This window comes from Sorex fumeus, unplaced genomic scaffold (assembly GCF_029834395.1).
Source record: "Sorex fumeus unplaced genomic scaffold, SorFum_2.1 ptg000166l, whole genome shotgun sequence".
Lineage (NCBI taxonomy): Eukaryota > Metazoa > Chordata > Mammalia > Eulipotyphla > Soricidae > Sorex > Sorex fumeus.
This window is the reverse complement of record NW_026606223.1, coordinates 2,372,852-2,444,940: the sequence shown is the minus strand read 5'-3', so window position 1 is coordinate 2,444,940 and position 72,089 is coordinate 2,372,852.

Sequence of the window (72,089 nt, the reverse complement as noted above, 5' to 3'; positions counted from 1 at the left end):
GCCAACCTGAGTTCGATTCCTTTGCCCCTCTCATAGTGCCCAGCAAGTTACTGAGAGTATCTTGCCCGCATGGCAAAGCCTGGCAAGCTACCCTTGATATATTTGATATGCCAAACACAGTAACAAGTCTCACAATGTTACTGGGCCCGCTCGAGCAAATCGATGAACAGCGGGAGGACAGTGACAGTGACAGTGACCCATACAGTTACATTCACCTTGCTCTTCATTCTGATTTTTTATTTGGAAACAAAGTCCAAACAACGTCCACAGATGATATTTCCCTTCTGTCTGCGGACTTTGTTTCTTGTAGTACAGGCCTGCTGTTGATGTTGCTTCATTTTTGTAGGTCAAGAACTGGTTTTTATCTCACCTTCAATTTTAGGTAAACAGCGCCCCACCTGATACTTGAAAGACAATCATTTCAAGATTTCTCTGGCATTGTTTTCATAAAGGAAACCGCAGTTCTCATTATCTCTGCTTCCCTGTAGGAAAAAAAAATTTCTTTCTGCTGCTTTGAATTTTTTTTTCACTATTGTTAGTCTTGAACTATTAATATGTGCTCTCATGCAGATTTTTTTGTGTTGGGGTTCATTGAGATGACTTCTTTGTTTACTGAATTTAAATATTTTTCTTTCATTGGCTTTTCAAAGTCATTTCCCCCCTCCTCCTTTTCTTTGGAGACTTCAGTCACCCATCTGCTAGGCCAGTCATTTTATTCCATTTTTTATTTTAAAAGTTATTTTTCTCTGTATTTTATTTAGGTTGATCTCTGTTTGGAGATCTGTATGTTTATTAATATTTTCTTCTCTAGTATCTGAAACTCCTAACTTGGTATTTTTTTTTAAAAAAATCTAAAACACGATAGTTTTTATCTTTAGAACTTTAGAAATTATATCTGGGTCTTTAAAAATTATCTTTCAGGGGCCGGAGCGATAGTACCATGGGGAGAGGATTTGCCTTTATGCGACTGACCTGGGTTCGATTCCCAGCATCCCATAGGGACCCCGAAGCACCACCAAGAGTCATTCCTGAGTGCAGAACCAGGACTAACCCCTGAGCATCACCAGGTGTGACCAAAAAAGCCAAAAAGAAAAAAAATTATCTTCCAGGGCGTGGAGAAATAGAACAGGGAGTAGGAGCTTGCCTTGCTTGTGGCTGACCTGGGTTTGACCTCCAGCTTCCCACTTGTTTCCCCAAGCACCATCAGGAGTAATTTCTGAGTGCAGAGCCAAGAGTAACCCTGAGCATCATCGCATCATCGGGTAAGGCCCCAAAGCAAACAAATAGAAATCATCTTCCTTGTGCACTGTTAGTGTGTTTTATTTCAGAGGAATACAAAGAAAATAACCATTCTAACACCCTTGCCTGTGAATTTTAAATATTTACATCACCTCTGGTTCAGTTTACATTGGTTATATTTCTCTTCACTGTGATTCATTGTTCTTTGAATGCATGAGTGTCTTAGATGTTAAACAGTGAATTTTACTTTGTGGGTGCTACCTATCTCTCTCTCTCTCTCTCTCTCGGATACACACACAGACATACACAACCACCCTCTTCAATTTTGTTTTGTTTCTAAGTTAACGTACTTAACAAGAGTTCAAGCCTTTCAAGTCTTTATATTAAGATTTCTCAGGCTGTTTCCATATTTTGGTTATTCTATATAGAGGCTATACGTTAGGAAGAAAATACTAGGATAGGGCCTGGAGTGATAGTACAGTGGGGAGGGTGTTTGCCTTGCATGTGGCCGATCAGAGTTCAATTCCCAGCATCCCGTATGGTCCTCCAAACATTGCCAGGAGTAATTCCTGAGTGCAGCGCCAGGAGGAACCCCTGACCCTCAAAGTAAAAACAAACAAACAAACAAACAAACAAATAAAAACCCCATGAAAATACTAGGACAATGGGACAGGGGAAAGTGCTTGGTGTTGGAACAATAGATTCCTGAAACTCAATCTCAAAGATCTTTGTTATTCATGGTGATTCAATCAAAGAAAAAAGAAAGATTTGTCAGGGTAAACCAGAGCTGCCTCAGGTCGACTGTTTAGAACTCCTGAATCCAGGCCTTGAGAGTTTACTTGCAAGGCCCATCAGCCTGGTTCATGAGAATGAACATCTTTCCTGACTGGGCGTGAGCCCCTTGGGTCCTCGTTCGTCTCAGAGCACCCTTGGAAGAGACCTCAGTCGTCTGTCCCTAACCTCTCAAGGATCAGAATCCACAACTCCCACATTCCTCTTCTGGGATCTCACTCCCCCTGTGTCTCATCCAGTGGGCCTTTCTGGCCTCCTCAACTCCAGCCTGCAGAGCTGCTGCTCTTCTGCAAACTGAAGAAAAACAGGATTCGCCCCATTTGTGGGCCAGGTCTCAGGAACTGCTGTGGTTTGAAGACCGGTCAAAACTGTCCTATCACACATTTATTTCTGTTGTCATGGTTGTGGTGATGGTTGTCCGCTTAAATGTGGAGAGTCAGTCTGGTGCCTGCTACCCCATCCCGGGAGGAAGTCTTTCCTTGTGGTCAGGTTTTGCACACGAATCGCTTCATCTCTTGGAGTAGATCCGTTTAGATGGAGTTTTTGGCCCCTGCATTTCGTTTCTTGATTCCATCTCTGACCCTTGTGCAGCTGACCCTGAAGCTAGTCATCCTTGTTTCCCATAACTTACGGGACGCCGACACTCAGGCTGGAGAGTTGGTTGGTTTTGCTCCTGTTTGTAGAGACTGATGCAAAGGTGGTTAGAGGGCTGATAGGACAATGGGTAGGACATTTGCCTTGCGCATGCCAACCTGGGTTTGATCCCTGGAGTCTGGGGTGGTCCCTGAAGCCTACCAAGAGTGATCCCTGTGCACAGTCAGAAGTAAGTCCTGAGCGGCCCTCACACACCAATCTTGGTCATTCCTGGGAACCATGCTTAAGTTTCGTCAAGGAGACCACTCATTTTCTTTCCAGTTTCACCACAAACTCTGCTACCTGAAGAACCTGGCCAGGCCTCATGGAGGATGGACAGGAAAGAACACAGCATGCAAGGCCTCAGCTGGAACTCTGCCCAGAAGCTCCTACCTTCACCTGTGTGAAACAGTGTACCGTCCTCTCCTGCCGGCCAGGCCCAGCCCGCCAAATCCTGCTGATTCAACACGAATCAGGAGTCCTAGCCTGGGGCCAGGCTTGGGGGCTGCCCTCTCTTGTACTTGTGGAACAGTGGGGTCCATCCTGGGGGTCTGTGTCCCAGAGTGGAAGCAGTCAAGGGGGGAGAGAAGCTTTGGGGGCAGCTGGAGGTTGTGTGTGTGTGTGTGTTTCTATGTGTGTGTGTGTTTGTGTGTGTGTGTTTTGGGGGGGGGGGGGGAATTGAACATCCTTTATTGGAAATGCACACTGTAGGAATTGAACATCCTTTATTGGAAATGCACACTGTAGTTCCTTCCAAGGGCCCCTTTGCCCTCTAGCAGGCCTGGGTCCCTCGAGACTCTTTCCTCTATGGTTGCATGCTCTCACCTGCTTGTGGCTCTGTCTGAGGGCTCTTACTGTACTTACAGGAGTCAGAGCAACTGTGACTGTCTGCGCTTTCCCAGGGGACTCCCCCTCTAGACTCCCATCCTGGGTCTCCAACTTCTCTCAAGGCCTCTTAACCTTACAGGCTCTTTGAGCGAATTCAGCCGCAGTCCCCAGCTTGCAGCAGCCTTCTCCTGGAGCAGCAGCAGAGTGACATTACCTCTTGGCAACTGCACTCCTCAGCTAAGCTCAGCCCTACCCACAATCTGAGAGCACTCTTATGGGGAGTGCCTAATGCCAGGACCTTTGTGTCCGCCTGTGGGCTGCTACACATGAGAGCAAGTACCTGGGGCCTGGAATTTTCACAAGTTCTGTCTTCAAGGTCCCGTGTTTCTTTTTTATTTATTTTTATTTTTAAATTGAATCACCATGAGATGCGGTTACAAAACTTTCATGTTTGAGTTTCAGTCATACAATGAGCGAACACCCATCCCTCCACCAGTGCACATTCTTCACCACCAATGTCCCCAGTATCCTCCCGTTTCCAACCCTCTCCCTGCCTCCATGGCAGACAATTTCCCCCATACTCTCTCTCTCTACTTTTTGCCATTATGGTTTGCAATACAGATACTGAGTAGCTATCAGGTTTGATCTATTATCTATTTTCAGCACCTATCTCCCATCCTTAGTGATCCCTCCAATGACCATTGACTTAGTGATCCCTTCTCTCTCCTAACTGCCTTCTCCCCCAGTGCATGAGGCAGGTTTTCAACTATGAAGGTCCTGTGGTTTTGCTGAAGCCAAAGACTCCTTCCTGTCCTGGGCTCGTAGGACATGCTATGGGGCACAACGGCCCTTTTGGGAGAAGCTTTGCTGTGCTTAGTATGGGGGAGAAGCCTAACACTTCTCCATCAGCTCCACACCTGCAGTTTTGTTTTGTTTCTCTGCTTGCTTTATTTGGATATAGGGGAGTGTACACACACCTGGCAGTGCCGGGGCATTCCTGGAGTGGCCCTTGGGGTATCGGGGATGAAACCTAGAACTCCCACAGTAAAACAAGTGCTCTAGCCATTTCAGTTATGTCCCTGACCTTGTGTGTGTGTGTGTGTTTTCCAAGTGACCTGGCACTTCAGTGTCATGGTGCTGCTTGGGCCCTGCAGTGCCAAGTAGTACCTAGATCACCCAGTGGTACTCAAAAGCCTCCAAGGTCATACCCAGCAGTGTTTGGGGGCAGCTAGGGCTGTACCCAGTGATGCTTTAGGGGTCGTGTGATTCCAGGGATCAAATCTGGTTTGGGGACATACTTGGCGTATGTTCAGTTGCTGTACTATCTTTGTGTGTATCTGTGTGAGCATGCACTCTTGTGTGTGTGTGTGTGTGTGTGTGTGTGTGCATGTGTGTGTGTGTGTGTTCTATTCTATTTCTTTGAGGACCACCCATGGAAGTGCTCAGGGCTTCCTTCTGGTTCTACTTACCTCTAGGAGCCGAGTGGGGTGCCAGAGATTGAATCTGGGTCAGCTGCTGGTCAGCTGCTTGCCGCTAGGCACATGCCCTACCTAGCCTACTCTCCGGCCCACTTTGTTAAGCGAAGATTCCACCTCTTAAAATCAACAGCATGCTTCTAATAATCTTCCCAAGCATCACTTTCTACATTGTAAAAGCAGAGTGTCTGTTTATAGGTATAAGCACCTCTGATGTGTCTACACCACCAGCTCCCATTACTCTGAGGATCACGTGGGAGTATCATATTTCGTAGAATTATCCGCCTGAAAGCAGTGACTTTTATTTATTGATTTTTTTACAGGGCCGGAGCGATAGCACAGCGGTAGGGTGTTTGCCTTGTGCACAGCCAGCCTAGCCAAACCAGGTTCGATTCCTCCGCCCCTCTCGGAGAGCCTGGCAAGCTACCGAGAGTATCTCGCCTGCACGGCAAAGCCTGGCAAGCTACCCGTGACATATTCAATATGCCAAACACAGTAGCAAGAAGTCTCAAAAAATGGAACGTTACTGGGCCCGCTCCAGCAAATCGATGAACAATGGGAGGACAGCGTTTGACAGTGTTTTGTTTTATTTTTTTACATCCTGTCATTTTATTGACTTAGGTACCACCTTCACTGCTCCCATGTCCCCTTGCGAATAGTCACAAGAGCCAGATGTCCTCAGCGCTTTCTACCCCTAACCAAGTCACTTGGTTCCAGGATAAAGCGTTTATGCAGGTTGAGCCCGTGAGACGAGAGGAGGACCAGGCATTATTTTGCTTTAGTCAGTGGGAACTATCTGACCGGACCGATAGCTAACACAGGAAGTTCCTTCCCCTTCTCCCCTCCTCCCCCCAACCTGGTTAGTCATTTTATTTATTAATTTATTTTCACAAAGTTGTTCATAATGATTTGTTACAAACATCCAATATTCCCACACCAATCCCACCACCTTTATTTCCAATTCAGGGAATTTAAAGCCAGGGAATAGGTCGAAGACATAAGAGTTAACCCATGTGGGATGAGAAACCAAAGCATATTCCCCACCCAAGCGCCTCCATCCACGTCTGCATTTTCAAATCATAGAAACCAATCTTCAGGGTCAGGTGAATGAGACCAGTTGTAGTTGCTGGTTTTGGCATATCGAATAAACAACGGATAGCTTGCCAGGCTCTTCCTTGCGGGCGGAATACTCTCGGTAGCTTTCCAGTCTTTCCGAGAGGGAAGATTCCACTGTTCTTCCTGCGTTAACATACGCCTCAGAGACCTGGGCCCTATGTAAACAGGATGAGAACGCTATTCGGGTCTCCCAAAGAAGAATAGAAAAAGCTATGCTTGGAATATCATGTTTCACTCAAATGAGAGAAAGAATCAGGAGTTCTGACATCCTTCGACAATCAAGAATCAGGGACGCTGTCTCATTTGCCAAGGTGTCAAAAATCAGATGGGCTGGTCACGTAATGAGATTTAAAGACGACCGCTGGACTAGAGCTGTTACCGACTGGATTCCACGGGATGTCAAAAGACCAGATGGTCAGACTTCTTCATCAAGATCATGAATGATTGGTTTGAGGCTCTTCATGTTCCCAGAGCGAACAGATGCCATTGGGCTACACTAGCACGCGACAGGGACAAATGGAGACGTTACTGGCGCCCGCTCGAGCAAATCGACAACTAACGGGAAGTTAAGATTAAGTGAAGTGATAAGAAACCAATCATTTAGTCCTCTGTTGAGCCAATTTGTTGGGGTTTCAACACATCGTTCTTGAAGGTGCATTGGCTTGTCACATTATTTAAACATCCTCTCAGGGCTGGACCATGAGGAAGCTAGAGGGGGCTGCTGTTATTTCTGTTTAGAAGAGCTGCGAGTTCACAATTACTGGAGATGCTCACAGTACATTCTGGAACTTGCTAGCTCCCCGGCCCTCCCCTGTGTTTCTAGCACAACGAGCTGGCAGTTTCTATGTCAGCAGATCCCCAGAAACGCGACCCCAGACCTCTGTGTGCGTTCTTGGCACAAGAACTGCTCCATGATTCTATTCAGAAGATGCTCTGCCGATTCGCATGGCAGCCACCTCTTTCTGTTTCCGCCTCACAGTTTGTGGGCGCAGCGAATTACTCCCCAAGTCAGTGACAAAGCTCTTTGGGTAGGGTGGAGGACAGGCCAGTGGTCTGACAGAAGGATTTAAGGAAGCCTCGGGATGAATAAAATATCACATCCTCCATCACCTCTTTAAAGCGTGTCAAGGATTCCTTGTACTCTGAAAGGGGTCATCATTCTTTAATGACAACTTGTTAACATTTAGATGATCATTTTGTGTTTTAGCAAGTCACTGAGTTACAAAGGGAACTTTGGGATTGGGGGCACTGAGGAGCAGAGCGCCTGCCAGGAATGAATAACCTGCTTTCATTTAGTACCTCTAAAACACTGACCAAAGCCCAAAAGAAAAAAGGCGGGGCCGGAGCCATAGCACAGTGGGGAGGGCGTTTTCCTTGCACGTGGCTGACCCAGGTTCAATCCCCAGCATCCCATAGGGTCCCCCAAGCACCGACAGGAGTAATTCCTGAGTGCAGAACCAGGAGTAAGCCCTGAATATCACTGGGTCTGACCCCCCCGCCCCCAAAAAAGAAAAAAGACAAACATTTCTTGTCTATTGGTTTGAAGTGTTGGGTTCTCTAGTCCGACTAAGCTGACTGGGTGTGTTGTTTCTAGGTTTCTAGAGCACTCAGGGAGTCATGTGTGTACTGAAAACAACAACAACAACGACAACAACAACAAAACATTAAACTAAGAGATGCTCAGCCTTGCAATCAAAGAGGAGTGACTCAGAGAATGGCTGTAGTCTTGCCTCTGCCAGCAGGCTAGAATGCAGAATCTCAGGCTTGAGTCTCCATTCACCTAGGCAGATGCTGCCTTTTTGTGTAAAAATTGCCAGATAATTAGCAGGCCCTAGAGGAAATGAGAAGGGAAATGGCAGATGACAGAGCTATTGTTCCCAAATGTAACTGGATGTTACAAGCCCCTGAAGGGCTTGTAGAAAAACTCCCAAAGCTTGTTGAAAATAACAGTTTGATGGGTCCTGAGACTAGAGGTACTTTTGTGGGAGGTGTGGGAAGGCTTCAGGTGCTTGAATTAATAACAAACCTCTCCAGTGATTAGATGCACAGGGTTGAGAACCACTGCAGAACAAGTGGTCTAGTTCCCAGGGGATATTCAGGAAAGTTTAGTAAAAGAAATAAGAAACCGATGTTGTGTTCTGCATTAAGACCACGAATGTGTGTTAGTCTTTGTCTGTGTCTTTACATGCATACGTATATGCATGTGCGTAATTAGATATGTACATGTATATATTCATACATGATCAGCATTATCTTATGCACAAGCACATGCTATGTTTCTCTGTTTATATGGGACATTTAGGTGACAACTTTATTTTGGTGAAGCACGAATGTTTTGTTTTTTTAATTTTTAATTTAATTTAAAATTTTAAATTAAAACGTTTTAAATTTAAATTAAAACTTTAAATTAATTAAAAAATTTTTAAAAATTAAAACAATTTTAAAATTTATTTTTATTGGCTTCCCTGGAAAGAGGAAGGAATGTTCATTTCCATATCATAGAACTGTAGCACTGTCCTCCCATTGTTCATCGATTTGCTGAGTAGGCACCAGTAACGTCCATTGTGAGACTTGTTACTGTTTTTGGTATATCAAATATGCCATGCGTAGCTAACAGGCTCTGTCGTGCGGGCATAATACTCTCAGTAGCTTGCCAGGCGCTCAGAGAGGGATGAAGGAATTGAACCTGGGTAGGCTGCTTGTAAGGCAAACGCCCTACCAGTTGTCTCTCCAGCCCTTCTATATCATAAAGCTAGCAAACACAGTAATAAGATTATTTGAAATAGAGAATTTTCTATGTACAAATGCACGTAAGATACTTAATAGTTTGGAGGAGGGTCATTAAAGAATGGCAAAATTTATTCCTTTGGGGATACAAACAAAACAAATCACCTTGATTCTCAAAGGCATAAATATTTTATTTATATATTTATTCATTTAATTATTTTTTATTTTTAATGAATCACTATGAGGTACAGTTACAGACTTACAAACTTTCGTGATTATGTTGCAGTCATATAATGATTGAGTACCCATCCCTCCACCAGTGCCCATTCTCCACCACCAATGTTCCCAGTATCCACCCCCCTCCCTGTGGCAGGCACATTCCCATTTACTCTCTCTCTCTCTCTCTTTCTTTCTCTCTCTCTCTTTCTCCTTTTGAGTGTTATGATTTGCAATATGAGTATTTAAGTGGCCATCATGTTGGTCCATAGTCTACTTTCAGCATGCCATCTCCCATCCTGAGCGAGTCCTCCAAGCATCCTTTACTTGGTGGTCCCTTCTCTATCCCAGCTGCCTATGCCCCCAGCATGTGAGGCCGCTTCCAAGCCCTGGAGTGATCCTCCCAATCCTTATCTCTACTGTCCTTGGGTATTAATCTCCCATTCTGTTACTTTATATTCCAGAAACAAGTGTACTCATTCTATATCTCTCCCTCTCTCTCTGACTCATTTCACTTAGCATGGTACTTCTCTGGGCCCCAGGGAAAGAACCCTGACAGACGGAGCTCCTCCAAGGAAGGGATGATTGTTGATGCCTGTGCCTCTGACCCTGGCCCGGTATCTGGCATGGTGAAAAGTATGTCCTGTAAATATTACATAGCCTCTTGGTGATTAGCAATTGATTTTTGATTGCCACTTAAGTTGGAAGGGAGGAATGTGTCAATAATCCCTGAAAAATTTTTATGGCAACATCTGCTTATTGACCAGAAAACAAGTTATTTTATATATTTATTTATATATTTTGTAAATTTTTAATGAATCACCATGAAGTAGTTACAGACTTACAGACTTTCGTGATTTCGTTTCAGTCTTACAATGATGAGTGCCCATCCCTCCACCAGTGCCCATAATTTTGCATAGGTTCCACACACCCAGGTGCCTGTGACATGCGGGTTCTGATTTAGTATTTGCAGATGGGGGTGGGATGGGATTTTCTATTTCTAATTTGCTCCTGCGGAAACTGGGGAGGCTGGTCCAGAAGTAGCATACCTCCATGTGCAAAATATCCAGCCCCATCACTGAGCTGAGAACCTCAGGCGGGTTCATTAGTACTGAGATTCACTAGTGTCTGCAGAACCTTGTCCCAGGGACTCGGAATAGAGTAGTGGAGAGATCAACACTCTCTTATTTATTTACTTATTTATTTATTTGCTTTTTTGGGTCATACCCAGCGATGCACAGGCGTTTTTCCTGGCTCTGCCCTCAGGAATTACCTCTGGTGATGCTCAGGGAACCATATGGAATGCTGGGAATTGAACCTGGGTCAGCCTAGTGCAAGCCAAACGCCCTACCTGCTGTGCTATGGCTCCAGCCCCGCTCTTATTTTTATGTCCAGTTATCTAATGTCCTGCAACACAGTGATATTGCTACAGTCTTTTCTCAAAGACTGTTGGGGATGAAACCAACTTATATGTGTAGACCATGCAGCACATACTTAGTATGGTGTTGATATTAAATATATATATGTATATATAAATATATATTTTGAGGACATGAGCTCAAGCCTCTTTTGTAGAAAAGCTCTTTAGTAGTAGCCTTGATGCGGGAATATGATAACCACATGGAAATTGATTATAGAGAGTAAATCAAGGTTCTCATGAATAATACATTTGGTTAACATTGGGAGGTGTGGGGGGAAGCTGACTCCATGTAATTTAAAGAGATGGAGTGACTTTTCAGAGTAAATTCTTGGTCATGAATCAAGAACCGTGATCTCCAATTTTCAGGGTTTTTTTTTCTGGAAGCTTTTTGAAATTCTAGACAGAAACCCATAACTTACATTCTACATCCTGTGGAAAAAAAGTAATGTGGAATTAACTCATGTGGAAGTTGACTGCTAAAACACTTAATAATTCAGTCCAACAGATATTTATTGAGCATCTACAAGGCACTCCCTATTGGGGATAAGAAAGTTTTAGCCATCGGTCTATGTTCAGAGAATTTTGAAATATCAGGATAACCAGTTGCTTATTTGCCTTAGTCATTCTCCCATTTAATACATACTTGAAGTATCTTTAAAGGAAACCACGTAAATGAATATGTTGTAGTTATTCACCTTTGGGGGTGGGGCAGCTTAGATATGGACACAACCCAAACTGTTATGGACAAAATGGCAAAGCACCTGAGGAAATGCCACAGGAGAATAATCAATTAGAAGAATCCTAAAATTTCAAGTTTAAATAGAAACCTGCATCTATTTGAATGTTGAGGAAAATTCATCAATAATAGTGGGCAGCAAACTTAGAGCTATGGTTAGGGTTTAGTCAAGTTGGAAGGTGATGGTCAACGTTCTAGAAGAGAAAATCGATATAACATGTCCAGTGTTCTTGGTTACTGCCATGTACCATGGGCAGTGAGGAGAAACTGTGTAAAAGGCAAAATAAAGCACACGTCTGGAGGGGAAAATAAATCTTTGACAGTTCAAAAATATACTAGTAGCAGAGGGAAAGTAATAAGAATTTTTCTGATTTTATTCAGTTGTACAAGTTATTTTTCCTTTCATTTTTATTTAATGTTATGGGGGTGGGGTCAACCTAGGATGCACCATGGGCGGATTGGGGAGCTTTAAAATATACTGATGGCTATAGTCTACTTTCAGCATGCTTCTCCCATCCTCTGGGAGGATCCTCCCAACACCCTTTGTTTGGTGCTCCCTTCTCTGTCTGAGCTCCCTTTTCCCCTAGCATGTGTGGTTTGCCTCCAAGCCATGGAGTAAAATTCCTGGTACTAATCTCGGCCATTCTTGGGTGTTAGTCTCCTATTTTGTTACTTCATGATCGCCACCCATTGCCTCTTTTGCAAACCACAATACCCAATAGGAGAGAGAGAGAACAAAAGGGAATGCCCTGCCACAGAGATGGGGGGGGATGGGGGGATGGGGGGTGGGAGGGAGACTGGGATCTGTGGTGGTGGGAAATGGGCACTGGTGGAAGGATGGGTATTTGATCATTGTATAATTGAAACCCAAGCACAAAATTTGTAAGTCTACAACTGTGTGCAGCGATAGCACAGTGGTAGGGCGTTCGCCTTACAAGCGGCCAACGTGGCCGACCCGAGTTCGATTCCTCCGCCCCTCTCGGAGAGCCCGGCAAGCTACCGAGAGTATTCGATATGCCAAACACAGTAACAACAAAGTCTCCAATGGAGACGTTACTGGGCCCGCTCGAGCAAATCGACGATCAACGGGAGGGCCTTTACCTTTACCTTACCTTTACAACTGTGTCTCATGGTGTCTCACTAATAATAAAAATAAATAAATAAATAAAAATATACTGACGTCTAGATCCCACACAAGACCGACCAAACCAGGATATGTAGTCATGGGATCTGTAGATTGGCATCTTCATGCGTCCTAGAGTATTTTAGCGCTGTTACATAGAGCAGGACCCTTCGTGCTTTGGAATTTTTCACTGGTTAGTACTGGTGGGAGGCCATTGCTGCCTCCTCAACCTTCTTCCAGGGAGTTCTCATGCATCGCATGCCGGCTCCAAGAAAACAAAGGCACAAAATGTAAACTTTGCTTCTTTACCCCCAACTTCCAGTACCAGTACCCAGTCTCATCTGAGGCTCCGTGTTTCTAAGAGCTCCTTTATTTCAAGCTGCATGTCTAGACATAAATGTACTATTACCAGCTTTGCAGCCATTAGCTGGTGTGTGATAAATGGGTTAAAAAGAAACCTTCCAAGAGGAAATACATTGAAATTGCTTTAGGTTATGTTCCTCAATAGGAGGTGCTTATGGGGTCAGCTAATTTACCATATCCTTTTGTCTTATATTTGCTTGTAATTCTGGATTTTGAATGGAAAGTAGAAGTTGTTTTTACAACGGCAAATTTTCTTCTAAGAGATGTCAATGATTCCATATCAAGTGGCCATCTTAAAATTATCAGCTTACACACACACACACACACACACACACACACACACACACACACACATTCTAGTTGATGGCCAAACCCACCAGTCTTTTCATGAGTGGGCTGTACACCCACCCACCACATGAAAAGAGAAATTCCTACCTCCAGGTTTCCTGACAAAAATTCAATGTGATGAAATGGGTTGACAGAGCATTTGGCACACAAGAGATGCTTAATGAACAGCGGGGGGGGGGGGGGGGGAGATCTTTACTCACTTTCCCCACTCTGATCTATGTGAATAGAAGCCATTTTCAGAAGTGCATTTTCTTGTTTGTTTGTTTTTTTACTTTTTGGGTCACACCCGGTGATATCAGCACAGGGGTTACTCCTGACTCTGCACTCAGGAATTACTCCTGGTGGTTCTTGAAGGGACTCTATAGGATGCTGGGAATTGAACCCGGGTCGGCCGCCTGCAAGGCAAACGCCCTACCTGCTGTGCTATCGCTCCAGCCCCCAGAAGTGGATTTTCTTTTCCCCTTCCTTTCCCTGTGCTTATTTGTGATGTCTGAGTTCACTGACTTGGCTGGGGTGCTCACACTGATTGCCACGGCTGCAGGTGGCACTGCCCATGCCCAGGAATCGTATCTGGCAGACCAGGCAGAAAGCAGTCCAGACCTGGCATGGTCCTTGCGATTGAACTTATGTTCTCATTCTTACCAGGTACACACTGAGCCACAAGCCGTGTGCCCCACGGGAGGTTGTTTTTTCTCAAAGGAGTTGGGCCAGGGCCTGGGAACCCTCTGTCCGCATGCCTAATTTTTCTATCTGCAACACACATACTCCTCTTTTAAGAAAAACACATGATGCATGTGTGGGAGATGCACAAACACCAGCCACGCCTGACCTTCTCACGGAGATGCTGATCTGTAAAGGACCATCTGCCGCCCGGACTCCAGACGGTGCTCAGCGGTGATGGATAATGATCGCGTTTCGGGAGCTGGGTGCTCTGTGTGGAGCTGCTGAGATCTGACACGCATATTTCATCCTCGGCTCGTTTGTCACCCCTGATAAGTAAAAGGTGTGGGGCTTTCCTGGGGCGTCATCACGTGCGCCACCGCACACACCACCCTGAGCTGACACTGACGCCCAGATTGATTTTCCATCCTGAGCTCACTCCAGCGCTGCAGGAGCCCCTTTCTCATTAATATTTGGTGGCATCCAGGTAGACAATTCTCCTGGGGAAGAAGTGGTCGTGATTATTCCGGGTCAGGCGTGCATCTTATCTGCTGCTGCTGCATTGGGATAGGAAGGGCTGGGCTTTGGCATGGAGAAATATGCTCACTGGGTGAAAATGAGATAATAGGGTCAATTCTGCTTGAATTTCAGTAACTGAAGGCGTCTCTGGCGTGATGGGGGAATCGTGTGGAGACAAGAGAAAACTGGAACCCATGTTGGGTCCCATAGCTCAAAAGTCTTTGATCAAAGTTTCATTTGTAGTGATCAAAGTTTCATTTGTAGCCAATATTGCATTTCCCAAAGGTAAGGGATTTCCTGGGCACACTTTTGTTTTATTCGTTTGTAAGGTGTGACTTAAATGCTTGTTTGTTTGGGGTTGGTGTCGTACTACAGCAGTGATTGAGTAAATAAATGCAGCCCTGACAATGCTGTCAGCAACACTAGCAAAAAAAGCACCTAGACTCCAGAAATACTGAGTGTTTAAGATGAGTTGGATGAGTCAAAGCATGTTTATTGTTTGTTTTTCTTTTGTTTGTTTGGGGGGGGGCATTCCCAGAGGTGCTCAGGCTTACTTTATGCTCCTGGATCACTCCTGAGGAGGCTTAGGGGACCATCAGTCACGGTCCTCCCATTATTCATTGATTTGCTTGAGCGGGCCCAGTAATGTCTCCATCATGAGACTTGTTGTTACTGTGTTTGGCGTATTGAATATGTCAACAGCCGTGAGGGCGAGATACTCTCGGTAGCTTGCCAGACTCTCTGAGAGGGGTGGAGGAATCGAACCTGGCTCGGCCAGGCCAGCTGCATGCAAGGTAAATGCCCTACTGCTGTGCTATCGCTCTATAAGGAGTGCCAAGGAGCCAACCTAGGTTGGCCATGTGCAAGACAAGTGCTTGTACTATTGTACAAGCTGTACTATTGATTCTTCCCTCAGTGTGTGCTTTTTCTCTTAGAGAGGGCCCTACTAATAAGAGGATTTTGCGTCTAGTGGGATAACTGCCAAATGATAATAACAACAGCAGCTCATAATATTAATAATCATTCATATTGGAATAGGGAGAAAAGAAAATCCAGCATTGCAGGCTACTAGAAAGATGTTTCCAAATCTTAACACTGAGTGCTTCGGCTAACTTGCAGATCTGTTCCATGTTGGGCTCTGTAAACACTAGAGGAATTCAGTGCCCCTGTGTACTGTTGATCCGTTTACAAATGACCTGTTTACAGTGTTTGTTTTAGAAATCAGTGTCTTGAGAGGACATGGGTTTCAGGCAGGAAAACAACAAGCTCCCCAAAGATCCTGTCTTCCTTGCACTCCGCTTTGAGCTCAGATGCAGGGTGGACAGAGAAGAAATATCAGGGTCAGCTTGCTTCTGGCTCACAGCAAAGTGCATGGCTATTTTATTTGACATTTATGTGTGTATGCGTTTACTATACCCAAGAGCTCCTCAGCTTTCTGTTTTGGTCTGATATCATGCGCGTCCTCCTCAAGACACCTTTTAAAGCATTTTTTCCCTAACTGCCTCCCTGCTACTCCCCCATCCCCCATCAATGAAATTTTAATACCACAGTTAGTTAAGGTAAGGTAAGGTAAAGGCCCTCCCGTTGATCGTCGATTTGCTCGAGCGGGCCCAGTAACGTCTTTATTGGAGACTTTGTTGTTACTGTGTCTGGCATATCGAATACTCTCGGTAGCTTGCCGGGCTCTCCGAAGTTAGTTATATGATATTTTTGGTTTTGTGTGTTTCCTGCATGTGCTGGAAACTAATGTTATTTTGTGTGTTTCCTGCATGTGCTGAAGTCTCAAAATGGAGACGTTACTGGGCCCGCTCGAGCAAATCGATGAACAACAGGAGGACAGTGTTTGTTGTTGACAGTGAAATATAGTTACAAGCTTTCATGTTTGAGTTACAATCATACAATGACCAAACACTCATCCCTCCACCAGTGCATATTCCCCACCACCAATGTCCTCAGTATACACCCCGCCCCTTTCCCACCTTCCTTCTGCCCCCAAGGCAGACATTTTCCCTCATATTCTCTCTCTACTTATGGACATTATGGTTTTCGATACAGATACTGAGAGGTTATCATGTTTGGTCCTTTATCTACTTTCAGCACACATCTCCCATCCCGAGTGATCCCTCCAACCATCATGATCCCTTAGTGATCCCTTCTCTATTCCAGTTGTCTTCTCCCCTTGTTTATGAGACAGGATTTCAACTACAGGGCAATATTCCGTCTTTGGATGTCAGTCTCATGTTATTTTAGAAAAAGATAAGTTCATGTCTCTAAGAGACAATTTTTGTCCACTTGGGAGGCAGGTCAGGAGAGTTAAAGTTCCTTTTGAGATTCTGAGGTAGGATCATACCAGGTACAACCAACCCCAGCCCATCCTCACAAAGGATTATAATCCATGGGAGATGAGACCCTATAAACACAGAACAATCATGCCAACTTCTGCGGCTACAGGCCTAGCAAGGAACATGTGCACCAGGGACATCTGGTCTACCTGTGAAGACTTCCCCCTCCTGGAGAGAAAAATGAGCATGTATATGAACTAGATGAATGTGTAAAGCATGTAAATAAAAGTGTTGCTGGTAGTGCAGTGGGTGTTATCAGCCTGTGCGCTGGAAATAGAAAGCAGCCACTGTGCTTGTAAAGTAGAGGAATTCCATTCGATAATGAGTCACTGTAAATAAGAGACAGCTGGGATTTCAGAAGATTTTATACCTATAGAAAAAGACTTTGACTCAATTTCAAGACTCCTGGCAGGTGGGGGGTGGTGGTAGTGTATAAAGGCTTAAACAAGGGAATACAAACAAAGATCGATCTTGTGCGGTCCTATAGACCTTGCATGGGCCATTGAATTTCCTCTGAAGTGCTTTGGCTCTGCATGTTGAAGACTGTCCGTCAACTTTCCCCTTTTGAGGGGAAACCATGCGGTTCCTGCTGCTCAGTGGAATGACCATACATTTGACAGGAGCATCAAGTGGAAGCATTTCCACCATGGGATTACTAAACTGCAATGCACCTCCAACAGTAGCCTTCCACTCTCTCATTGCTATTGCTTTCATCTCTGAGGTACGGCTCATTATTTTATTTTATTTTTTTTTAGCCACACATGGTGTACTTTGGACTTACTCCTGACACTGTGCTTAGGGATTACTGCTGGTAGGGCTTGGGGAATGATGTGTTTCGTCAAGGATTTTTGCATGCAAGGTTAGTGCTTTACTTGCTGTACTATTTCTCTGGCCTTACGCTAAATATCCTTAGGTAGCCATAGTCCTCACTTCTTTAAAATTTTTTTTTCAAATTGAATATCCGTGAGATAGACCATTACAAAGCTATTCACAATTGGGTTTCAGTCATACAATAATCCAGCACCCATCCCTCCACCAGTGTACATTTCCCACCACCAACGTCTCCCATTTCCCCACCACCATCCCCCTACCCCCACTCCCTACCCCCCAGCCTCCCTCTATGGGAGACACTTTCCTTCTCTCTCTCTCTCTCTCTCTCTCTCTCTCTCTCTCTCTCTCTTTCTCTCTCTCTCTCTCTCCCTCCTCCTCCCTCCTTTTCCTTTTATGCATTATGGTTTGCAATACAGGTGCTAAGCTAAGAGGTCATATTGTTTGTTCAGGACATTCGATATTTTTATCAGGATGGTAAGACTGGAGTAGCTTTTTATTGGGTGAAAGCTTTGGGGTTTGAATGTGACTGCTAAGGCTTCTGGAAGTACAGAGAGGTGGGGTGAGGCAGCCCATCCCAACCGGAGCTGGGTTCGATTTCTCCGCCTCTCTCAGAGAGCCTGGTAAGCTACCAAGAGTATTCAATATACCAAATCTTGGTGAGGTCTGTCCTGAGACATTGGAGTCAGACTGTGTGTGTGTGTGGGGGGGGGGGCTATTGGGGCGATTTTGGGTTGTTAAAGCAAGTGGCTGCCAGAGTCTCTGCTTGGGCACAGGCCAACCTGTCCCCCTGTGATTTACTGCACTCTTTTCAGTCATGGAGGGTTCAAGTTTGACTGAGGCTTTTGTTCTCTTTCAAGATTTATTTATGGGTATCTGAAGCAAGGCTGGTAGTAGAGCTTACAGGGTAGTGTTGGAGTTGGTTCATGGAAGTGACTACCAGTGCTTCCATGAGTATTGGAAAATATTCCCAACTCTGAGAAAGCCTGGAGATTTCAGTCACAAAACCTGCATAGCACAATTTTCAACAGATTATATCTTGGTGAGGTCTGTCCTGAGATGGTGGAGTCAGGCCGCGGGTGTGGCTGCAATTTTGGATTGTGGAAGCAAGTATTGTGGCTGCTGGTATCTCTACTTGGGAGGGCCACCAGGTCAACCCACCCCCGTCCAACTTACCCCAGTCTGTTTAGCCCTGTGGGGGTCCAAGATTAACTGTGACTTTTGATCTCTTTCGAGGTTTTCCTATGGGTCTTTGAAATAAGGTCAATAAATGAGGTTGCATAGCTGAGCTGGAGGTGATTTGTGGGCATGGCTCTCACATATCTAACTTTTGGCCATTTAATTTCTTGGTACAGTTGGTCCCAAGTTGTTGGGGTCTGGCCAAAGGCACAGTGGCAATTTTGGGGTGTCAGGAAGCCTGAAGGCATCATCAGGATGCTGATGCATTCACTCCACAGGTACAGGTTGACCTGTTGGCAGCACTGAACCCCCCATAGTCCTCACTTTCATCTTCTTTCCAGCCCTTTTTGAGTCCGGCTTCCTTGTTCTAAATACAATGGGTGAGACATTATTAAAGCTTTATGTTTATTACCAGCGGAGCAGAGAAGTCTGGAGCAGTGGGAATTGATCTAATCTGTAGCAGTGTTTGCCAGTTGCAGTTACGCCAGTCTTAGGTGCTGGGAGAAAACGAATCAAATAGATCCTAACAGATCATCTCATTTTAGGTGAAAACTTCTCTCTCTGTTGTCCCCATTTTTTCCTCGTTTTCTTTAGCAAATGTTTTCTAAACTTATCAGGCCCCATAAGATGCATCTATGCAAAAACAAATGAAATATTGCTCTTATCTCAAGGAGCTGCAAGTATTTCCTGGAAAGAGGGAGAGAGAGGGATAAGGAAGAGATGCTTAGACATCTCATATGGAGAGTGTTCTAGAAACTGTCTTCGCTCTTCAGCCCCTGTGATTCTCACTCTGCATTTCGTTAGAGCATTGACTATTTAAGCTCCCGACATTTCTGTGCCTGTCCCAAAATGCTGCGCACCCACTTTCCCACCTCACATACAGAGTTGCTCCTCTCCATTTGCTTTGTGATACGTTTGGAAAAGAAATGAATTTTCCTCTATTGAAAGCTAAATTTCCTTCTTGTAGTTTTGGTCACTCCTGAAGTATACTTCACAACTGAGTTCCATCTACTAAGTAATAATAGCCCGAAGAATGAAATCTCGCTGAGTGGCCGTCGGGTATTTGGAACTGTTACTAGAAGTTTTATATCTACTATTTCATTTTCTCTCTACAATTAGTCCGATTTTACAGTCTAGGAAATTGAGGTTCAGATGCACCTTTCCTGAGATGTATTGGCTAATAAGTAATGGAATCAACATTTGGATTTATGTTCCTAGAATTTATAGCTAGATTAAGCTTTTCCTTGCACCCTATCATATGCATTGCCTCATATTTCTTCCTCTCTGACAAATCCTCTCAAGTGTGTTGGCAGGGGTATGGTGAAAAAGGAACTTTCATCCACTGCTAGTGGGAATGTTGTCTGGTTCATCCTTTATGGAAGACAATATGGAGATATCTCAGTAAACAAGAATTCAGCTACCATTATGACACAGCGATTCCACTTCTGATCTCTGAAGGTCTCTACACCTGGGGCACAAACATATTCAGAAGGACACATGCAACCATTATCTATTACATTACTTAGTACAGTAACTAAGATACGCAATCAACCTAGGTGTCCAATGATGGACACCTGGGACCATCTCTCTCTCTCTCTCTCTCTCTCTCTCTCTCTCTCTATATATATATATATATATATATATATATATATATATATGGCTGAAGCGATAGCACAACGGGTAGGGCATTTGCCTTGCATGCTTCGGACCCAAGGTTTGATTCCTCTGTCCCTCTCGGAGAGCCCAGCAAGCTACCGAGAGTATCCCACCCGTGGGCAGAGCCTGGCAAGCTCCCCGTGGTGTATTTGATATGCTAAAAGCAGTAACAACAAATCTCACAATGGAGACATTACTGGCATTACTGGCGCCTGCTCGAGCAAATAAATGAACAACGGGAGGACAGTGTGCTACACACACACACACACACACACACACACACACACACACACACACACAATGGAATACTACCAGCTGTAAGGAATGATGAAACCATTGCAATTCACTGCAACATGGACGGAACTGGAAGGTATTCTGTTAAATGGAGTAAATCAGAAGAAGGACAAACACTGAATGATTTCACTTATATGGAGTCTATAGAATAGCTGGATGAGAGAATGCAGTGTTTGAAGGGGGGATGTCTAGATGATCCTTGGTCCTGGAGTATAGGACAAAGAAGGGCAGAGAAGGAAAACAATCGAGGCGGGGGGGGGAGGGGGAGAAGAGAGAGACAAGAAGCAATAGGGAGTGGGGTCCAGGGGGATCTGGGTACATCCATGACCTAAAGGAGTGGTACAACTAAATATCCAAACCACACAGTCAACACTGAAAACAGGAGATCTCGGCTTCAATAACCAGAATTAAAGATGTGCCAGTCAAGATGTCAGGGTGGGGGATGGCGGGTCAGAAGTGGAAGGGAACTTGGGAATCCTGGTGGGGGTGGGGGTGGAGAAGACCCAAGTAGTAGGATTGATGCTGGAACATAGTGTTTCTAAAAACCAGTCATGGAAATCATGATGATAAGAAAGTTCAAAAATCATGATGATAAGAAAGTTAAAAAATGATGGAAAATTCTGGAGAGTTAGAGACTCACCTTCTAACTGCCCCTCTTTGGCTTCTAGTCTTTTGCTATCTATTCCCTGTTCCATTCTCCAAGAAATTCTGTCTTTCACTGATTTATGATGTCATGGTGGTCAAATGCCATTCCTTTTTATGAACACAGTATTGCTTGCACTGTTTTTCATTGTTATATATATTCATGTAGTGCTAGGGAATGAACTCCAAGTTGCTATACTTTGTCAGTATTATCTTGTTCCCTCCCATCAATACTTTTAATCTATCCTATAACTAAAATTCTGAATATATTTTGTTTCTATCAGGAGTTTAAGATGTTCTTTCAGTCTGAAGACTAACAGTCCCTTCCATCATTTTTACTCTCTTACACTTTATTTCCCATTTCATGTTTGCTTTCCACTTTTTTTTTTTTTGCTTTTTGGGTCACACCTGGCGATGCACAGGGGTTCCTCCTGGATCTGCACTCAGGAGTCACTCCTGGCGGTGCTCAGGGGACCATATGGGATGCTGGGAATCGAACCCGGGTCGGCCGCATGCAAGGCAAACGCCCTACCCGCTGTGCTATCGCTCCAGCCCCTGCTTTCCACTTTTCCCCAGCTACTATTAATTGAATTTTTGGCCTCCTGGATCATTTTTATACATATCTTAAAATCTCCCTTTTATGTTCATCTTTTACTCTCCTTTGTTCTTCCTATAGGAAACCTGCTCAACTTTGTGCTTCTGAGATCTTCCTCTTTTCTTTCTTAGTCTCTATAGAGAATACATTATCTCTGTGTCAAATATTAATTTCAAAACTGTCTCTTAAAAATCTGATCAATCCATTTGAGCATTATTCTTTAAAAAAAGATGCAGCCATTCTCCTGAGATAATTAGTGACTTTTGCTCCTTGGTAGAGTTTCCTTCTTCTTCTGATTTTTCACTATTATTTTTTTCTTTATCATAGCTCAAGTAACATGTTTACAGTAGCTAACTTTCATGGTTTTGAGATACAAAATTAATGCATATTCATCATTGCTGAAAGGCACTAGATTAAACCCTCTCCACACACTTCCCCTATGTTACTTCTAGTCTGTGCCTTCTTTCCTTCTCACCCTCTCCAGTGCTTGGAAATATCCCCCGTGCAATCAAAGACCAAGGGTTTGTGATTTTTTGATATTGATGTTCTCTTGTTCTGTTTTAGTATATATGATATATGACTGATGAGTGAACTCTAGATTTATCTTTTTCTGTTGCTCTTCTCCCTCTGATATTTTATACTTAACATTATACCTTCCAGTCCTACCTAAGTTGCAGCAAATTGTGAGAGTTCATCTTTTTTATAGCTGCATAATATCCCATGGTGTATACAGACAGCTGCTTCTTTGTGCAGTCATCTGTCGTTGGGAATTTGTTTCCAAGTATTGGCTATTATACTTAGTACTTCCATGCCCATGGTTTTTTTTTCCATACCCACATGAGTATATTACAGCTCCCTTTAGGGCTCCAGCGCCCATCTCAAGGAATGTTCCAGCAGCTAGATTACCGCTTTCCTTGGAAAGCAGAGGTCTCTTTTAAGACCAAAACTTCATGTTGTAACCTTTCTTCCTATATAGAGAACCTTTTCTACCTTGGATGTTCTGGATGTGATTCTTCAGGGAATTTCAAGGTGATTGATTAGTTCAGTTGCCATGAGCGAAACAATAAAATGCATTAATTTACCTTGAGAGATACAGTCAAGCAGAGCTTTCTGGAAGAATTCTATTTAGATTGAGGTTGTAAGGATGTGAGAGTTGGGAATCAGGTTTGAAGATCTACACCTTCTAGTATTATTGTAGCTTTCAAATCTACACCATTGCTAATCATCTAGGATCTATGACCATTTATTTGATAAGCAGAATTCTGTTTTTTTTTTTCCAGAGTAACAACTTTGCCAGCCAATAATTTGTATTGTGTTCAACCCAGCCACTTTTGTAATTGGAGAGGAAAGGAACTGTCATGCATTCGGTTACAGAGAAGCTGGTATAAATCTATGAGGAAGATAGTCCTAAATCGATAAACAATCTCTGTAGGAGAAAGCACTTGGTTCTTTTACTCTTTGCCAATGCCTGGAACAGGAACACAATGGCTGGAGGTAAAGCAATCATCTTGAAACCACAAGGATAAAGACACTAGCCAGAGAGAAGTGACAAGTAGGAGACTCTTAGATTTCCGCTGACATTCCCGAGTTACTTATTAGATGAGTCATGGAGTCATTCCCCTCAATTTGTGAATGATCAACACCTTTTAAGTGAGCCACTTTTAGAATTCATTAATGTCATTTCTGATTTAACACAATGATAGCGAATGCCACTAGTTTAGATGTTCTGTAGTTCTCATTCAACCTCTGGGCCAGAGACTCTCCAAGAGTGGTCCCAGACCAGCAGCATCAGCACATCTGGAAACTTAGCAAAGGATCTACTAATTGGGTTCAGTATTCACACACTTTCTTCTGAGGAAATTTTTTTGATCATTTTTAGCAAATTTTTCATAACAGGTAATACAAAATAAATTATTTCACTTAATCACTTAACTTCCCGTTAGTCGTCGATTTGCTCGAGCGGGCGCCAGTAACGTCTCCATTTGTCCCTCTCGCGTGCTAGTGTAGCCCAATGGCATCTGTTCGCTCCGGGAACATGAAGGGCCTCAAACCGATCGTTCATGATCTTGACGAAGAAGTCTGACCATCTGGTAGGTGGGCGGCCACGCGGTCTTTTGACATCCCATGGAATCCAATCAGTAACAGCTCTAGTCCAACGGTCGTCTTTAAATCTCATTACGTGACCAGCCCATCTGATTTTTGACACCTTGGCAAATGAGACAGCGTCCCTGATCCTTGATCGACGACGGATGTCAGAACTCCGGATTCTTTCTCTCATTTGAGTGAAACGTGAAATTCCAAGCATAGCTCTTTCTATTCTTCTTTGGGAGACCTGAATGGCGTTCTCATCTTGTTTGCGTAGGGCCCAGGTCTCTGAGGCATATGTTAATGCAGGAAGAACAGTGGAATCAAAGAGATGTGCCCGGAGCCGGAGGTTCTTCGTCCTCTTAGCTATTTCTTCGATGTTCTTGAAGACATTCCAAGCCGCTCTCTTCCTCCTGCGCAGCTCGGGTGCCAGGTCATTTGTCATGTTGACCTCTCGACCTAGGTACACATAGCTGTTGCATTTGGAGATGGTCGTTCCATTGAGAGCGAATGGGGCGTCAGGAACAAGGCTGTTTATCATAAATATTGTCTTCGTAAGATTCAGCTGTAGTCCTACCTTTCCACACTCACGGTCAAAGTCGGCCAGCATTTGTGCCGCTTGGCTGATGTTTGGTGTTATTAAAACAATGTCATCAGCAAAGCGGAGGTGGTGTAGTTGCCGACCATCTATCTTCACTCCCATTCCTTCCCATTCCAGTCGTCGCATGATGTTCTCGAGGGTGGCACTGAAGAGTTTCGGTGAAATGGTATCACCCTGCCGCACCCCTCTCTTGACATCAACGATCACTTCTTTGTAGAATGGTGAGATCCTGGTAGTGAATCCGCAATACAGCTCACGGAGGATCCTGATGTATTGGGCTTGAATACCCTGATTGGCTAGGGCTTCAATGACTGCTTCCGTCTCAACAGAATCAAAGGCCTTCTTTAAATCAATGAACGTTAAACAGAGCGGCATCTTGAACTCCCGAGAAACCTCAATGAGTCTGGTTATCGTGTGGATATGGTCGATGGTGCTGAATCCTTTGCGGAACCCTGCTTGCTCGCATGGTTGTCCTTCATCTAGTGTTCTGCCAATTCTATTTAGGATGACTCGAGTGAACAACTTGTAGATGACAGACAATAGGCAGATCGGGCGATAGTTGCCAATGTCATGGATGTCTCCCTTCTTGAACAGTAGTACGGTCCTGCTGGTTTTCCATTGGGACGGAACCTTGCATTCAGACAGGTAGCGAGTGAAGAGCCGAGCCAGTGTATTGATGAGTACTGATGGCAGGTTCTTCAGGTGTTCAGGTCTGACCTTGTCTGGGCCGGGTGCTGTTTGTTTCTTTACCAACGAAATGGCGTGTCGGATTTCGGAAGGGAGAACGTTGGGAACGACATATCCATTTTGTGGAATTTGGTGTGTCGGCAAGTGGACATGGCTATCGAAGAGATTTGAGTAGAAGTCATGGATAATCTTCTCCATTGCCGTTCTGGAGGATGTGATGGATCCATCAGGACGTCGGAGGGCAGTCATCTTGGTCTTATAGTTGGCGAAGGACAGGCGGGCATTACGAATACTTTTCCCGGCTTCTGCCGCATCTACCAGTACTTCTGCTCTTCTCTCTTTGAGGTCTTCCTTGATCGCATCTCTGCACTGCTTTGCAAGCTCGGACGTTAGCTTGCGGTTGCCTGAGGCATGCGCCAAACCACGCTGGCGAATTAGCTCAAGAGTTTTCAAAGATAGGCGATTTTTTGTGGCTATCTCTCTCTTGGCGTTCCTCGCACATTCATGCAGGTGCTGAACCAGTCGATCGTATTCCTTGTCAATGTTGTCAACAATGGCATCTTCCCATGTTGCCGCAATAGTATCAAAGAGTTCCCAGTTGGTGGTCATTCTGGGAGTTCTCTTTTTGAACTTTGCAGCCCTTTCTTCCCGCTCTACTTCATAAATTATTTAGGGCCTGATATTGTGGGGCAGGCTTGGGTGGTGGTTTAAAAATTTGAAAATTCAAAATAATGGTGGTAGAAATGTTTAGTGGTGGTGGGATTAGTGTTAGAATACTGATTGTAATTAATCACTTAATCACTTAACTTCCCGTTAGTCGTCGATTTGCTCGAGCGGGCGCCAGTGACATCTCCATTTGTCCCTGTCGCGTGCTAGTGTAGCCCAATGGCATCTCTTCGCTCCGGGAACATGGAGGGCCTCAAACCGATCGTTCATGACCTTGACCTTGACTGATTGTAATTATTATGAATAATTTTATGAAAAATAAAATTAATAAAATATAAAGAAAGAATCACCATCCCTGAATTGACTATTGAATGAAATAAAAGCATTTGACTCATTCAGACATGTTGAATGTACTGTCTTAGCCATATCCTTCACTTAAATTGTCTTTTCTGTCTCTTAAGTTTTGTTTAAATCACAAGACTTCTATAAAACTGTGAACTTATTCTGGAAAGAGTATGTTTCCCTCCAGGGACCTACATCTTGGTCCTCATACCTGGCTCTAGTCCTGGAAACTGTGTTGTTATTCATCAAGACAAACACTATGTTCATCATCCTTAGAGCTTTAGGTGCTGGCTATCTTGGAATTTTAAGTCCCTTATACCTCCATTTTGGGGCTGCAAATAAAAGTTTTATTTTTAACTTATCTTTATAATCATTCATTCTCCTAACCCTGAAAAAGCCTTGAATATGGCACTTTAAAAAAAAAATCTCAGGGCTAGGACGAAGAAGACGTTACTGGCACCTGCTCGAGGCAATCGACGAACAACAGGGTGGTCGTGATCGTGATCGTGATCTTTATCATCATTATTGACATGATCTGGTTTGCCTTAGTGTATATGCTTTTGGTAAACAATATTACTTCATCACAACCACCAAAATTGCTCCCCAAATCCCTTCTCATCTGCAACTCTTCCCCCCTCCCCAAATTAGGTGACCTAAGTTGTATTTTAAGAATGGAACAATGGAATTCTCTCTGTTCTCTTGCTTTGTTTCATTATATTCCACACATTACTGATGTCATCTGGTCATTTGTATCTTTTTAATGGTATATTGAATATTTGTCTTATTCATGTGATAACTTTTGGCACTGACGAATATACCTTTAAAATTATGTCTTAAAAGAATGTAACATATAATTAAAGTTGAACAAAATATAATTTTATGCATAAAAGCGTTTTTGGAAAAATATGTGCAAGAGTGGAATCTAATCATTACCACTTTTATGAACACAATGAGTGCTAAGTTGTTATTGATTATTCATTTTTTATCATGCCATCTGGGACTCTGACATTGGAAGACTGTAACGATCGCTTCTACTGCCATCAAGTTACTTTAAATTTGAAGATGATAAGTGTTAGATTCCTTCTTTCAAATAAAGCAAAATTCACAAATACACCCAGTAACTAACTTTGAAATTATGCAAGAAAGAGTAAGTTTTCATACATGGCAAATAAAATGACTAACCCAGTTTAACAAAAAAAAGGAGAAAAAGAAAGAATAAAGGGCATGCTATTATTTTCCTTAAAGAAAAATGTGAGTGGATTCCCTGAGAATCCCTGAGAGTTCCCATGATTCCCATCATTACAAGGCCCAGCAGAGCTGCATCTACGGGCCCCATAGGAACCAACTCCCAGATTCTCCAGGAAGGGCCCTGGACCCTCTGAGCCTGCGTTGGAGATCCTGTCCCCCAAGTAAATATGTTCAAATATAAAATTGGACAGATCCAGCATGCTCTGTCTTCTTTAAAAATTGAATCTCTCCCCAGAAGGAGAGATAAGCAGGGATTAACCCAGTTTGATCATTGGCACCGCATGGCCCCATATATAGGACCAGATATAGCCACAGAGACTCCTGAGCACGGTCATCCCAGGCACGCCTGCTCCTACCCTGGCCTTGAACCCTAGCCCAATGGGCAAAAAATTTCTGGGCATGGCCTCTGGACCCCCCAGCACCAAATTGGATTATCCTGTCACATCAGTCTCTTAAAGGCAAACAGAGAGACGTAGCTGTCATTTTATTCTACTATCTCTGGTTAAGTGTCACTCTTGGATTATAAGATTAATTTCACAATTCTTAAAATATCACGTGGAGAAATGTTTATTTTTTTGTCAAGGGGAAGTAAAATATCTGTATTTAATATGGTTTTTATTAGCAGAATAATTTGAAGTCTTTTACATAAAAACAATATGGGGATATAAAGGAAACATGACATATGTTCAGGGAGTTGCAGAAATAGGGATGTATTGGACATAATTTTCCAGCTCTGCAATGCATACACATAAAAGCGCAGGAACATAGAAACAATGACGAAAATAAAGCCTCACCATATGTTTATAATGCTCATCAATTTTTCATGTCTCTATCACATGTATATACAAATATGCACATTGCTTTTGCCCACCTCATGTGCTATCTTACTAAAATGCTTCTGGTACTCCTTTTAATCACATCAGATAGAAAAACATTACTATACTTTAAAATGACATATGAATGCAGAAAAATTTACTTTTGCTGTAACAATAGAGTGATCATTTTTCCTAGGTTCTCTTTTTTTACATACACATGTGCTGTAGCTGTTCTTGCAGGCGAATAATTATACATGGACCTGATTATCCACCCTCCTCCCCCCTACCCCCCACTCTTTTCTTTATTTCCCAATGTGCTGGGGACAGAATTCAGGACCTTCTGCATACAAGGCAGGTACTCTATGGCTGAGCTATGCCCCTGTGTCCCTGGCCCTGATGACTGTTTCTTTAGAAGATCATTTTGACCATCTATTTACTGGCTATGTGTTTTCAAAGGCTTTTAACACCTGATTCCTAGTTTTTTTTTATGCTTCTTCTTCTTTTTAAAAAATCATCATTATATTATTTGAATTAACTTGGAGTTTAAAATTTTGTTTTTAAATGTCCTATCATTTAGGAGAAAGTGTTTAGTTCTTTTTGTTTTTTAAAGGCAAGTAGTAAATTTTCTTAGTTATTTTTAATTTAATTTAATTTTATTTTATTTTTTTGGTTTTTGGGTCACACCCAGCGATGCTCAGGTGTCACTCCTGGCTCTGCACTCAGGAACCTCTCCTGGCAGTGCTCAGGGGACCATATGGGATGCCGGGAACTGAACCCGGGTTGGCCACATGCAGGGCTAACCACTATACTATCACTCCAGCCCTCCTTAGTTATTTTGAGTTACAGTTATTTGCTAGGTTTTGGTCAGAAAATCTCTGTCTTAGATTTAATTGCAGGGGCTTGTGTGTTAATAAATAGCAAAATTGATGCCGTATTTTGGAAATGATATTTTTATCTGTGGAACTGTCAAAAACTGTAAGAGTTGTTCATTCTCTCTTTTATTCTCTTATTTATTTTGGTGCATATCATACACAATTCCTGTTGTCTGTAACACCGAACGGGACAATTTCTGATACAAAATTGCAGGACATTTACATGTATCATTTCCTTCCAGTTTTAAATTCTGTAGATGCTGTTAGTTATTTGATTGAATTATCTTGGAGTCTATGAATTTTAATAAGGTGATTAATTCAGTTGAATATTTTATTATAGTGGTTTATTTTTGTCTTCTCAGATTTGTTTTTTCATTTTTGCTGTCTTTCATGGGAATGTATACACAAATTTTGCTCAAGTAGTTCAGCACCGCGCAAATGGAGAAATGATATCACTTGCGTTAACATTTCATCTTTCTTTGTTTGAATTTTCCTATCATGTTCTCCTCTACTTTTTGTCCCTTCAAAGTAAAAATTTCCCTGTCATATTCTACCCTCCCCTCTTTCTTCCTCTTTAAAAGAGAAACTTCATGGTTCTCCCACATAATTAACTGTGTGTCTTCAGAAAGGTTATTTAACTTTGTGATTCTATTTCCTCACCATAATAAAACAACATCTCTTGTGTGGTTTATAATAAAGTCAGATTAAAATCTGTATTGCTAAGCATTGGGTGTCTCCAAATGTTGGCTCCTTCTCTCGTTTGCTTCTCAACCATTTATCTTAGCTCTGTTTCCTGCAATCAATGTTTAGTTCAGTGTTTTAAAATTATAATGGAAGGTCTTTTGTTTTTAATGAAACTATTCTGCTTAAATAATTGTTATTCATAAAGTGTTTGGACTTTCCTTGGTGGGTTTGTATATACTTTTGTATATCCTCCAGTTTTGTGTATGTTGATGTTTCTCTCCTCAGCTCCTTTTCTTTTCTTTACATACTTGTCCATACAGACCATGATCTGGAGGTCGAAGAAAACACCCATTTCTTTGACTTCCACAATAATGATAAAGGTTAGCCTCCATTATGCACCAGAGCGAGAACTCCCCCTGCTTCCTTCCTATCTGTGGATTTTCTCCACGATGTCTTTAGATGGATTCTTCTCAGTGGTTCTTCCACTTAGAGAACTTCCAATGTGAGGTTACTATTTGTGATCTCTTAAATGAGTGCTCCCGACTTTCTATTCCAGTCTCTGGCTGGAGAACAGGCCAGGTAGGATATTCTGTAGATGTTAAGGGAAGAATTTCCAGCTACTCAAGTGAAATTTTGACCCTAGGAAAATAAGTTCTGGGGTTCTCCAGTCTAAGCTTCTTTGAAGCAACAGCTCCTGATTACTCACTACGTATTTCATGTGTGTAGTCTAGAAGTAAGTCAGCTGTATTTGCAACAGGGACGTCTAAGTCTGGAGGTTAACACTGTCTCTTGCCTTTCCCACCAACTCAAAACCAATCATGATTCCACTGTCTGCTGCTCTTTATGAAAATTTAAAAATTTTATGTGTAGCAGTCTCTTCTTATTTCTACATTATTTTCATGAGAAGAGTGCCTGACTCCTTAACCCCCCAGGAGAGGTCTGAATGCTTCCAGCATTTGTTACACCCCTGTTTCACCAGACTGATTTCCAGTTGTGCTCTTGATTCATTGAACATCTGTGGTTGTAAGTACTTAAACACCATCAAGTGTTCCATGCTTATGTGGCTGTTTCTCTAATGTACCTGCCTGGAAGTTATCCTTAGTTATCTTTCTATTAACATAACCTGATAGATTGTATCCAAACTAAAGGTCTGTTGACATTTGTCTGAGACTAATAACTTCCTATCCCTTTCTTCCCTCTTTCCCTCCTCCTTTTTGAGTGCTCTGTCTTTCATCTTCCATTTTGGACCATCTTCTGGATCCCAATAGGCTATCTTTCTCTTTCAATTCCACCGAATGTCTAATAGTTGTGCATTTGTAAATTGACTAGTCTGCATTCTAGGGCCAAAGTCAGTGAGATTATAACACATTTGTACTCAGGTGACTGTAGGCCAGGAGAAGAGGCTGCAAGTGCTCTCGATTTAGTTTTGGAGACCTTCTTCTGGGCCTTTGTCCCAAAGATAATCAGATCAGACAACCTGAATGGCAGTATCTTGTCTCCATTCTGGGCCCAAATTAGAACATTTTGGGAAAAACAAGTGAGGTGTTGATTAATTTTGACCTCCTCCCAGTCATCTATTATTTTAGCAGATGAATGAGGAAAAAAGTAGTGTCTGAATCAAGTAAGGAAAAAAAAAGAACAACCTATTTCATTTCTGATACGAGGGCAGAGACTTGCAATTCCTTATGCTGCAGCAATTACTCTGCTCTTTAGATATACTATGAATGTATGGGAAAGAGACCTTTTGAGGGTGATGGAGAGAACTGTATCTAGTCTCTGAGGTCTGTTGGGAATCCCCCAGGCCCCACACCTCCGCAGTGTTTCTCTGCTGCCTGCTTCAGAGATGGAGAGGAGCCACTCACCAGCCATCAGGTTTTCCCAGGGAGTCTCCATCATGTGACTGAATCTTTATAGAGACTTTGCAAGATTGGTATGTGCAGGGGGCCCCGGTAACCACTCTCCGGCCCGCGGAGGTGGCCCGAGGATTGATCCGATGGTGCAAGGAGGGACCAACCGAATGAACACGAGACACAAGAGACAGAGTACAGTTTAGAAATAGAAAAAGAGAGAAAAAGGGACAGGCTTTATTGAGGGATACAGGCTGTTTATATAGGGTCCGGGCAGCTCAGTCAGGAGCAGAGGCAATATAACCATATACGGTAAGGTCAGCAACAAGAGCTTTACCTAACATTCAAGGTAGACATTTGCACATCAAAGGGTCTTGTGGCAGTAGGTGCATCCTGAGCTTTACATTTGTATATCAAAGGGTCTTAGGGAGTAGATGCATCCTGGAGGTTACTATAGCTAAGGCCAGATAAGCTGTCAGCCTGATGTGTGGCTATAGATCAGGTATCTGCTGAGATCAGGAAGTCCTGGGAGACTGTCACCAATGTTTGTCCCAAGCAGTTCCTAACATGGGAACCACGGCCAGGGTCTATGAGAGGGCTCTTGGCTTCCCACAGGTATGAGTTAAACTTGTCCATGAGTACAAACTTGTTACGACATCTATTGGCTCGTCCATATCTTCCCTTGTACTTGTAAAGAGAGTTTATCTCATTTGAGGTTAATTGAGAGTGACTTTTGTATCCTCTAATAACAAGAGGGGTTATGAGATGAGAGAGGGAGGGAAATAGATGGAGGATACAGAAGAATAAAAGAGGAGAAGAAAGAGGACAGGAGGAGAGAGGAGAGATAGAAAAAATGCATTTGTCATTCAGATAGTAGTAATATAATTTCTGAGTCTTAGGAATATGGACAGTCATACCTTAAGTTACTGCTCAATTCTGTGCCCTCAAGGATGTAAGGAAAATACATCCCAAATGAAAAGACCATATTGATAATTTTCCCTTCTTTTGCTTCTAATTTGTTGTAAGGCAGTAATAAATTCTTTCTTTGATTTAATTAGGAAATCTGCTTCCCTTCTAAGCCAGCACTCAGGTAAGTGTCAAAATTCTAATTATAGACATAAAAAAGTATGTGTGGAACTTGTATTTAAAACTATCCGCATTAGGCTTTAATCATTAGAGGAAAATGTGAGGTTTCCGAGCAGTCTAGCTAACATAAACATTCATTGCTTCAGAGCATGATAGTTTACCCCTGAGGAAATTCCATAACGTTGAGAGATGTAGCAGTAATTAATTACCATTAAAGAGATTAATACTGCATGCCAAGAATGATAAAGAAATACATGGAGGCACTGCAGAAGTAGTCTCCAGATGCACAGAGAGGGGAGGAGCCTTGGGAAGCAAACCCACTTAATTCCAGTTTCAAACTCATTTGGAAATAGACAATTTCCCTATTATTGATCAGTTATCTCAGTCAAATCTCATTTCCACCATCTCCTGAGCACTTGCAGTACCTTCTGGATGGCCTTCATATTCCTGTCAGTGTATCTCAGCTAACCCATAGGGAAATCTACTTAGGTCTTGCTGCTCCCAAATCATTTCCCAATGATGCCCTCATCCTACTCGCTGCTTTCAGAGCTTCAGCCGCTCCCCACTATCTTCTGAAGGCAGCTCAGTATTTGCAGAATGATCTGGGGGTTATTCATGAGCCCGAATTTCACTAGATTTCCTCTGGTCTTCTCTTCCTTGCTCCTAATAGACCCATCCTCTGCTAACCCATTGGCTTCAAATTTGGCCACATCAATATTTCCTGGAACATTTGGGAGTTTCATATGCAGAATTCCAGACTTCTTCCCAGTTATCAGATTCCCCAGGGAAAGGGATTAGAAATTGCCATTTTAACAAGATTTTTCAGACAATCTGGAAACCTAGTCCAGATACAGCATTGACCATCTCCTAAACTCACCCACTTCATAAGCCATCCCTCTGCTTAGGTAGCTCATGCAGTGCACTGTCCAATCAGCATGGGCCACTTGGATTTCCTCAGAGGAGAGTATATGGCAAGACTTGACAGCAGGTTGTTTGAGAGGCGATCGGAAGAGCCAGGAGACAGAGCGGCCAAAGAATGACGTGGGGAAGGGAAGACGTGGGAAACGCCCAACGGAAGTGTTTCTTTTGACAACTGCCACTGGTACTGGCAGCTCAGTTCTGCTGGCTCAGTGGCAACTTCCTAAGTACCGTTTGGAAAGCCTTCTACAAGTTTCCCTGTGAGGAAGGGTTGATGTTTGCCATTTGTCTACTTTTCTGCTCCTCTGCTCTCGTGATTCCCAGAGCCATTAGATTCCTTGCTCTTGCGGTGGAGGAATTCCATGGAGGCCCATTGGGCCTGGGGCAGAGGTTATCAAAAATTACTCTTCACAGTATCCAGAGCCCCATATGTTAGGATGGTGACCCCTGAAGACACCCAAAGCTAAAAGGTAAGGAATTTAAGGGTCTCTGTCAGCACAGGACTGCACTGTCAATGACTATTATTTTATTTTTTGTTTTTTTTTGCATCACACCTGGCGATGCACAGGTGTTACTCCTGACTCTGCACTCAGGAATTACTCCTGGCGGTGCTCAGGGAATCATATGGGATGTTGGGAATCAAACCTGGGTTGCCGTAAGGCAAATGCCCTACCCACTGTGCTATCGCTCAATGCCCAGTCAATGACTATTAACAACAACAAAAAGTTTTTTCCGTGGTTGCAGTAACCTTTGTGCTCTTTCCGTTATAGCTGACAGTTCACAGTGGCTGACAGTAACCCCCATGTTCTTACTGCTGTAGTTGTTGTAAACGGTGGTTAATAGAACCCCCATGTTCTTCCTGTTGCTGTTGTTAACAGCGGTTGACAGCAAACCTCATATCCTCACTACTGTGTTTATTAGTAGCAGTTGACAGTAGCCTTCATGTTACTGTGGTGGTGGTGATTGTTAATGACAGTTGACAGTAACCTCCTGTCCTGCTTTCTGGCTCATCACCATGAAGGCTTTCTCATTTTCCTGGTGTTCACTGTACTCACGGATTTTTCAGATGGATGATTCTAGATCAAAAGCACTTACCTGAGAAACTCACTTAAAAAGCAGATTTGAGGGGCTGGAGAGAGGCTCAAAGGAGTGAACACATGCATTGCATATGGGATCCCAGTTTTATTTTATGGCAACTTGTTTTTAATAAGCAATGCTGGAGTAGCCTCTAAATACTTCTGAATGTCCCCACCTACCGCTCCCTCCCTCTCCCCACCAAAAAAACCAACACTACAGATGCAATAGTTAATTTTTTAAATTACACATTTTGTTTGGGCTTTTAGGAATTAGGATTAACAATAGGCACCCAGGCAATCATTCGACAGTTTCAGAAACTCTTCCTCTGTAAGAGTTAGAATCATGAAACCAGCTTTTAAGGAGATGATGATTTGGGTTAAGTGCCTTGCATAAATCAAGCATAATCATTATAGAAACTGCATTAAGTCGATATTGCCTTTCTTACCTATAATGAACCAACAGGAGCTCGGAAAACTTAGATTCAAGATAATAGAGCTGGAAGTTCTAGAACCTGTGCCAAAGAGTGGCCCCTTTGCACCATGTTGTGTAAAGAATGCTTTAAACCCATGAACCATTTTTAACCCACGATCAGTTCCAGTATGAAGTCTCATAGCGTAGCCAGAATATTTGACCAGGCTAAGCTCTGACCCAGAGCTTGGGGTAGAAAACATTTAAACTTCCAGCTTTATTGAGATAGCATACATCATGAATTTGGAACCTATATATTGATGATAGATACACACATATATTACAAGATATTAGCCTTGACATCAGCTAATACCTGTATCACATTATTACCATTTTTATGAATAAAATTTAGGATCTGTTCTCTTTGGAGCCTGTAATTATATAATATGGACTTATTAATTATTTTATCTTCTATCTGATTCTTAGAATTGACTCATCTTATAGCTGGAAACTTGTGAGCTTTGATTATTCCGCCTTTTCCCACCTATGGTCTTTACTAACTGATTGTAATCCTTTTTTGGTGAGTTGAGTGTTTTTATATTCCAAACACAGTAACAGCAATACAGTCATTGTCTTTCTTTCTTTGGCTTATTTTCTTCAAAACAGTCTCCTTCAAGTCCATACATACTGACACAAACATTGGGACATTCTTTTTATTATGACTGAATACTGTTGTGTTGTTCGGAGAGCCCGGCAAGCTACCGAGAGTATTCGATATGCCAGACACAGTAACAACAAAGTCTCCAATGGAGACGTTACTGGGCCCGCTCGAGCAAATCGACGATCAACGGGAGGGCCTTTACCTTTACCTTACCTTACTGTTGTGCTGTATACCACACTATCCATTCTTCAAAGACTTTGTTATTCCTTTATCAAGGCTGTTAGAAATAAAACTGAAGTTATGACATAGAATACAGATACCGGTGTCTTCTATTTGGGGAGGTTAGAAACAGAAGTTGAATTGTTGGATCATATAATTTGATTTTTAATGTTTTGGGAAAACTCCATACTGTTCCCCATAGTAGCAAACCCACTTTTTATTCCCATCAGCAGTGAACATTCTCACCAGTACTTTTAAACTCTTATCCTTTTTTGAGGGGGGGCTGGGGAGCGCACCTGGCGATAACCAGGGGTTATCCTTGACTCTGAACTCAGGAATCATCCCTCAAGGTTCTTGGAGGACTATTTGGGGTGCAGGGGATTGAACCAGGGTTACCTGCATGCAAGGCAAACTCCCTACCCACTGTACTATCACTTGACCATTAAACTCTCATCTTTTTAAGGCTAGTTATTCTAACAGGTTGGTTATTCTTTTTAAGGCTAATTATTCTAACAGGCTAGTTATTCTTTTTAAGGCTAGTTATTCTTTTTCCTACTGAGAACTTTTCCAGGTACTCTTGGCATATCTTCTTTGGAAAATAAACAGGTTTATCCACTGCCCATTTAAATTTAATTTATTAAATTTTTTTCTGAAACAAAAATAGCTTTGGTAGAAAGAAATTTACTTTAAAAGATATGATGGGGGAAAGAGAGAAAAATGTGTTCAAGTCAAAACACGGGCTTCTCCAGAGAGGAAGAAGCTTTGGCCATTTTTAATCGGATTGGGTTTTTTTTTCCTATGACATATATGAGTTCTTAACATATTTAGGATATTAACTCACTAACTGCTTGCTTTCCACATAGCACAGTGGTAGGGCATTTGCCTTGCACGCAGCCAACATGCCCGACCCGAGTTCGATTCCTCCGACCCCCTCGAAGAGCCCGGCAAGCTACCGAGAGTATCTCGCCCGCACGGCAGAGCCTGGCAAGCTACCCATGATGTATTTGATATGCCAAACACAGTAACAACAAAGTCTCCAATGGAGACATTACTGGGCCCGCTCGAGCAAAACGATGAACAACGGAAGGACAGTGACAGTGACAGATTTACAAATATTTTTTTTCCCATAATGGAAACATCTTGCTAATGGTTTTCTTGCTAATGCTTTTCATCTTGCTAATGGTTTCTTTCCTTCTGCAGAGACGTTTTAATTGGATACAGTGCATTTGTTTATTTCAGCTTTTGTTGCTTTTGTTCTGGTGTTCTGTCCCAAACAACCATCAGCAAGACTAACACCAAGATGCTCTGACCATCAGGTTTTCTTCTAGGAGTCCCGTGGTTTCCAGTCTTATACTCATGTTTATTTTTTAAATCCATGTTGAGTTGATTTTTTTGTGTATGTCCAGGCTAAGACAAGGGACGGATGTCTAGATCCTTAATAGCTTTCTGTTAAATTAGCTTGGGGAAGGGGGAGTTTTATCGAACCCTAAATTGTTTTAAGACTCAAGTTATGTTTCTGAAGTAAACTTGAGACTTGGTTGATTGATTTTAGATGTCTTATTTCCTGTTTTTGCCTGTTCTTTTCCAGTTCCTCTAAGAAGCCTTTCTAACTAGCTCCTCTTGAGACAGAAGAGCTTACTAGTTCCTCGCTGAGACAGGAGAATGGACCGAAACAGTCCAGAGATCTAAGTTTTATTTTCCTTAAATTTTTATTAGTGAAACACCATGAGGTACAGTTGTAGACTCACAAATTTTTGTGCTTGGGTTTCAGTTATACAAAGATCAAATACCCATCCCTCCACCTGTGCCCATTTCCCACCACCACGGATCCCAGTATCCCTCCCACTGCCCATGCCCCCTCTCCCCCCCATCTCACCCTACCTCTGTGGCAGGGCATTCCCTTTTGTTATCTCTCTCCTTTTGAGTGCTGTGGTTTGCAAAAGAGACATTGAGTGGCAGTCCTGTTCGGTCTATAGTCTACTCTCATCACGTATCTCCCATCGTGAGAGGAGCCTCCCAGAGATCTAAGTTTGACTCTCAAATGTAGCTCTCATTGTGGGGTGACGCATCATTCCCAACCAAGCCATGGGAGAATGAGTATGCCAAAGAATAAGAAGAAAATGGGATTCTGAGCATGCAACAATAAGATATGTTTTTACCATAGACTGATTTGGGAATGGAATTCTGGGAGACAAGCGGCATGTAGACAGCGGAGCTATTAAGAAAGGGTATGGCATTGGGAATGGGCTTAAAGTCAAAGGTAGTGGCCAGTTTGTGGGTTATAAGGAGCATCTCAGGATAAAGTAAGGCGCCTTGTTTGACTTCTGGGAGGGAAATGACCTGGATAATGAGTGTAGGACATACTGTGCTCAGGATTCAGTGAGATAAATATAAACCATCAGTGGAACACAATGTCAAGTTACTGAGCATCTACAGTGTTCAGTAGATGACGGGGATGCTAAGTTGATCTAGGTAATCAGCATGACTTTTCAACAAAGTTTTATTTATTCTGCAAATGAAGATTATACAAGGGTTACTTTATTCTACTTATCAAGGCAGATAAAGGCTCTTTCCTTTGTCATTGCTGTACTTTGCATGCCTTTTGATGTTTTACGGTAAAAGAGGGACACACGAGAACCTATCACAATGAACCCAAAAGCTAGTCAAGTGTTTGAAAGCAAAATTAACTTCCTGCTAATGGTTGAATCCTTTTTCATAATTTTATCCTAAGTGATCCTCTCGATGCTTCGCCTTGACAAGGATATCATTTAAAGTCACAGTGGAGTAAGTGCAACTAATATGCTTCTCATCCCCTCTCCCTGACAGATTTTTAATATAAGTGTCAGAGCATGAATCTTCAAAATCCATTCCACTGCCTCTCTAGTCAGCTCTCTCTACACCCAACATGTCAGCGGCTTTGGGAACACCAGCAGAGGACTATACAGATGTGTAATTCATGTCCAGTTAAAATCTGGCCACTATCTACTGAACATTTCCCAGGTACCACAGTCTATATAAGAGGGACTCTGATGAAGTCAATAAAAATTGTGCCCGTCTAATGAGAAAGCTAATGGATGCAAATCTAGAGTCAAACTTGGGGGATGAGTTGAGGAAAGTGAGTCAGTGGAGCAGTGTATAGTCCTGGGCACCCATGACTTTTTTAAAAAATTTATTTTATTTTTTTAAATTTTAATGAGTCACCATGAGATATGGCTACAGACTTACAAATTTTCGTGATTGCATTTCAATCAAACAGTGTTCAAGTACCCATCCCTTCACCAGTGCCCTTTCTCCAACATCAATGTTCCTACTATCCCTCCCACCACCCCCGTTCCTTCCCACCCCCTCCCTTTGTGGCAGACACATTCCCTCTTACTCTCTCCTCTGGGTATTATGGTTTGCAGTATAGACACTAAGCAACCATCATGTTTGGTCCATAGTCTACTTTCAGCACGCATCTACCATCCTGAGCAAGTCCTCCAACCAGCATTTACTTAGTGGTCTCTTCTCCATCCCACCTGCCTTTTCCCCCAGTACATGAGATCAACTTCTAAGCTGTGGAGTGATCCTCCTGTCCCTTAGTTCTACTATCCTTAAGTGTTATTCTCCTATTATGTTACTTTATATTCCACAAATGGGCTGGGAACCCATGACTTTAGCAGGAATTATAATCAATGAATGCAAGGCAGTATGGTACATTCACAAAGGTTTTTAAGGGCCTGAAAATCCATGTTAAAAGGAAGAGCGAATTTTATTCACTTTAACCTGGACACAGCAGTCTTTTCTTAACAAAGAAAGATTTTAAGCAAGAGTCCAGCATCCATGATAACCTTAGAAAGTGCACTTTGGAGGGTAGTAGCACTAATATTAGCATGGATGCTAGTTGGGATGCACTGTTTGGAGGGAGAATGATATGGGAAATAAAGACATAGATATAGAGTGACTCTTTCTTGACAGGCAAAGCCCGCTTAAGAGCCAGCCTGATGGGTCAATGAGACATGTAGGTTGGAATCCACTGTATCAGTCTGAGACATAGCAGGGATGAAGGCCTGAATCCAGAGAAAGAAGAGAAATCAGATTTATTTGTATCTGTATCTATATCTATATCTATATCTATATCTAATCTGACTGTCACTGTCCTCCCGTTGTTCATCGATTTGCTCAAGCAGGCCCAGTAACATTGTAAGACTTGTTACTGTGTTTGGCATATTAAATACGTCACAGTTACCTTGCCAGATTTTGCTGTGCAGGCGAGATACTCTCAGTAGCTTTCCGGGCTCTCTGAGAGGGGCAGAGGAATTGAACTCCGGTTGGCCATGTTAGCCACGTGCAAGGCAAATGCCCTACCCACTGTGCTATCGAGTTAGTGGGTCTTAGGTTATTATTAGAGGAAGGTGAAGGCTGCTGACTTGGCTTAATGCTCTCCAGATATCCCATGTAAATATGTCTATTATGGTTTAAAATATAGATGCCAAGGTGCATACATGTTGGTTAATGATTACTGATTCTCTTGGGGGATATTTTCCATGCATCTCAAATGGCTGCAGAAATTCCTCCTGAAGCAAAGTGAGAATTAGCTTTCTTTGATTTTCCTCCTTCCTTTGATGTTGAAGGCTGTTCTGCATGGAAGCTGAAGGTGAGTATTGACTGAGCTTTGTGGGCTGCCCCTCTCCATGGATGGCTCTGCGCCAGGTCCAGCCCCCCCCCCCCCCCCCCCCCCCGCCTTCCCCTAGATCCATCTCTCTGGCTGAATAGCCTGCAGTAAAATGAGCTCATTCAAAAAAAAGGCATTGCCAGTGTTCTCTCACTATCTCAATGTAGAAGGTTCCTGTTTGGAATTGTAGGTTTATTTGGGGGGTCTGGGAATTCTCACAGTTTCCCATATAAATTAATAATAACAGTGTTTTCTGAGTCCCTTTATCTCTCCCAACCAGCCTCCCAATCATACCACATCAGATCGGTATAGTTTTTGAGAGCGGAAGAAACCTGTACCCTATTGCCAAAGATCCACAGCCGTGATGTTGGTGCTAAAAGAAATCCAGCAAGTGTAACTGTTACTGTGGGAAGGGAAGGTTTTGAGGAGTGGCGTGTGTATATGTGTGTGTGTGTGTGGGGGGGGGGGGTTCCCATGGCAATGCCCACCTTCTCTTCAGTGAACTTTCCATTGTCCTGCCCAGCCATTGAGCTTCAAGCTAACTTTTAATAATTGGAGAAAATATCCAACTATGCAACATTGATATCCAACTATGCAACATTCGATATGCCAGACACAGTAACAACAAAGTCTCCAATGGAGACGTTACTGGGCCCGCTCGAGCAAATCGACGATCAACGGGAGGGCCTTTACCTTTTATGCAACATTGAAAGAACACTATTACCTATACCTGACTCGTAAGTCAATAAAGTAACTCAACTCATGGGATCCATTGTCTTTCAAAGGATGAATCATATGCCTTACCCTGCTTAAGTTCAAATATTTACCCAACTAATTTGATTTAGAAGGAATGTGCATGTGCGTGCATGTGTGTGTGTGTGTGTGTGTGTGTGTGTGTGTGTGTGTGTTGCCAGGCATTGAACATTGGGTCTCACATGTGCAAGGTGTTTCCTCTACTACGGAGCCATATACTCCTTTATAAAAGTAAATTGATATGTATGTTGACAACTGCAAGAAAGGAAGGAAAGAGGGAGGAAAGGAGGTAGGGAGGGAGGGAGCAAGGAAAAAAATACAAAGCAAAGTTCTTTCTTGAATAGAGATTTTTCTAAAGTATTTTTAAAGAGTGGGCATATATTTCCTTAAGAACAGAAGGTCAATTGAGAAACCAGTACTTAAGTGTGTTTTGGTCCTTGTGTCATTCTTGGCCTTGAGTAATCCTTGGGTGTGGTGTGTGTGTGTGTGTGTGTGTGTGTGTGTGTGTGTGTGTGTGTGTGTGTGTTTGGACCATGCTCAGGAGTGCTTAGGGTTGACTCCTGGCTCTGTGCGTGCACAGGTATCACTTCTGGCAGGGCTCAGGGGATCATATGAGGTGCCAGGGTTGGAGCCTAGGTCAGCCACATTCAAGGTAAGCATCTTACTCGCTGTTCTATCTCTCAACCCCTTTCTGTTTGTTTTAGGGCCACACTTGTCAGTGCTACAGGCTTACTCCTGGCTCTGTGCTCAGAAATCATTTCTGGCAGAGTTCAAGAAACCATGCATGGTGCCGGGGTTCCAACCCAAGTGGGCTGTGTGCAAGGCAAACAGTCTCCCTCTACTCTCTCTTGGACCCTTGGGTGAGCCTTGAACCTTTCCTAATTGGCTTTCCATGGGACTGAGCAGGCTGAGGGGTGCCCCGAGTCAACCCCGAGACCACCAGGAGCAGTAGATCCAGATTCTGCTTCACTGCAAAGCTCTGACTGCAGAGGAGCTGGAGGAACTGCTTATTAACAGGACGGAAGTGGAGCCAGTTGGGGAATGGAGATGGTCTTGCCTGCCCAGGGCCAATCTATTTCCATTTCACCTAATGCCTCTGTGTGGATAGTTAGTACACAGCATCCCCACCCCTGGCAGGGTTCCTTGTGGGCACATGGGTGCTGCAGAAGTGCAGGGAAGGCTGTCACTGCTCTTACCTTGCTACTGCTGTAGTTGCTGTGACCCCTGATCAGTCCCAGTGGCTTCTTTTGAACACAGCCCAAACCGTTCACTGTCATTAAGTAGCAGTTGCAGTTCCCTTATCTTCCAAATGGTCATGTCTAGATATTCTTTTTCTTTTGGCCCTCCATCTCCCACCCTCTTCCCACCAACCCAGTTCCCAGGGTCTCAGGGCCCTTTGCTTTCCACAGATGCTCCGGGTCTCTCAGAAGCTCTTCATGTGACATATCTAACATGCCTCTGTTGTAGGGAGCAAGATGCGTTCTGGGCAACCTCATCTTTCTCAGAGTACAGTGCTTGGGTTTTATTTTACATTTCAACACGTGGTAATGCAACCGTGGATTGAAGATGAGAGATGGGACGCAACCAGAGGTGGGGGGCCGGACGGGTGCTGGGATGTGGATAAGCACATCCTGAGTGAATTGTGTTGTCACTTTTGTCTTTACAGTCTGTTGGCACAAAGGATCAGAAGTAGCTGCATTAATTCCTGCTGCCAGCCTTTTGCACTCAGAAAGATGATGCTGTGTGAGTCCTGATGAATTTACTGAGTTAGAGCAGAGGTGCACCTGTCCTGGGAAGGAGTGTGTGTTTGACTGTGCTGGTGTTTTCTGAGGCAATGCTATTCACTAATTCTCCAGATTTGTTTAATAATCAAACTCTGTTTTGGCCTGTGTCTGCTTCATGCCAGGCATGGATAGATCATTAGCACTGGGGACTATTATTCTATGACCCAGTTTAATCCTGCATACATAATTCTCAGAGGATACCTCAGTTCCTTATTTAGAAGAGTTGTTCTTTGGTACTGTCTCAATGATCTTTGGCGAGTACTTGAAAATGGAGTTAAGACATGTGAGTTTAAATATGTCTTTTCCATCTCTAAGAATGGAGAGATTCTTTTTTTATCAATTTACGGCATTTTTCAGAAGGGTAATTTTAAAATTCAGCTGTGTGGTATTACTAACACAGATGTTTTTGTGGGTGTGTGTATATGTGCATGTTCCTTAAAGAGTAGCAAAAGCCAAGATGGGTAAGATGGCAAAGGGGTGTCTTCTATCAGAAAAGGCAGAACTGGCCTATTAAGTGACTCCAGGAGAGTAGAAGAATCACCAACATCTCTATGAGACACAAGTTAATAGTCACATCAGCATTTGTCCCCAATTTAAAAAAAAATATTGGTTTATTAATGAGATGTTTTACTTCAAGACAACTCTATAGATCTTAAGGACAAATGGTCTTGGGAGTGCATGTGTTTAATAATGATGGTTTATTCTCTTGGGGACTCGCATAGCCAGGAGGCTAGTCAGTGTGGCGATGATGAAGTGGTAAGTGGAGCACATGATTTACTTTGGGCCTTCTATATTAGCATCAATTCACCATCACAGTGCCCTGTCTTGTATGCACAGTGGTGAGGTACTGCCAAATCATAGGGGGGATTTGGAGCCCTTGGTCATGCTCCAGAAGGTCTTTCTATATTCTTAAGCATGGTTCTTAGTGTAAAATAGTGGCAAAAATAAGGATTGAAATGCAACTCTAGTTTCTTGATTCTGAAGGGGTGAGCAGCTTTGAATTCCCATGTGAGCTTGTTAGCACTACAGAATCTCACCCCCTCTCCCAACTTGTTGGGTTGAAATTGTTTTATGAGCTCTCTGGGTGGTTTATATGTACATTGAAGTTGAAGAAATTCTTTGATATTTTGTTTGTTTACACTTTGCCTTTTATTCCTCAATGTAGCTTTTGGACAAAGTAATAACCACGCTCTCTTTCCCTTCCTCTGCCTCTCCCTGCCCCTGGCTCTCCTACCAAATTCAAAAATTTTTTGAGGCTGAAATAATGTAGATCTTAAGTGGACACATGATGGAGAGAGTGGATGCATCTGGAACTGACTGCTGAATCACCATGATTTAGAAAGATCCGAAATCACTCCATTTTAGAAGTCTAAACACAGTCATGGTCTGGGCTGGCATAATTCAAGCAGAGTACTTTATCTCTTTACCTATATTTGGAAGAAACAGTTGCGTCTTTTTAAATGCATGTGTACATAGCGTGCTTAATGAAAGTTTTACTGCAAAAGCACTTTGTTCCTAATGCATCCTTAAGTGAAGTTTTGCATACTTAATTTTCCACTCAAGTCATTTAGAAACCATTAGTTAAAGTGGAACTCTAAGATAAAGTAGGATCCTTGTAAGTTTAGATGGTTTCCTCTGAAGATTGCTCTTATAATTGTCAGAGAAAGATAAATTCTTAATTGCATTTCATTACATCTAGATAGCAAATACATACTTGCTTTCCAGGTATCTGTCTGGCAGAGGGATGAAGAATAGGAGATTGAATGATCTGTAGCATCAAACTAACTTGCTCCAGATTCTTCACCTGTTCAGGTGCTCCCTGCTAATCTCTCCCCTTGGCCACTAAAACACAGGCATTCCCCTCATTCCTGTACCCACTTTCTCAAACAGCAAGTCAAAGATGCTCTTTTTTCTGTTGTTCCCTCTTATCCCCCAAGGTTTGCTATGGATCTCGACAAGAGAACAGTTGTCCCTGGAGAGGGCAGAGATTTTTGTTGTCACCTCTGAAATTGGCAATCAGAGATGGTGTTGGTAGTCAAGTCAGAAGTGGGTGCCCTTTACTTATTTTTCTCCTCAAAAAGTCTGGTTCTGCCTTGTGGCTCTTTTCAAATCTCATCACAAAATTCTTTTCTCTTGTGCCTGAATGGTCTGATATTTCTTTCAAGTTAGAGGTCTCCCAGAGAAAGGCTTTGAAGTACAATCAGATCCAAATTTCAGAAGTGAAGAGATGTGTTTTGCTGATCTGAAGAAGGGAATTGCGTTTGCAAATACTAATATTTGCCTAGTGGCCTTTCTGAAATGTAGGATTTTCCCACATAGATCCACCTAAATGTTTGTTTTATTCAGTTGTAATTTAATGCTGAGGTTATAAAATACATCCTCACAGACAGATCTTACTTAAGCTTCTCATACTTGATGTTTGACTTCTCTATTACACCAGACTCATAAAATATGTTAGAAATTGGAGGTATACATTTTATCATAGTCTCTAGTTCCAGATTAAAACATTTTCTCGTCTTTTTTATATTTCTGGTTATATATAATAACTTAGTTATAGACTTATGGGGTCTGGAGAAACAATACTAGGTAAGTTCAGGTGCTTACCTAGTATGCCACCAATCTGGTTTTATCCTGACTTTGTATATGCTGCTTCAAGCACCAATAGGAGTGGCCCCTTGAATACTGCTGGATGTATCCCAAAACAATGCCGATGATGATAATGGTGAATACAAATAATAAACAGAATTACAACATAAAATTTAGAGATAAAAATACAAATGAGGGAAGGGTTTGACACATGTGTATTTTCTTTGTTGATTTGCGCTCTTTTGGAAAGAGTATTAGATGAGTCCACTTACATGATCTCCAGGCTAAGTATTCTAAATTGTTGGTGGGGGCGTGACTCACTCATACTTCATATTTCATATTTGTTTTTTTTCTGGACAAAGAGCTCATATTTTAATTGAATTTCAAAAGATCCACATTAAAAAGCATAAATTTATAGTATAATTTATTCAAAATTTATAAATCTTGACTCACTGTTTTATTTAAAATATTTTGGTACTAAATGTGGTTTCCATGATAGTTTTCCATTTCTTGATTTTATTCTCTGCTGAGCCAAGCCAGCACCCAGTGGATAGAGAAATAGAAGCAGGAAGACTTATCCTTCCAAGAAAAGAGAGAGATTTCAGGCCTGAAGGGTATAAGGTAAATGAGATCTGAATAAAAATATTTCAAGACATATCTTAATCAGAATGCCTAAAACCGAGCAAGATCTGAACACAGCAAGATCAAAGAAGGAAAACATATACAAAGGAGTATCCTTAAGATTTACAGCAGACTTATCAAACAAAACCCTCTGTCCCCCAAAACAATGGTGGAATATATTTCACTATATCATTGTATCACTGTCATCTTGTTGTTTATTGATTTGCTCAAGCAGTTGCCAGTAACATCTCCATTTGTCCCAGTTCTGAGCTGAATGCAGCCTCTCCTTACTTGTCCTTCCCAATGCTGCCGTATTGGAGGCTCTTTCAGGGTCAGGGGAATGAGGCCTGTTATTGTTACTGTTTTTGGCATATTGAATATGCCATGGGTAGCTTTCCAGGCTCTGCCATGTTTAATGATCAAAGGATATGGACATCACAAAGAGCTCACACTCCAAAACATATATACACCTAGTGAGGGACTTGCAAATTACTTCAAACAACCACTAATAGATTTGAAGAAAGATACCACTAGCAACACAGTAGTGCATGGAGACTTCAACACTATTCTATCAACACTATCCAACACCACTTTCAATATATAATCTAGATTAAAGCTTAGTAAGAAAATACTTTCTTTGAAGGAAGAAATGAAGAGAGGAGTTTAGTAGATATAGGACTTTTCATCCTCAAAAAGCTGAATGCACTCTTCTCTCCAGTGCAGATGGGACATTATCCAAGATAGACCACATGCTGGAACACAAAACATACATCCACAAAGTCAAGAAGGTGGAAATTATACCAACTATGTTCTCAGACCATGATGGACTGAAAATAGAAGCTAATCACAAGCAGAAACAGAGAGACAACCGAAATACCTGGAAATTAAATAGCTTGTTACTTAGCAACTGATGGGCCAGAGAGGAAATCAAACAGGAAATTAAAAGATTCCTGGAACCAAATGAGAATGAGGACAGGACCTACCAGAACTTGTGGGACACAGCAAAAGTGGTGTTAAGAGAAAAGATCAGAGCTGTGCAAGCTTTCACCAGGAAGGGAAAAAAAAGATGCACATAAATAACTTGACTGCACAACCTGGAATAATAAAACTTAGAGCAGAAATTAATAAACTGGAAAAAATACAAAGGATCAATGAAACCAAGAACTGGTCTTTTGAAAAAAAGAAATAAGATCGATATACATCTTTCAAGACTCACAAAGAGAGAGACAGAACTCTAATAAACCAAATCAAAAATGAAAGGTGGGATGTCACAAGACACCATAGAACTTCAAAGGATCATCAGAAATTACTTTGAGAATATTTATGTCATATAATGAGAGAACCTTGAAGAAATGGATAAATTCTTGAACTCCTATGACCTCCCAAGATGATTTGGAATGCCGGAACAAACCTATCACTATCAAGGAAATTGAAATGGTAATCAGAAGTCTTTCCAAAAAGGAAAACCCTGTCCCAGATAGAGTCACTAATGAGTTCTTTCAAACTCTTACGGAGGACCTACTGCCAAGTCTTTTTTAGGTTCTTTGAGAAAGTTGAAGAAACATAACATACCCAAACAGTTTCTATGAAGCAAACATTACTTTGATACCAAAAGCACAGAGAGGGGGAGAGAGGGGAGAGAGAGAGAGAGAGAGAGAGAGAGAGAGAGAGAGAGAGAGAGAGAGAGAGAAGAGAAGAGAAGAGGAGGGGAGGAAGAGTGGGGAGGGGGAAGGGAGGGGAGGGGACAGGAGAGGGAAGGAGAATGAATTACAGGCCTATTGGCCTGTGTGAAGGCAATACAAATATTCTCAATAAAATCCTAACAAAATAGAATTCGAAAAGATCATAAACCATGGCCAACTGGGGTTTACCTCAGGAATACAAGCGAAATTTGACATAAGTCAATCTGTGTAATAGACCATATCAATAAAAGAAAAATTAAAAATTATATGATCATATCAGTGGATGTAGAGGAAGCATTTGACAAGGTCCAGCACCCATTCATGATAAAAACTCTCAACAAAACGGATTTGAAGAATCTTTCCTGGTCAAAGCCATTTACCACAAGCCAACAGCAAACACACTCAATGGGGGAAAAAAAACTAAAGGCCTTCCCTCTAAGATTGATCACAAGACAAGGTTGCTCACTCTCACCACTTCTATTCAGTTTTGTGCTGGTGGTCCTTACCAGAACTATTAGGCAAGAAGCAGATATTATGGGTATCCAGATAGAAAAGGAGGAAGTCAAACTCTCACTGTTTGCACATGATATGATACTATGTTTAGAAAATTATGAAGAATCTACAGAAAAGCTCCTAGGAACAATAGTATTTTATAGTAAAATGGCAGTCTACCAAATTAATATGTGAAAGTCCATGGCCTTCCTAGATGCAAATAATGAAGAGAGATATTTTTTAAAAACACTTCATTCACAGTTGTGCCTCTCAAAGTCAAGTACCTCAAAATCAGCTTAACTAAAGAGGTGGAAAACCATACAAAGAAAACTATAAAACACTAGTTCAAGAAATAAAAGAGAACATGGTAAAATGGAAATACATCCCCTGTTCTTGAATTGGGAGAATTAATATCATTAAAATGTTAGTACTCACCAAAGCATCGTACAGATTAAGTACAATCTGTATTAGGATACCCATGACATTTTCCAAAGAACTAGGTCAACCACTCTTGAAATTCATATGTAAAGATACACTCCCCCCCCCCCCCAATAGCTAAAGCAATCCTTGGGAAAAAGAAGATGGGAAGACATCACTTTTCCCAACTTCAAGCTGTACTACAAAGTGGTAGTAATTAAAACAGCATGGTACTGGAATAAAGATAGCCCCTCCTATTAGTGGAATAGAGTTCAATATCCTGAGATAAACTGTCAGGTGTATGATCAGTCAATCTTTGATAAAGGAGCAAAAAATATGAAGCAGAATATGAAAAGACTCTTCAACAAGTGATGTTAGGAAAACCAGTTAGCTACATGCAAAAAATGAACTCAGACCTCTTTCTAATGCCATGCACGGAAGTCAAGTCAAATGGATTAAAGACCTTGATATTAAACCTGAATCCATAAAGTTCATAGAGGAAAATGTAGGCAGAATTCTTTATGATGTTGAAGCTAAAGGCAGCTTCAAAGATATAACACCGAGCAAGTAAAAGCAAAGATAAACAAATGGGACTACATTAAATCCAGAAGCTTCTGTACCTCAAAGGAAATGATGACCAGGATGCAAAGACTGCCCACTGGAATAGGAGAAATTACCTACCCAACACTTATCTGATAAGTGGTTAATATCAAAGATATGTAAGGTATTGGTAGAACTTTACAAGAAAAAGACATTCAACCCTATCAAAAAATGGGAAGAAGTGATGAACAAAAACACCCTAAAAGAAGAAATACAAATGGTCAAAAGCACATAAATAAATGCTCTGCATCATTAATATTAGGGAGATGCAAATCAAAACAACAATGAGATATCATCTCACACGTATACACAGTGGAATATTACTTGGCTATAGAAAATATAAAGTCATATAATTTGCTGCTATCATGGAAGGACCTGGAGAGTTTCATGCTCAGTGAAGTCAGAGAAAGAGACACTGACACAGAATGATCTCTCTCATATGTGAAATGTAAAGAAACATAACAGTGGGATAATGAATACTCAGAGAATGAAAACAGTGAATTTGAGAACTTGTATTCAGTAGGAAACATGCTATAAGATTTGCATTTATACGATCATGATCACGATCACAACCATCCTGTTGTTTGTCGATTGACTTGAGCAGGCCCCAGTAACGTCTCCTTCGTCCTAGCCCTGAGATTCTAAAAAGTGCCACATTCAAGGATATTTCAGGGTTAGGAGAATGAGACCCATCATTGTTACTGGTATTTGGCATATTGGATACACCACGGAGAGTTTGCCAGACTCTGCTGTGCGGGTAGGCTACACTCACTAGCCTGCCAGGTTGTCTAAAGAAGGAATGAGATAATAAGGTGTCGTACTTCCGGGATCTGGGTTTTATAGTCTCTGGGTCTTGGCCGTTGATGGGATTACACAGCGCCAGGGGGCCAGTTGGTGGGTGAGACCCCCGCCTACTGGAATATGGAGGATCTGGGTGGAGGGTGCTCAGCCCTGATCCGAGCATTTATACGTTGAACACATATACCTAAATGATATACGCACATGTATTATTCCTTTACATATAAATTGCACACACACAAATGTACCCTCAGTTAAACACACAAGTTTATGTACATACATTAAATGCATAACTGAACAGACATAGGCAACAAAAAAAGCTCATAATAACAGTCGGTATTACAAAACTCGTGAAGCAGAAATACCCCTCTTTTCTTTCTTTAGTCAACATGAAATTACAAAGTTATTCATGATTGGGTTTCAGGCATTCAGAGTTTCAACACCGAACATGTATATAGATTCAGGTCTATGCGTATATATGTCTATATAAATATATCCAATGATAATATTCATTGTTTATTAATGTATATATATGTTTGAGGGGGGCAGTCTTCTGCCCCCGCGCCTGGCTGTCCTCGCCGGGGCCCCTTGGAGGGGAGCTGGTTGAGCTTTCCTCCCCGCCCCGACCAGGGCTCCAGCAGCCGAAGACCTCCAGGACCAGCCACCACCATGCTGAGACCACTCTCCGCACACATGAAGGTACTGGCAGAGGGACAAAGCCACGCGGGTTCTGGGGCCGAGATCTCCAAGCCTACTTGGATTGGAGTTGAGCATCCTCCACCCAGATCCTCCAAATTCCAGTAGGCGGGGGTCACACCCACCACCTGGCCCCCTGGCACCGTGTAATCCCATCAACGGCCAAGACTCAGAGACTATAAAATCCAGCTCCCGGAACATCTTATCAGGACATCTTTTTATGACATCTTATTATCTCATTCCTACTTTGGACAAACTTGCAGGCTATCGAATGTAGCCTGCCCACAGGGCAGAGTCTGGCAAACTCCCCGTGGTGTACAAAATATGCCAAATACCAGTAACAATGATGGGTCTCATTCTCCTGAAGAGCCTTGAATATAATCTCAGGGCTAGGATGAAAGAGACGTTACTGGGGCCTGCTCAAGGCAATCGACAAATAACAGGATGATGAAATGAAATGAAATATATGTTTGGAACATCTCTGAATATGTGTGACTATTTATGCAATATATACATGTATAATTGGACATTGGTGTATTAATGTGCTTGTGTTAAGTTTTTTTTTCTTTTTGGGTCATATCCAGCAATGTACAGGGGTTAATCCTGGCTCTGCACTCAGGAATTACCGCTGGCAGTGCTCAGGGAACCTTATGGGATGCTGGAAATCGAACCCGGGTCAGCCACGTGCAAGGCAAACACCCCAACTGCTGTGCTATTGCTCCAGCCCCTGTTAAGTATTTTTTAGCTAATCCTGATGGCTGAGATCCCCAAGCATTATAGTTCAGTTACAGGACATGAAGGGTGGGCTCTGGCACCCTCCGGGAAGCACAAACTTCTTCTCCTGAACCCACTGAGAGACGAGGCCAGGAAGGACACTTGGGAAAATACTCCCTAGGACTCTAGTTTCCTTCAGGCTGAAGTTTGTAGGTGGCTTCTCTGATGGTGGCTTCTTGTGTTTCTGAGTCACAAGTGGAGAGAGGTCAAAGGATGTTTTCCCTGATGGTTGAATCGTCACTCTACAGGAGTCCCCATGTAAATCAGCACACGGGCCCTGGATTCTGGCTGTCTCTGCTGCCTTCCGCTGAACACTACTGCTGAGGAGTGATCAGGATTGGTGATTGCTCCTGTTACTTGATCAGTTTTTCTCGACAAAGCATGATGTTCTATTTTCCTTACCCAGACAATCTCATTACTCAGAAACTTGGAGGAAACATGTTATTTAGCAGCTGTAAACTGCACTTCTCCCAGGGAGAACAGGAAGAAGTGCTTAGAGCCTCTTTCTCTACCATGTGTCTCATGGGTGCAGATGGTAGGGATTGGTCACTTTTCTGCATTGCTTTTCTCGATTGTTTATACACATATGGGTGCTGGGGAGATAGTTCAGTGGGTCAGGCACTTGCCTCGTATGCTCCTGACTCAGGTTTGATCTCTGGCATCCCATATGGTTCCCCAAAGGTCACCAGGGTTGATTTCTGGTTGTGGAGCCAGGGGTAATTCCTGAGCATTGCCAGGTATGACCCTCAAACTAAATAATCAAACCAAAAAATGTGTTTTTGAAAAAATACAAAAGTAAATGTTTTATCAAGTTTACTGATTCTCATTTGACTCACAGAGTGAACAGTGGATGATTTCCCAGTTGCTAATTGATAAGTCTGTTCTCAACCATGAAGTTGAAAATGGCAATAGCATGATAAGTTAGTCATGGCATCTTTTTTTTCTTTTATCCTGCAGTCTGAGAAGAGAGAGAGAGGGAGCGAGAGAGAGGCAAGAGAGCAGCGAGAGAGAGAGAGAGAGAGAGAGAGAGAGAGAGAGAGGGAAGGAGAGATAGAGAGAAAGAATAGGAGAGTCAAAAAATTAGCCAAAATTTTTTTTAATTAGCCCTCTTTATATGCTGGTGGAAGAGCTTTAATTTTTCTAGTAAGATAGTTTGGGCAGCATTAACACTATTTTTTAGAGAACTGATTATAGACATAAACGATCTCAGAACTGTCTAATCTTCCTTTGACCATAGTAAAACTTATACATTTGTATTTCCAAGTGTATCTTTCAATCAAGTCTTTATTCTTTAAAGTGATTATATTTGAGGAGTGAAAAACTGAATCAAAAAGTGACAGCAAAATGTCTGGACACTGGAGCTGGGCTCCAGAGTTGAGTACTTGCTGTGCCTTCTTCAGATCCCGAGTTTGATCCCCCGCCTCACCCCATGTGCTAAGGGCTGCTGTTAGATGATCTCTGGGAGCGAATCAACATGTTTGACCCGAGGTCATGGCAATAACCACACTATAAACTGAAGCAGTAGAGAGGGGGAGGAAAGAAATGTCTTCATAGACAATGTCTAAACGTGCTTAGAAGTTTGATTATGTTTCCCCAAGATAATATTGAAAGAATCCCACACTCATCTCTGTTATCTCTCTAGCTGAGTTCAAGTGGAATATGTGTATTTTTCATGGAAAAAAAGTGTTGAAGGCTTTAAGTACTTGTCGGACTTCAAGGACAAATGGATGGGAAGATGTTTGGGGTTTTAGGATAATCTAAAAGTGTTTTTTTTAAAAAAAGCATTCTTTGTATATGATATGTATTTTAAACAATATAAACATTTTTATTTGAATATTCATGGCCGTGTTTAAGCTGCTGTATGCATGTTCATTATGATTCTAGGAAAAACATGTAGGATTATCAGTATCTTCAAGAAAGAATTACACCCTTATGATCTTCGTGGAGTGTGGCCCTGAAACCCTTGACCATGACTCAACTATTGGGCTAGCAGACTGAGAATACTCAGGAGTGACCCCTAGGTTCTCCTCTGCATTACCTAACCCCCCTCCGAAAGAGCGAAAGAGAACTGAAGGAGGGAGGAAGGGGAGGAAGAAGGTAAAAAGAAGAAAAGAAAGGAAGGGTAGAGGGACTGGAGTGATAGTACAGTGGGTAAGGCATTTGCTTTGATTGTGGCTGACCTGGGTTTAATCCCCGGCATCCCATATGGTCCTCCAAGGACCATCAGGAATAATTCCTGGGTGCAGAGCCAGGACTTAACACCTGAGCATCGCCAGGTGTGATTCCAAAGGCAAAAAACCCCCACAAAAACAAACAAGCAAACAAAAAATCAGAAAGGAAGGATAGAGAGGCAATGTTCAGAATCATAATATAAATTACTATCGCTTAATCACTTAACTTCCCGTTAGTCGTCGATTTGCTCGAGCAGGCGCCAGTAATGTCTCCATTTGTCCCTGTCACGTGCTAGTGTAGCCCAATGGCATCTGTTCGCTCTGGGAACATGAAGAGCCTCAAACCGATCGTTCGTGATCTTGACGAAGAAGTCTGACCATCTGGTAGGTGGGCAGCCACGCGGTCTTTTGACATCCCGTGGAATCCAGTCAGTAACAGCTCTAGTCCAGCAGTCGTCTTTAAATCTCATTACGTGACCAGCCCATCTGATTTAATATTTGATATCAATCAGATAAATTACTATATTCATAACATATTAAGTTCGTGCTATTAGTGATATAGCTGTTGATCATTGTAATATAACCATTGTAAACTTCTTTTCTTATCATCACCATTAGCTTTATTCCTCTAGATAGAACACAATCTGCTTTCCTTCAGTCCCCAGATTTCATCTTTAAATCCAAATCCTTTTTGCCAGGGAATCTTTATATTTCCCCCATGCTGCTCACTCTGAATTCCATATGCCCCTTCCCAGCTTATCCACGCCTTCCTTGTCCCTGGATTCTCCTTTGTGTGATACTTTGTTGAGCATCCTCCTAATGTTTAAACCATAGAGGTGACTTCCCTGGAAATCAATTGTCTTTGGTGTTCTGCAGTCATTTCTAGTTAGTTCAGCTGGAAGAGCACCTGCTGGCTGAATGTCTCTCATATGTCAGGCACATCTTGGGACTTAGGAAATCCCTGCCTGTGGAAAGCTCATAGTCTAAAGACCTGGGCTATTGCACCTGGACATGATGAAGGTTATAAGGTGAAGAGTAAACTGAGAACTACAGCACATTAAGGGAGATGTCAGCCCACTCAGTTGGATGCCAGAAAAGAATCCGTGCCTACAGAGATGGGTCGGAAAGATGAATAACTTAATACTCAGGCTCCCCTGCCACACTTTGAGTTTTCCCTCAAACTAATCTCATTGCTTGATTTTCATTCTCCATTGAGCATGGTAATAGTTATAAGAACGATACAATTATTTGAATAATCCTTTTAATTACCATAAAGACTCTAGGACTATACCAGATGATGTCACTGTTTTTGCAACAGATGCTAAGCAATTCATAGGCACAGATCTTTACTGGAGTCACTGATTTCATCCTAACAAGTCCATTTTAGTGATATAATCTGGCAACGCAGAACAGTTAAGAACCTCTCTAAGACACTTGGCTAGTCAATGGTTGAGCTAACCCTGCATCTAAGTCTTTGCGACTCCCAAGTCCTTCCCTGTTATTCTCTGCTGTCCCTCATGCCCTCTCTTGCTCCAGGCAAGTGGTGATTGGCCCAGCTTTGCTGAGCCTGAGGGTGTCGGACAGAGAAATCGTCTTGGGGATGAAAAAACATCGATTTGATTTGGTTGCACAACTTTCTGTACACATCTTCAGGCGACTTGAGTCCTAATTTCTGTGTTAGTGAAATACTCAGAACGAATTTGCCTCCTTGTAAGGAAAGATAAAATGAGATGCACTTTCAGTTATAGAACTTTCAGTGTATGCTCCTATTATCATTTTAGCACCACCTACTCTTCTGATAGTGTAACAGAGGTTTGTAACAGCAACCAAAGCAAATTAAAACTGTCATCAATGTACCTAAGAACTGTAGCTCTGAGAAAACATTACTTGACTGATTCAGTCCAGATGAGCAACCGTCCAAGGACAACAGGATTTTGCCCACTAGCATTTGACCAACAGATTTCTGATCTTGAATAATTCTATTTTTCACCCTTCACTCAGACACAAATACATCTTGGGTGCTATCAGGTCGCTAAGATGAAAAACAACAGTCCACATAGAATCAAATGGTCCCAGCTCCTGACATCTGTTTAGTACACTGTAGATGCATCATGAGCATGAAATGATGCATCAGGAGTTGATATTCTCCTAATCAATCAGGCCAGGGGGACCTCTAAATTTGCAAGTGTGGGTATCAACCTGAGAAGTACTGAGAAATGTTTTCTCCAGCCACAGCCTGCTGGGCTTGTGCTAGGTGGAAGAGATGGATGCTGATACCCTGATTGCAACCTAATCATTTCGCATTAATGTACTGGAAGAAGGGCGCTTGCCAGGCCTCTAGGAGGTTTTGTAAACGGGGAAGCTCACGGAAGCAGATACGGGTTCAGGACACAGGTTCAAAGCTGCATTTTTTTTCATGCACAAATTAAAGTCAAGCACTTGCTCATGAATGTAGGGTGGGGGGTGAGGACTCTTTACCCAGTGCTCTTTAGAATCCTTATTAAGAGATGTTTGCTCTCTAAGCAGAGCCATGCTGCTCAGTCCTGAGAGCAATTGATTTATGATAAGCTGCAAAGAGGGCCTTTCTTTTACTTTCTCCTGCCTGCATAGATTAAATATGTTAATGACTCTACTTAAATGTGTCTTGTGATGTTGTGTATTTGTTAATGTGGATCATTGGGGCAATTGATGAAAAAAGGGCTTCCCATGAAGCCAGGATAATGAATATTGACATCCATGGCTCTCACGACCAATAGAAGTCACAGTTCCTATCCACGTTTCCACGGGCTGACTCAATAAATAATTGCCCTTTTCGTCTGTTCTCGCAAAGTGGGGAGAGGAGATGGTCTTTAATGCCTGTAAAGAGCAAATCTTGAGGCTAGATATTGAGTCCAGAGCCAGGAACAGCAGGGTGAGACCTGGGAGCTGGGAATCAGAGGCAGGAAGGACTCTGGAGTCATTAACTCAAAACCTCTTCCCCCGCTGTGTCTGCTCCATTAGAGTCAAGGAACATTAGCAGAGTCAATGTGACCGAGTTCCTGATAAAGGCTCTAGTTGGAGGAGCGGTGATCACTCCACCTTTACACTGGCCTCCACTCGTCCTCACTTTTCTGTTGGTATAAAACACTGAGAGGAAGGAACGAAGCCAGGAGGAAAAGGAGACAGGCAGGCTGAGTCTAGAAGAGATGGGTACCCAACAAGTTATTTATCTTTTCTTTTATGCAGTTTTTATGTAAACAACATCGTCCCTGCTAATGCACAGCTCTAAACAGTGAAAAGCGAACAGTGAAAAGACATCATCTTCCGGATGAGGTTCTTCTAGATTCTCAGTGAATTGTGGTGTCATGGATAACTCTGTTCTCAACCCACATTCTATGTCAACGCCAGCTTTGGTGGTGCCAGGGTCCCTATTGTCCTGGGAAGTAAGATCTGCCAGCTCACTCCTGACATTAGGGTGGTCCTCACCTTGCTTCCTCCAGGACTGAGAGTGAGTTGACATGCAAAATCTAAATTTTAGAATCTCCATAGAGATACTGATTTTTTTTTTCATTGTAACTTAGGTAACAGTGTTCCAATTATGGTCTTGATGTAGAAATTTATCTCCACCACCACCACCACTATGATTCTCCATCACTATTTTTTGGTCTCCTCTAGTCTAATCTTTGCTCCCCTCTACTCCTCCAGCTGCCTCCCCTCACTGCTTGCTAATCAGTTTTGTGATCCAGGCTGAGGGCTGGTGATTGCTTGAAGTTGTCTATTCTGTTGTTTTGTCTCTATAATCTACAGATGACTGAGATCATTTGTACTTGTCCATCTCTCTCTGACTTATTTCACGTAACATGATGCCCGCCAGTCCCATCTACATTACAGCAAACTACAGGATTTTATCATTTATTACAGTTGCATAATACTCCATCGTTTCTATATAACAAAATTTCTTTATTCATTCCCCTGCCATTGGACATTTGGGTTTTATTTCCCTATCCTGGCCATTGTGATAAGTGCGTCAGTGAACATAAGTGTACGTGTATCTTCTCAAATTAATGTTTTTGTGTTGGGGAGAGGGGTGTTTCACAGATACCCAGAAATGAAATTGCTGGGTTTTATGGGAATTTTGCTTTTTTGAGACATCTCCATATTGCTTCTGTCTGACTGTTGGAAAGTCAGAATCGTTAGGTGCATTGGTAAGGATTTTTTTTTTTTCAAATCAGGAACAGTTGATAGTCTAAGGCTTGAGAGGAAATTTATCCCTCTCTCACCCTGCTGGGGTCTTCTTAAGATGATTTAACAATCAAATTAGTATAAGATTAGTAGAAAAGGGGAAACTTAATTACTTATATGTGGAGAATCAACCTGGCAGTACAAAGACTTTGGGGGAAAGTGAGGGCCTGAATTATGAGCTGGAAGGAGACTTGGAGATCAATGAGAGAAGGTGAGTACTCATAGGATGATAAAGGGAGAATTATAAGTTGAACACCAGAGAGCTCTGTATGTAGAGATTTGCTCTGCCATAGAGATAGCTTTTTCTTGTGGACTTATTAGAACACCAATTTTATTCTTCCATGTAGTTAAGGAAGTAGTAAGTTTCTCACAAGCCTGCAAGGTCAGGAAACTTGAGGTCAGAATGATCTGCATGCTAACGTGATGAGTCTTCTGTTTTAAGTACATGACTGTATCGTTTTGGGAGGCCATCATTGGGAAACCAATTCTTCAGTGAAAATATAAATTTTATCTGCACCAAAGAGGATTAAAGCAAAACCTTGGCCAGGGACATATAGATGATCAAGTCTATATTTCAGTGGCTTGAGTGATATCATTGGTCTTCTCACAGTCTTTCCTTCCTCCTCCCTTTACTCCCCATTAAAATTTTTTTCTCCATATTAGTAGTCATGGAACATTGGACTTTATTTTTTGGCTTAACTTACTTTGGAATAACTTGGTTTATAGACCAGACTGGCCTGTGCCTTTAGGTATAGAAAACACATTTTGGGGCACATTTGTGTATCAGCTTCTGGAAGAGTCATCCCAGCACTCACAACTCAGAATATAAAAGGATTGGGGAAGAAGCTATTGCAGGAAGCAGAGGTATGGATACTTGCGAGGAAGTAATATTGATTAGGATATCAATATATGCCAGGCATCTTAATCTTACAGTAGACCACACACGTTCCTAAGTGTTTAACAACTCATTCTCAAAGACCATACACGTGGCTTTCATTTTACAGATAAAAAGAATAATCACAGAGAGATTAGTCAACTATGGTTAGGATTTAGAAGTCCAGTGTACCTCATTTTTATAGGCGTATTTTATTTAAATTGGGGAGAGGGTTCCCAAGTGCATATCAAAAAGCCTGGGGGATCCACTGTCAATCAGCCACCCTGATTGACAGGTGGATGCAAGGCCTGAGAATGCAGTGCTGCTAGGGATGACCCATGACCCCCTGGTTATATTCAGAGCCCCCCAGGGCTATTCTCTGAAGTGCTTAAGAAACTGTGTGGTGCTGGAGATCGCCTTGGGGCCATCTTCTGCAAGGCCTATATCCGAACTTCATACTATCTCTTAGGATGCCAGAGACATAGTACTGCAGATAAGGCACTTGCCTTGCATGGGTCATATGAGAATTCAATACCCGACAATGCATATACCCCCCCTGACTCCTGATCCCTGAACACAGAGCCAGGAGTAAGCCCTGAGCATATCTAGTAGGTCCCCAAACAAAAACAAACACACATTTTTTTTCAGGTGTATTCAAAAACCTAACAGCCTTTCAGCTGGTATTTATTCAGCCCATATCTATTCAACACTTAATTTTTCCAGGTATGGGAGGCCAGCAATATAACACATGTGCCCTCTTAGCAATGGAGTGCAGATATGGAATCAAGGGCACGCTTGATTGTAAGTGACATTTAGCATCTGAGAGTGAGTACAGAATTTCTAAAAATTATTGCTTCAAGCAGCCACACAGATGAAGGATTAGATCATGGAACTGGGTAATCATTCCAACTGGGTTGTTCAACTATAAAAAGAGATCTCAGATCACTCGTATCACTGAAGCCCTGATGCCTGTTCACACATTACTTCTCATTCTCTCTCTCTCTCTCTCTTTTTTTTTTTTGCTTTTTTGGGTCATGCTTGCTGATACTCGAGGGTTCCTCCTGGCTCTGCTCTCAGGAGTTACTCCTGGCCGTGCTCGGGGGACCATATAGGATGCCGGGAATCGAACCTGGTCTGCCGCTTGTAAGGCAAACGCCATCTGTCCTGCTCCCTCCTGTACTATCACTCTGTCCCCTCATTCTCTCCTTCCCCCCGTTGATTCCTTGCCTTCTCTGTCCTTCTCCTCTCTAAACACTGGCATCACGGGTGATCCAGGCATCCCCCTTTTACCACAGTACATTTCCTCATCACGGGTGGAGGGAGGTTGACACGGTGGAGGGATTGGTGTCGAATTATTGTATAACTAAAACTCAATGATCAGTAACTTTATAAATCATCGCTGTTTAATAAAAAATGCTTTAAAAAAGAGAGCTCTCAATGAGCTGCATTAAAATGGCCTTGGCACAGGATAGCTTATTCAAATAATAGTGATTGTTCCACAAAGAGCGTTCAGTTATCTCAAAATTGAAAACTCTTCTCCCAGTAAAATTGGATCTTCTAAGCTCAGGGGAGGAGATGGGATGCCAGGGATCAAACCCCAGTCAGGCGCAGGCAGGGCATGTACCCTACCTGCTGTACTATCTCTCCAGCCCAAAAAAGAGAAAATATGTGAAGAATGTCCATATGAAATAATTAAATAGCAAATCTAATCTGAATGATAAGTATTTGCACTATTTTTCAAAAAACTTGTTTTGACGTAAAACACCAAGGAGGATAGTAACATTTGAACAACTACAAATGGTGATTTCTTGTTTCAGATTGGTAAAGATAGGAGATGTGTTCTTTAATTTTATTTTTTTTTTGGAGGGTCACACTGGGTGATGCTTAGGGCTTGCTACCGACTGCTTAGGGATAGTCCTAGCAGTGCTTGGGGAACCATGTGGCTTTACATGGTGCCGTGGATCAAACCCAAGTCAACCACATGTAAAACTATCATTTTTCCTGTCAACTATCTCTCTGGCCTCCGAGTTTTGAACTGGTGTTTTCCTAGCATTGATGGAGGTTTAGTTCTTCAAAGTTTTAATCTAAGAATTGAATAGTATTTGGTCCAAGTAACCCATTTTGTTGGGGGTGGGGGTGGGGCCACACCCTTCAGTGCTCAGGTTTTGCTCCTGGCTCTGCACATAGGGAAGGATCCCTCCTGGCAGGGCTCGGAGGAACCTATGAGGTCCCAGGGACCAAACCTGGGTTGGCTGTTTGCAAAGCAAGTTCCTTGCATACTGTACAATTGCTCTGGTGCCTGAATAATGTTTGTCTGCCTTACCCCACTCTCTGCTTTCCCACATAGAGAAGACCACGAAATATGAGAGCCTGGCAAACTACTGTGGCATATTCAATATGCCAAAAACAGTAACAACAAGTCTCACAGTGGAGATGTTACTGGTGCCCGCTCGAGCAAATCGATGAACAACAGGAGGACAGCGCTACAGTGCTACTAGATGAGATTGATTACCTCCCATTTCTGAGAAAAACTGACACCATAGCCCCGTGATGGACCATGACATCGGCAAGTTTACTAAACGCTTGGCAGTCATGTTTCAACCAGAAGCAAGTCTGAATAAATTAAAGAGCTTTGGGCCTGCTAGATGTAGTCATAACTTCCTTTAAAAAAATTCCATCAATTATTGTGTGTTTCTCATCTTCTTCCTGATATATAGTGGGAGATACAGAAGCCCCTGAAATAATTTGGGGATCGGAGCTACCACCATTCATTCGGCTCCATCTGCCACATTAATTCTGATCAGATACAAACCCTCTGAATAGACAGCAGGTGTCAGCTAGCAGCGAATGTTTTGTATTTGTTTTGCTTTTCTCTTCCCCATCATATTTCCAGGGTTACGGGTCGAAAGATAATGCACAATGGAATTACGGAAATGTGTTTGTATAGGAGGAATTTAGAGCATTTTTTTAAGGGATGCGTATTCACTCATGTCTAAGGCCAAAAGATGGAACTTTTGAATTCTAAAATTCTGCCAGTGGGGAACACAGGCAGTTCTGAAAGTTCCTAAGTTGTTTTCTTTATCCGTTTTTTCATGTGGGAGACAGCATGATGAGCCATCTCTGGTCCTTTTTCTTCATCACTTGAATTTTTTTTTTTATATTGGTTTATTTTTTATTTATTTATTTTTTTATTTATTTATTGAATCACTGTGGGAAAGGTTACAAAGCTTTCAGGTTTATGTCTCAGTCATGCAAATATCAAACACAATTCCCTTTACCAATACTTATTTTTTACCATGAAGAACCCCAATAAAACCCCACCCCCCACCCCTCCCCGTCCCTGTGAAACAGATGAATTCTAGTTAACACTCTATCTGCTTTGATTAGATTCATTGTTTCAATAAAAGATTCACCACTATTATTTAGAGTTTACCCCCCCCCCCCAAATCAGACATGCTGAAAAAGCATTGTGAAGTGATTTGCTTTCTACGGCTGGGTTCAAGAATTAAATGTTGGTTTTGGATTTCTGCTCTTTTACCTATTGACCCTGGAAGTATTTCTACTGAAAGTCAGATAGTTAAGAAATTGGTTTCTGTGTTCTGGAGTCCTGGCCGTGCTGGAGAGCCGCTCGCGGGGGGCAACTGGTGACCTCGGTAGGGCGTGAAGGACGGACCAGAACGCCCCCCTTCCCATGAGGTTTTAGTCGCCCCCACACCCCCGGCTCATACCTGCTGTCCACAAGGCTCCCATGTGGCCGCCATCTTTCTCTCCAGAGGGAGGAGGGCGGAAGGGAGCAACACCCTTTCCCCTCTGGGCAGAAATGATTGCCTGGATTAACGCATAGTCCTTTCACTTTTCTGCTCCAAGCTGCTGGGTTCTGCATTAGGTCATTGTGCTTCTGGGGCTGTGGCCGTGCTGGAGAGCCGCTCGTGGGGGCAACTGGTGGCCTCGGTAGGGCGTGAAGGGCGGACCGAAACGCCCCCCTTCCCATCACTTGAATTTTGATGTCACTGTGCCATCAGAAATTGAACTTCCAAAGAGTTTTCAGCGAACAGAGTGTACTTGAAGAACGCAGTGAATATACCTCTAAATAGACATTGTTCTGGAAAAAGCAGCCTTTGCTCTTGAAAGAAAGAAATAGAACTTGGTGCTCCTCTAGGGCAGGGAGGGGGTCACATTCTTCTCTAGAGCTGGGGTGCGTAGAAGAGGGTTCAGCTCATTAACACAGTGACAGGACCCGAGATGACATGGCACGCATGCTGTGCCTTGCATTATTGAAAACCCTTGGTTCTGGTGAGTTCTTCCTTTCCTTCTCACGCTTGCTGTGTTCTAGCACATGTCCATCATACCACTGCCCACTGGGGTCTATTGGCTGCAGTAATCTCCATGCTCAACCCCCTAGTTCCTCCTGCCTTCTGGTTTCTCATCCCTGGAATTCATGGAAGAGACACACGTGCAATCAGGAACAACCCACTGACATTGGCGTTCCTGCAGAAATCTTCAAAGGGAACAGGAGATTTGGTGCAGTAGCCTCCCCAGCACCTGTGGGATTTGGGGGGACATGTCTAAGACTCCCCTCTCTGTGCTTTTGAAGATGGTATCTGCAAGTTCAAATCCCGTGTCGAAGGTTGGAGGTTGCTTATTGCTTCATGCTTTGTTTTTCCTCTTCCTATCCCTGATTCGCTGTATTCATTTTCCTCACCCTCCAACCCTGCTTTTGGCATTATCTCCCAAATAATATATACCACTCTCAAATTCTTGGCAGATTAGAGATGGGTTTTGGAGACAGAGACCCAGCCTTCTTTTTCTCTTTCTGTGGCTTGGGTGAGCAGGTGAATGGATGGCTATCAGAGGTTCCTAACTTTTGCAAGCCGACCAGAAAACGTTCTTCTTCTTTTCTAAAATAGATTCTTCCATTAAGTTAATGTTCTTGGGCAGTGATGCAGCTGCAGTTGTTAATGAAGCAGTAGGGAGTTTCACCAAAGTAGAGACACAGGAAGAAATAAATTAACTCAATGTAAAACAATCATCAGAAAGATCTGGGTTATTTTCACATAATTCCAGTCCTATTGAGTTCCTGTTGAACATTGGTTAGTGATCTCTTTCAGCCACCCTTTTCCATACATTTATATTAGCGAGAATTGCGATCAGTGCTTAGTTAAGACTGTTATTCCTGATGGGCTCCTCGTGGGGGGGAGGGGGAGAGAGATGAAGGGAGGGAGAGAAAGTAGAGAGAATAGAAGAGAGAGGAGAGAGAGCCTGCCATAGAGATAGGCTGAGGAGAAGGGTGGCAGGAAGAAAACAACTGGGGACATTGGTGATGAGAAATGTACAGTGGTGGAGGGGTGGGTGTTGGAACATTCTATGAAATCTGACCATAATCAGCTTTGTAACTCCATCTCACAGTGACTCAATAAAGAATAAAAAAATATATTTTTTTAAAAAATAAAATAGACTTGTGGAAAATGACAGATAATTGAGAAAAACAAAACAAAAACAAACAAAAAAAACAAAACACAGTAATTGGGGAGATTTTTTAAAAAATACATTGAACAATGACTCTTGAATTACACATACCTTCTAGGGGAAAGGGCAGTTCAGATAGAGAAGGGAGCACCAAATAAAGGGTGTTTGGAGGATCCTCCCAGGAGGGGAGATGCATGTTGAAAGTAGACTATGGACTGAACATGTTTGCCACTCAATGTCTCTCTTGCAGACTACAACACCCAAAAGGAGAGAGAGAGAGAACAAAAGGGAATGCCCTGTCACAGAGGCAGGGTGGGAGTGGGGGATGAAGGGGGATATTATCCAGGGGGGTGGAAAATGGGCACTGGTGGAGGGATGGGTATTTGATCATTGTATGACCGAATCCCAAGCACAAAGATTTGTAAATCTACAACTGTACCTCATGGTGCTTCACTAATAAAAAAAAAAAGAATTACACATACCGATGAATAATATTTATTTGCCCTTTGAAGCAATGTTATACTTTGAACTCAGGCCAAGAAATTTTTTTTTTTATTATTTGAATATACTAACACACATGCAAACACGCATGCTCACATACACACCCATGCAAACACGCATGCTCTCACATACACACACATGCATATTTGTTGTTATTGTGCCTTTTTCTGTTTTCTGTTATTTTTTTTGGACCATGCCCACTGGTGCTCTGAAGGTTCCCCAGACATCATTCCTGCTAGTGTTTGAGGGATCACGTGGTACCCGTGTGTAGGAATTCTCCCTCTTCACACATGAAGAAACTCAGAAAGCTCAAGGTCACAGAGTTAAATGAGTGAAGTGAAATGATGAACCGGAACCCAGAGCCCCACAGTTTTTATCATGGTGTTAGCCAGTAAACTCACAGATTAGAAGGATGTGGGTACTCGGTTAAGGTCCCACTTTCCACTTTGCCTTTAAGAGGTCCTTTGGGATTTGTCATTTAACTTGTTTCATCCAACTGCTTCATTTACATGCACTGACTTCAGGCATCCCTGAAAGCCTGTACCACCCACATTACCATCCAAATGGATCCACATCACAGAGCAATTACCACAGAGCAATCACCAAGACCACCACAAAAACCAAAGTAGAATCTTGTGGGGCTAGAAAAAGAAAGATGGCGGCCGCATGGGAGCCTTGTGGACAGCAGGTTTGAGCCGGGCTCGGCGGGAGCGGCAGGGACCTCATGGGAAGGGGGGCTTTGTGGGCCGTCCCCCACGCCCCACCGAGGTCGCCAGCTGCCCCCCACAAGCGGCTCTCTGGCACGGCCACGGCCCCGGAGGCACAAGGACTTAGCACAGAGAACCAGCCGCTTGGAGCAGAAAAGCAAATGGACTATGTGTTAAACCGCGCCACCAAGCCTGCCCAGAGGGGAAAGGGCGTTGACCGGCCCACCCGCTCCTCTCTGGAAAGAAAGATGGCGGCCGCACGGGAGCCTTGTGGACAGCAGGTTTGAGCTGGGCTCGGCGGGAGCGGCAGGGACCTCATGGGAAGGGGGGCTTTGTGGGCCGTCCCCCACGCCCCACCGAGGTCGCCAGCTGCCCCCCACGAGCGGCTCTCCGGCACGGCCACGACTCCAGGGCACAGAAACCAATCTTTTAACTATCTAACTTTTACTAGAAATTCTTCCAGGGTCAATAAGTAAAATAGCAGAAATTCAAAACCGCGCGGCCGCAATAGCGGCCGCGCGGCATCATTTTATTCTTAAACCAAGTTGTAGAAAGCAAATCATTTCACAACGCTGTTTCAGCATATCTGATTGTGGGGGGTGGGTCGTAAACTCTAAACAATAATTGTGCATCTTCTATCAAAACAATCTATCTAGTCAAAGTAGATAGAGTATTAACTAGAACTCATCTGCCTCACAAGAATTGGGAGGGGTGGGAGGTGGGGGTCTATTGGGGCTCGGGGTTAAAAATAAATATTGGTAAAGGGAAAGGTGTTTGATATTTACATGACTGAGACCTAAACCCGAAAGCTCTGTAACTTTTCCCACAGTGATTCAATAAATAAATAAATTATTTAAAAAAAAAAGAATCTTGTGGGGCTAGGAGTGCATACCATTTTGGGATAATGACTTCTGTGTAATCAAAAAGTAAATGAGGGCGACATGGTCTCTCTCGCCCGATACATGCAGCTGCCACCAACAGTCGCATGAAAGAGGGACACAGGGCCACCAGGCTGTTTGGTGATCAGTTGGCATTTATTCCATTCTCCCCACGCCGCCTGTTCCCGTCTCACTAAGTGCCCTGTTCCAGTGTCCTACTGCCCCTCATTCCTGTCTCCTCCTGACCCCCATGCTAGTCTCCCCGTGCTCCATCTTGCAGCCTTAGTGGTGTCTTACCTCCAAGCAGAACTGGTAGCAACTACACCCCTTGGTCAGGTAGCACAATCAACATATGGAAGCCTTTCCTTCCGGGAAGCTCTTCTAAGACAGAGAACACCTGCTAGGAGATTGGCTCAAGGGGGGAATTTTATCTAAAGACATACTTCTCCTTTCCTTAGTCCATAAACAATCATCTTTAGACTTCTTAATAATGTTTCTAGTTATTTTGTGTGCACACAGTAAGAGATACATTAAGCTTGTAGGTGGCTCTCCTGGGAACATCTCATTATAGATCCCAAACTACAGTGATTAGGCCAGATTAATCTTTCCTAACCCTAGCAGGGTCCTATCCAGTTGTTTCTCTCTGGATCATGACAGAATCTATCCACGACCATGCTCTTAACTTATAGTTAAGTATTATAGTGCTTGGCCTGGCCTATTTTGATGCCAGAGTAGATCACAGATTGCCTTGGGTTCATCCAGTCCCTTTGTTGGGACCCTGCTTTTGGGATACTAGGAACTAAGGGCAATTGATGCTTAAGTTGGGTAAACAGATGCCCAGAAATGAATATTATTCGGAGTTAATTAACTCCCAAGTTACAAAGCATAGCATTGTCTTCCTGTGTCTATACAAAAAGGACATTTCTCTGAAGTAAACTATGTAAAGGACATAAGGGAAAGAGAAAAGCAATATTTTACTTACAAATACAAATTCAGAGACTTCTAGGGGATCTGAATTTGCAAGTCACAGGTGCTCCTTAGGGGAAATAGGTGATTAACGGGTTGGGGAAGACAGCACAGAGAAGTTAAAGATAAACACAGAGGAAAGGGAGTGCCTCCGGAGCACTGTGAAAGGTGGAGCCCAATAAACCTAAGCTCCCTTGCAGGCAGGGAGAAAGGACAAACCAGTGCTATTATACAACTTCCAAAGATGAAAAGTGAGTTTAATCTGCACTCCACCCTTCCTGCCCCATTCCATAATCAGCAGTTTCTATGGCTCTACCGTACAGAACAAAATAACATCAGGATGAACCAAATTGAACTCTGGAAGCCCCTGATCCTTCATTGTGTGTCAAATCAAATTTCATCAGAATCCAGAATCCAGACCCTGATTTGTAGCAGTTTGCTGTGGCATCTAAGTCCCATTTGGCTTTGACTTGGAGAAAACCTTGGGGAACAAACATACATCATTTCCTGAGCAGGCACAGGAAGGTGGCTTAGCAAACTAAAGACCAGACTTAATGGATTAAGCACCTGGCTTAAGGAGACTTAAATCTGACTTAATGATATTGCAGGTCCCAGGAGCCATGGTTCGAATCCTGAATACAGCTATTGTTCCCCATCATAAAATGCAAGCTATTGTGTAGATTAGAAGTAAATCCCAGAAATTTATTTCCATGCCTCTGAGCCACAAGATAATATGAATTTTTTTAAAAAAAAATTTTTATGACAAGCCACTTCCCCAGAGAGGATCTTGTTAATTCCACCCAGGCTGGATTCCAGCTCAAGGGCCCATCCAAAGGGCTGATTTTAGTAGCATGAGACTAAGACTTCTGTCTTCCTGTCACTCTTTCTTAGCCTTTCTGGATCTTTGATCAAATATCGTTTTACAATAAAGCCTCCTATTTAAATCTTAAAACAAACTAAAACCTGATGCCTCTGCCATTTCTCTTTTTGATTCTACCTGTTTTTTTTTTTTCTTTTCAATTGAATCACCATGGAGCTACACAGTTATAGAGTTGTTCATGATAGGGTTTCAACACCCGGGCCCTTCACTAGTATGCATTTACCACCACCAACCTTCCCAGTTTCTCTCCTACCACCTACTCCCAGTCTACCACCATGGAAGACACCTCTCTCTCTCTCTCTCTTCTCTCCTTTTGGGCATTACAATTTGCAGTACAGGTACTGAAATATTATCATATATATGATTTCTTTCCTCCTTTTAGCATTCAGTTCTTGTCCAGAGTGTTCATTTCCAACTATCATTGTCATAGTAGTCCCTTCTCTGTCCTAATTGTCCCTTGCACCCCTTCCCCCCAACCCCACACACACACACACACACACACACACACACACACTTGTGGTAAGCTTCCAACCATGGTCCTATTCTCTCGATCATCCTTTCTATGGTCTTTGGGTATTAATCTCATACTATGTTTTTTATATCCCCCAAATGAGTGTAATCATTCTGTCCCTTTCTCCCTTATTCATTTCATTCAGCAGGATACTGTCCATGTCCATCCATATAAATGGAAAGTCTGTGACTTCATTGGGCTCGGTGGCTAGTATCTTTATCCAGTCATCTGTTCTGAGGCATGAAGGTAGTTTCCAGATTCTGTGGCTATCATGAATGATGCTGCAATTAACACAGGAGTGGCTTTTCTGTGTTGTGTTTAGGGGCTTCTAGGATATATTCCTAGGAGTGATATTGCTGAGTCATACAAAAGCTCAATTTCGAGTCTCTTGAGGAATGTCCATATTGCTTTTCAATGAGGCTGAACCAGTTGGCATTCCCACCAACAATGGATAAGAGTCCCTTTTTTCCGGCATCTGTGCCAGTACTGGTTGTTTTTGATCTTTTGGATATGTGCCCGTCTCTGTGGTATGAGATGATGTCTTATCGTTGTTTTGACTTGCATCTCCCTGATGATTAGTGATATAGAGCATTTTTTTCATGTGTCTTTTAGCAATTTGTATTTCTTCTTTAAGGAAGTTTCTATTCATCTCTTCTTTCCATTTTCTGATGGAATTGAAAGGTTTTCTTCTTGTAAAGTTCTACCAGTGCCTTATGTATCTTGGATATTAACCCTTTATCAGATTTATATTGGGTAAATAATTTTGTCCATTCCGTGGGTTGTCTTTGTGTCCTGGTCACTATTTCCTTTGAGATGCAGAAGCTTCTTAGTTTAATGCAGTACTGTTTGTTTTGCCTTTTTTCCCACTTGCTTGGTTGGTGGTGTTTTATTCTGGAAGATGCCTTTAGTGTCAATGTAATGGAGATTTCTGCCTAAGTTTTCCTTTGTGAACCTTATGGATTCAGGTCTGATATTGAGGTCTTTAATTCATCTTGCCCTGACTTTTGTTCTCTTACTTGCTTTGTCTCCAGTGCTCCATACACCAAGGTCACTTTATGTGCATTTAGGGTCTTTTTTTTCCCCCGATAGAATTAAAAACCAATGAATACTAGAGCTGTCTATCTCAGGCTTTCTGTTGTACCCCAATATAGTCATAGATTTTCTGTAGGGAAGGTATAACACCTTACTGCTGAATGAATGGTTGGTTGAATCTCAATGACGGGCTTCATCTTTGTAAGTAAGTCCCTGAGACATCCCTCAGCTTGGCCCCTGTCCATCTGATTATCAAGGTGTTTGTCCATCTTGTTGGTGGTCCTACACTATCCTGCAGCCCATGCCATGGTCTTTTCTAGCCTACACTCTTTCACTTATTCATTATGGGATCATTGCCTTTTTGTTCAATACTCAAACCCAGGAACCTGATTGGCCCATCTTTCTTCCAAAGGATTGGTTGTTTTGAATCGCATGCCTAATACTGAGGAACAGCAACTCCTGTGAACTCTTTCCGGAGGGAACTGCAGGGAATTCCTTGTTTGTCCTCAAATATTCCCTGGAGAATATTGCCTGACAGACTAGACAAGGTCCGTGGCCAGTCAGAATGCCCCCCAACTGTCTGATCTTCCTAGTTTAGATTTCCCCACTATGATCACTCAAATAATTAATTAACCACTAATTACTAAGAGCTAACTACATGCTGATCCCTCTGTTAGCTCTTGGGGCTGCAAGGTTGTCGTGATACTAAATCCCTAATGAAAGACATATAAGTAGCTTTCCTTGACTTCTCAGAGATGTATCAGTTATCTATGGAAACACATAAACTAGTCATTTAAACCCAGATAAGAGACAGAAAAAATGGAGGATTTGAGATCAAGGTCTCATCCAGCACATATAAAACTTCATTGGACACCCAAGTTAATTAAATAAATAAATTATCAAGGCAAAGAAATAGAGGAGGATAGAGAGATGATGCTTCAGGTAATGAGAACAGGTCCAGAGTTGAGATGTGCTGTATGCTTTGAGTGGACAGGAAGAGTCACCAGGGCTGCCATGATGTGCCCATGCCTTTTTTTTTTTTTTGCTGAAGAAGCAAGGAGATGAGTGGCATTAGTAGAATTTATAGGCCAGATGAGGAAATCTGCATTTTTCTATGAGGAGAATGAAGGAACAAAATGATTTCAGTCAGGTTAATGACTCCATATGCTGACTGGCTTCATCATATGCCTATTGGCTTCATTCATTATCAAGCATCAACTCATGTCCAGTTACTGGGTCCATCTGTTGTCAGTGCCAATGAATGCTTCAGGCCTTCTTCCCTCATGATGTCTGAAACCCTAAATTCTTGCTGGAACACAGCTTGGCTTCTGGCAGAAGTCATTTGAATTTTGCTTCTTCTACTAGTTTGCACACATTCCCCTGCCTCTTTTTTGAACTTCAGTTTCCTCTTGGGTCAAAGAGAAGTAAACTTTCCTCTTTGGGTAACCATGGTACTTAAGTTATATAAATCTGGAATATATTGTGTGTACTTAGCACACAAAAGCCTTTCAACGAATGGCAGTATCAGCCAGCCCGTTATTTCTGATGGCTTTTGTTATTGCTCTCCCTTGCTGATAGCACCTAAAACAACTCTTAGAATCATCCATTTCATTCTGGGCACAGAAAAGAAGTTAAGAGAGTTTCTAATTGCTCTTGCAATAACACCAAATAGGACCAGTGAGTCAGCTCAATGGGGTAAGGTGTGCTTTGAAGATAGGGCACGGGGTATCTCTTTGGAGGGTAGCTATGGATCCGATGAGATGATGCTTGTCAAATGTTTCGCACACAAAGTTAATATCTGATAAACGATGCATTTGATTGCTTCCATCAAAATTACTTTAGATCATGTACTGAGTACTACAGGAAAAGTTGGCACTTCGATGAAAATTGTACATTCTGCAGATCACCTTATTTGCATTATCTAATTCTTGCTTTATGGGATGTGATCACCAGCTCTAACTGAGGCAAGGAAAGGCAGTTTTGCCTTTTGACACATAAGTGAGCTTTGTTTCCATCCCAAGGGAAGCTAGTTTTGCGGCCTTTTATCCTTTGGATTCTTCATTTCAATAGTTACCACC